The sequence below is a fragment of the Emys orbicularis genome, chromosome 9 (assembly GCF_028017835.1).
Source record: "Emys orbicularis isolate rEmyOrb1 chromosome 9, rEmyOrb1.hap1, whole genome shotgun sequence".
NCBI lineage: Eukaryota > Metazoa > Chordata > Testudines > Emydidae > Emys > Emys orbicularis.
The window spans coordinates 55,508,805-55,576,070 of record NC_088691.1 but is presented as its reverse complement, the minus strand read 5'-3'; the positions used below and the strand labels follow the sequence as shown (position 1 = coordinate 55,576,070).

Sequence of the window (67,266 nt, the reverse complement as noted above, 5' to 3'; positions counted from 1 at the left end):
ATGAAAGTGTCATTGAGTCTCTAGAGAGTATTCACAGGCCATTCCGGTGCATGTAAACAAACTGCTCCACATGGCCCCCTCTGCATAACTCCAAAGAGGAATGACAAGCAGATTAGCAACTCTACCTCTCTTGGTTGTACCACTACCTCTTCTAGCACAAGTGAAAGAGTAATTCAACAGATATGTTCTGCTACTTTGGGGGCTCTACCCTTGTAATTTCAAAGCAAACTGCACATTTACCAGAGGTTCCTTCACCTGCATCAGGCTCACCTGTTGGGACTGGCTGGAGTGCACTGGAGTCAAACACAGATCCTGGCTCACTGCACAGCTGGATCCCCCGGTCACCTGTCCCCCATACTCCTCCGCCTCTTCCTTGTCCACCCCCTCCTCTTCGCTGTTCATGATGAGGGCTTGTGGCTCCTCCAAAGTATCCATGGGGCTCTTGCGGGTGGTGGTGGGGTCTTCTCCGAGGTTTGCATGCAGCCCTGCAGTTCAGCACTAGATGGATTGTTGGTCTCCTTAGCCTTCTGGTACCCCCGCTGCAGCTCCTTGGCTTTCACACAGCACTGCTGCTGGTCCCTCTTGTAGCCCTTCTCCCGCATGCCCTGAGCCATTTGCTCACAGAGGTCAACATTTCTATGGCTGGATTGGAGCTGTGCCTGCACAGCCTCTTCTCCCCACCGCCCCAGGAGATCCAACACCTCCTGTGTACTCCAGGCAGGAACATGTCTGGAGCATGTAGCTGGCATGGTCAGCTGGGCAGTTACACACAACAGTGGAGAGCTGCTTGGCATGCTCACCAAGCCAGGCAACCAGGAAAACGAACTTAAAGAAATTGCAAGGCTTTAGAGGGGAGGGACAGCTTCCTGTCCACCTGGCCCCTGGGCAGCAGAGTACACACTGGTGACCAGAGCTGTCAGTGTGGGACATCACCTGGAGGCCAGCAACAGTCTCAACACTGACCCTCTGTCAACCTAACTACATCGACCTTGACTCTACGTCACTCAGGGAAGTGGTGTTATTAAAATCGGTGTAGTGGAGCAGTTTCACCAGCAAGAGTGAAATTTAAGCATAGACACTTCCACAGCTAGGTTGATGTAAGCTGCCTTGCATTGACCTAACCGTGTAGTGTAGACCAGACCCAAGTTAAACAGAAATTAAAAGGAACACAGTCACAAAGGTGAAATGCTGCAAGCTGTATGGTTACTTTTAAAAACTATGATAACTGAGGCTCAAACTAAAGGTATTCCCCAAATAAAAACAGTGAGGACCAAAAAAATGTCACCACTGCTAAACAGAGTATAAGAGATGGTCAGAGACAAAAAGTTGTCTTTTAAAAATTGGAAGTCAAATCCTACTGAGGAAAATAAAAAGGAGCATAAACTCTGGAAAATCAAGTGCAAACATAAATAAGGCAAGCTAAAAAAGAATTTGAAGAGCAACTAGCAAAAGACACAAAACTTTTTTTTTGCTGTTAGTTTAAGTACATCAGAAGCAGGAAGCCTGCTAAACAACCAATGGGGCCACTGGACAGTCAAGATGTTAAAGGAGCACTCATGGAAGATCAGGCCGTTGTGGAGAAGCTAAATGAATTCTTTGAATTGGTCTTCACTGCAGAGGATTGAGGGAGATTCCCACACCTAAGTCATTCTTTTCAGGTGACAAAGTTGAGAAACTGTCCCAGATTGAAGTGTCAGTAGAGGAGGTTTTGGAAGAAAGTGATAAACAGTAATAACTCACTAGGACTGGATGGAATTCACCCCAAGGGTCTGAGGGAACTTGTATGAAACTGCAGAACTACTAACTGTTGTGTGCAACCTATTGCTTAAATCAGCTTCTGTACCAGATGCCTGGCAGATAACTAATGTAACTCCTACGTTTTAAAAAAGGCTCCAGAGACAATCCTGGCACTTACAGGTCGGTAGGCCTAACTTCAATACTAGGCAAACTGGTTGAAACTATAGTAAAGAACAGAATTATCAGACACGTAGATGAATGCTATATGTTGCGGAAGAGTCAACACGACTTTTGTAAAAGGAAATCATGCCGCACCAATCTATTAGAATTCTTGGAGGGTATCAACATGCACCTGGACAAGGATGTTCCAGTAGACAGAGTACATGGACTTTCAGAAAGCCTTGAACAAGGTCCCTCACCAAAGGCTTTTAACCAAAGTAAGCAGTCATGGGATAAGAGGGAAAGTCCTCTCATGGATCAGTAACCGGTTAAAAGATAGGAAACAAAAAGATAGGAATAAATAGTCAGTTTTCACAGTGCAGAGAGGTAAATAGTGGGGTTCTGCAGGGATCTTTGAGACTAGTGCTGTTCAGTATTCATAAATGATCTGCGAAAAAGGGTAAACAGTGAGGTGGTAAAGTTTCCAGATGATACAAAATTATTCAATATAGTTATGTCCAAAGCAAACTTCAAAAAGTTACCATGAGATCTCAAACTGGATGACTGGGCATCAAAACAGATGAAATTCAATGTTGGTAAATGCAAAGAAATGCACATTGGAAAATACAATTCCAACTTTATACACCCAAAATGATGGGGTCTAAATTACCTGTTATCACTCAAGAAAGATCTTGGAGTCAGAGGATAGTTCTCTGAAAACATCTGCTCAATATGCAGCGGCAGCAGTAACAAAACAAAACAAAAAAAAGCTAACAAACAAGGTTAGTAACCATTAGTAAAGGGATAGAAAATAAGACAGTAAACATCATGCCACTACATAAATCCATGGTACATCAATACCTTGAATACTGCAGGCAATTCTGGTCGCCCTATCTCAAAAAAGATGTATTAGAATTAGAAAAGGTACAGAGAAGGGCAACAAAAATGACTAGGGGTATGGAATAGCTTCCATGCAAGGAGATATTAAAAAGACTGCGAATGTTCAGTTTAGAAAAGAGATGACTAAGGGGAGAAATAGGATAGAGGCCTATAAAAATCACAAATGGTGTGAAGAAAAAGTTATTTACCCCTTTGTATAACACAAGAACCTGAGGTCATCTAATGAAATTAATAGCAGGTTTAAAACAAACATAAGGAAGTACTTCTTCACACAATGCTGTGGAACCCATTGCCAGGGGATGTCATGAAGGCCAAAAGCATAACTAGGTTTAAAAAAAAAAAAAAGCATTAGATAAGGTCATGGAGGACAGGCCCATCAATGGCTATTAGCCAAGATTGTCAGGGATGCAACTCTATGCTCTGCGTGTCGCTAGCTTCTGACTGCAATATTGGGACTGGGTGACTGGGGATGGATCACTCGATAACTGCCCTATTCTGTTCATTTCCTCTGGGGCACCTGGCACTGGTCACTACCAGAAGACAGGATGCTGGGCTAGATGGACCGTTGGTCTGACCCAGTTTGGCCATTCTTATGAGATAAGTGGGGGAACACTTCGTTTAAGGATCCAGATGGGTGTGTGTTAGCCGGGGGAAGCTGAGTGGAGTTTTGAGGATCTAGATTTTGGACTTTGGCACCTAAAGTGGCAGTTAGGTGCCTAAATGCCTTGGTGGGTCTGGCCCTAGATGTTTGGGGCCTGCTGTTTATACTGTATGCCCTGGCTTTACAAAGAGTGCTGCAGTCACCACAGCGCCCAGACTTTGAGAGACCAGCCCCACAGCAGTGAACTCAGAATCCAACAGGCCCTAGCCTCAAGGGAATTTCAGCATGCTTAGTTCTTCCAGAAAACATTTTAAACTGGGAAAGACACTGCAAGGTAGGATGATAGCACATCCCGTACCAGGGGATACAGATACGCCGCCACTGCAGGGCATCTGAGTGCAGCAGGAATGCCAAGCAAAGGCCACAAACAAGTGAACTTTATGCTCTGGATGTTTCCCTGACCATACTGATCATCTCTCATCGCCAGTTGCCATTACCAGCAAGTTTCCAGCCAATGGCAAAGAAGAGTGGTTAGCAGCAACTTCCGGCTCACTGGGCAAAGCAAACTTGGTCTCAGGCCAGTGCCTTACAGACAGCCACTTTGCTAAACCTCTTGGCTGAGGCTTCCTGGAATGGGCTTGGACACTGACCTACCCTCCCCAGGTGAGAGAGGGTTCCCTTAGCTCTGAGGGGGAAGTATAGGGGCCGCTCACTGCCAGACACCTTTGCAAGCACAAAATTCGCTTCATTTAACAAACTTGCTCTGTAAAGTTTCACCACCATTTATTTGAGACGCAGTAATTTACATGTAAACAGACGCCTGGGTGGTAAGGCACTTCGTGTGAGACCAGGCAAGGACACAAATCACCACTCAGCTGGGCTCCAGCAGCCAGGCATTTCTGGGCTGTGTTTCCTTCAGTCTTCTTGCGTAAGGAGCAGCTGATTCACAATGCGCCCCAGGCAGTATCTGCCATAGGCACAGATGCAGCCTCACTACAGAGAAGTCCATTCCTCAGTATGAAACCTTGTCAGCAGGACACAGCTCCTGAAAAGCTAGACACGGACAGAAAGATTTGCTATTTCCCCAAACACATGGATGGCACAAGTGATGCTGAGACAGATTCTCTGGAGATACTGCTGCTGGGTTTCCTCTGTTCAAAAATAGGCAGGTAAAAGGCACAGGGCTTGGCTGTGCAGTGACCAGGTTTAGTGCTGGTTTCCTGCATTTAGAAACTATACTCCAATAAACCCAGGAGCACTGGCTCTGGGCCAGACAGGCTGGATAACCAAGTGAGGCTACTTCTGGAGCTGTGTATCCATTTTCTCAAGCAGGCAGTCTCTTTCCATGCACGGAATTGCACACATGGCCTGGGGCATTATGGAAGCAGCAGGAGGTTTTGTATCTTCTGCTGAAATACTGGGGATTTATTGGCCACTGCTGGAGGCAGGCGACAGGGGATGAGGATGTAATGGGCTGCCCTGGGATGGGAAGTACAGCTATTCCCATTCCTTAGGAAGCACTAAAAGAATGACATTGAAGAATACGGCATTGGGGGGAGGAGGGGCGGAGAATTCTAAGGTGGGAAACATGCAGCCACCGAAGTGAGCTGCAGAGCAACAAGCAATCACAGGAAAGGATCTGGGTAGGGTGGGACTGAGGTGTGCCTGGAAGTAATCTGTGCCAGAAGGAAAGGAGCAGGCCAGCTATGGCTGCAGCAAGGGTACTTGTGCTCTCCTGAATCCAGCACAACAGGAACCACAACCCTTGTGAATTGTGTGAACCAAGCAAGGGGAAGTCTGGCCTGGGCTCCAGCACAATAATGGATCCTCCCCAATAAACCCCTGGGCACAATCACCCTGGCAGGAGGCCTGTTAACCCTCGAGCCTGTAGCATTAGCTCAGCTCTAGTGAAAGCCCCACTGCACAGCACACGGAGACGGGGGAGGAAGGAGGCAGTGACATGCTGTAGCCTTGCAGGAGGCCTTGTCTGAACAGACCTGAATTCCATGTGCCAGGGCGAGTTGAGCTGCTTTCGCTGGGCAGGCGGGCACACAGGTGGCTCATTTATCACAGCCAGCCCAGTTCTCACCCTGCACTACTCTCTACCACCACCGCCGCCGCCATCTTAAACCAACTGCCATATGAATGGCAGTCACCTAGCAGTGCCTGCCAGCACTTCAGAGAGCCCAAGGGCACTGGACACACTTGGCAAACCTCTGTGGAGGCCAGGAGCTCCAGCATGGCACTAAATGTGGCACCACTTCACCAGGGTCAGAAAATGGACCCACAGATTTTTCCAAAGCCCATTGGCAGCTCCCCCGTGACCCAGACATTCACATTTATACAAGCACCATTTAAAATGAGACCATCACGTTTCCTCCTAGACTTAAAAAGATTTAAGAACTGCAGTTGTCCTCTGCCCTGGCTTGTGCAGAGAAGAGGCAGTGCAGGCATAAAGTTAAAACACCATCTGGTTGCTGACGATTGCACCGTCCCCATAATTAAACAATCAGACATTCTGAACAGCTGCTGCACCCAGTCCATCACGTGCTCTATCTGCCGTTGAGCAGGCGAACACTCTGGTCCTTGTCATCCAATTTCAGGTGTGTCCGGCTGAATTGCTTAATCAGGGTCCCCGGTATCAATGCCACCATGGCTATGGCCAGTAGCTTAAGCAACGTGCCCCAGGAGCAAATGGCATCCAGGGAGGTGATCTGCGAGAGGATGGCACCCGTCTGCACACAAATGAAGTTATAAGGGATCAGACCTGGAAGAGTCAGAGGGAGAAGCCTGTTACTAGACAACCATCCCTAGTGCCCTGGTGCGTCTTCAGGATGGCTCCGGCTAGATACCCACAGATCCGTACTGCTCAGAGATGGCATGCAGGGTACAGTGTAACACACTGGTCAAAGGTCACATCTTCTCTGCAGCCAAGTGTGCTGACAAGCTGAGAGCTGCACATGGTGGAATACAGCTCAGTGCCCCTGGAAGGGTCACTTTCGTTTGCTAGCGCTACAGGGGGCTAACCATTGTGAAGAAGGAGACAGGGACATAAGCAATGCCCCCTCTCTGCCCCTCCATCCTGGGGAAGCCTTTCTGGACAGGCTGCGCCCAGCCTCATCTAACACAGCTGGGGTCCTGTCACCGAGAATGCTCCACTCCCAGCTCCTGACACAGCTAAGTGGCCAACCTGGCTGCAGCAGTGCAGTGGGCAATCTGCATCATATCTGTTGTACAGCGCCTGGTGAGAGGACAGCACACATGGGGCTGGGGCCAGGGGTGAGTTTCTGAAGGGCCATTGTGTGGGTTTGTGCGAACAGGGGAGATTGTAGAAAACACTCGGGTTGGACAGTTGAGCCACAATGCCATCTCCCAGCACTCATTAAAAACCAATGGGCATCGCGACACCCGACGACAGCCGAGTTCTCTCCAGGAACAGCCATTTCACCCTGGGAAGAGGTAACAGTGTAAGGGCACAGACAGTAGCAAATCAGGAAACTAACACAGCCAAGTGACTGTTGCTGTGGGACCCTTAACGCTGGAATTCCTCAAGTGTAGCATGGTACGTTCTCAGGTTTGCTGGGTTCCAACAGCAGCAAAGAGTAGGTTGGGTTTGATCCCTTCCTGAACACAGAGCCTGCTCGCCCCCAGCCCCAGCTCCTTACCGATAAGGACGGAGAAGAAGAACTGAGAAACCGGGATGTTCACGATCGGAGACGCCAGGTTCAGAAACCAGTTTGGGGTCATGGGGAAAAGTCTCAGAAACAACAAGAAGAAAAATAAGCAGCTCCTGTTCTCCTCCACCTGCCATCGGACAAGAGAAACCAGGTCAGCACTGCCACTGCCCGTTACTGGCCAACTACTGCAGAGCAGACACCCTCAGTCTGACACTAGCAGAGGGTCAGGGCTTCATTTCAATAAGCCACAATGTAATATCAGCCCAGAATCAAAGCAAACCGGAGTAGCTTAGTACCACGGTACCCACATGCACCAGGATCAGCTTTGCCTGTGCAACAGCTGCACCCAGTGAAAGTACATGCTAACCTGGGGTGTGAAAAACCAGTGGGCCCATCACTGACGGACAGACATGATCTAAACAAACACTTACACAAAGGGCAGCTGCATTCCCTGCATCTTACCCTGCTTTCCAGCAGCGCCATTCCACTAGTGAAAACTGGTTCCCAAGGTCACTATAATGGGTAGTCCTTAAAATTAAAAAGGCAGTCGGGTCACAGTGTGGAAGGGAAGGGTGAACATGCAACCTTAGCCCTGTCCCTTGAGCATCTCCTTAACAGTGTAAGGGCACCTTTTGGTGTGTCCAGGCAGCAGCACTGGGAGAAAGCAGTAGGATGTGATCAGCCAGACATTCTCCACACCCTCGGGGCTTGCTCCTGCCAACACTTTCCTAGCAGGAGTGGAGTCAGTCAGGTAACACTCTGCCTGACAGCAGTGTTTTCAGGCTTGGGCCCTTAGTAACACAGCTGTCTGGAGTGTTCCCAGTGCTGTACATGGTCACTGATCAATTCTAACAGCACAATACAGCCTAAGGGAAGCTTTGCACTTAGTGGCCAGACTTTGGAGGGGTTAAAAAGGACAAAAAAGGCCACAGCAAGCCCCTCCTTCCTGTACCAGATACTTGCTGCCCCATGCCCCTTGGAGCCTATCAACCCCCTTAGCACAGTAGGCACTTGTCAGCTTGGCCAGCCACTACCCCATGCTCCGCTGACTGTTGGTGCTGCAGGCTAAGGAGGCACTGCCATTCCTGTGCAGACCCCTCAGGGCACAGTTCAAAGTAGCGGCGCCTCATGGTCTCAGACACCATCCGATGGTCCAGGGACATCTACATCGAGCACATCACCGGCCACCGACAGTACCAGGAGGCGTGAGCCAGAGTGACATCGTTCTCCCACTACGAGAAAGGGACCAAGTGACCTTCTCCGTTGGATCATATGAACTGGAACCATAAACTCCCTGAACATTAAATCTCAACAAATGAGGGTCAATCCATCCTCATCATCATATCCACTCATTATACCCCACACCCAAACATAGCTACTCTATGAACTTCATACCCTCATATCTCAATGCCTGTACTTTGACCCATCAACCTTTTACCCCCAATCGGGGATATTGCAGATTATGTATTCCTTATGCCACCTGATCTTAAACCAAACTTTGCACCCTCCATAATTTGTACGTTATTCCCTGATAACCAGAAACTTCTATGCTCAAACTCGGTTCACTTTTTTTTTTTAATCATCATCTTAATAAAAATTTTAAATCGGTCTCTCACCCTCCGGCCGGCATTCAGCCTCCAAGCTGCATTCTCCACAATATTATTCTGCAGTTAAAACCAGTCTAAAGCTCCTGTGCAGCAAACCTACAACCTTTGCTCTATTTAACAGACACAAGGCTAAGAGGGTTGGCTTAAAGCAGCTTCCAGCCCTTGTAATGCCTTAGATCATTTTAAGGATTTCTATCAATTTAAACTGCAAAACAAGAGCAGCCTCCCCATATGCTCACAGAGAGTCCTAGCGGGGGATGGCAGGTGGGCTGGACAGCAGGCATGGACAGGTGGGGCACCAAGTCAGGTGGTCCCTGGGCCAGAGCTTATTTTTAAATGTGAATACCGGAACTGAATCTATGCCAAGTTTCTGTTTGCAGAATTCAGAGACTATTGCTTGAGAGCTCAGAGTATCCCACCCTTCCTAAGTGTCCACTGCATTTTATTCTTGTCAGCTGTACTGGTCAAGCAGGGTTACGGCAGAACGAACTAGTATCTTCCTGGGCATCAAAGTTACTTACCAAGTTCCAGCTAGTTTCACCTGCCGTCAAAGAGGTTGCTAAGGCATCTCTGAAGGCCCAATTTGGCCTGCTGGGGACAATGCATGAGAAAGCAGAGCCCAGCTCAACTCTCAGAACCCAGGGTGCGTTTACATTTGAAAGGAGCAGAGAGAGAGACTGACACACAAACAGGGAACCCCCTGGGGCCACTCTTCCAATTCCTTTTCAAAGCAAACTGGGCTGAGGCTAGAGGGCACTACCATGCAGGAGTACCTACTCCATTATCCAAGGGATAACTGCTGTGGTTAGTTCTCACTCTGAAAAGCCCATGCTGCTTACTTTCTGGGTCCACTGGACTGATTCCAAAGCCAGAAGGACACTAACGGCCATGGTGGTAGGACACAGGGAACTAAAGAACCACAAATGCAGGCCCTGGGCTAAGAAGGGGCTGTAGAATCACAGCTCAGCTCTGCTCCAGTCAGCCCGGGGGTTTGTCCCAGCAGCAGGGATCTCTTTACCTTTCTCTGCAGCGTGGCCACTTTATCAGGAAACCAGTAGACTACAAACTGTTTCCCAAAGGCCCTGGAGAGCAGGTAACAGCAGGTGGCACCCACAGAAGTCAAAGCAGAGCACAGCAAGAGCCCCATCCATGGTCCAAACAGAGCCCCAGCGAGGATGTTCTGGTAGAACAAAAGCAGGGTGAGACCTTTTGAATAAGAGACTGGACAAACGCGTTCAGCAATGTGTACACAATCACAGCCAGCCCAACCCTCCTCTGGCCACATGGGTGGCTTGATGGGGACCCGGCCATCCCCTTTGCTCCCACAGGGACACAGCTTCGCTGCCTGTCCTGGACTTTCTATATTAAAGCTCCAGAGAGAGGATCTCCCATCCAGACAAGGCAGAGAGTTTGGGGACAGTGTCAGTCATTCCAAAGAGAGAAGCTCTGTCACCTTCAGGCAAGATGCCTGGCACATCTGGGGCAGGGAACCACCTAGCTCAGTTGTGGCCTCCAAGTGCCACCATAACACAAACGGTTAAAACCCATGGCTCATTCTAGAAGCTACACCAGTGCAGGAGAGCAGTGTCTGAACTGACCACTGCAGTCTCAGTCCTTGAGTCAGGGAGCTCAGTTGCCTTACGGAGGAGACTCACTCGGTTCCTCCCTTGGTCCCTGAATTCCAGGGCTTGAAAGGCACCTGGCTCAGGTGACCTAAAGCATTTGCACAGTGCAGCCAGCATCTTAGCAGAGGTTGTCTCATGGATGCCTCCCTTCCCATTTGTGATCAGACAATAGGCCAAGGCCAACTACCACCTCTGCTGACATGGAATGGTAATAGCATGGGAATATTAAGAACTTATCTAAAGCTATTCCAAGTGGCAGAAACCAGGGTGAACCAGAACCATGTACATCAGTAAAGTGCTTGAGCACCGCACAACAGTCTGATTGAAAACCAGCTCTACCCAAACTCAACCAGGCGCACAGTAAGTGGATTACTAACAGATCGCCAAGTGTAATCATTGGGTGGGATCCTACAGAAACTGGACCTCAGCCCAAGGCGGTTCAATATTAATATTTTTATCAACAATTTAGAGATGAATATAGAGTCTCTCTATATATATGAATATACAACTGTAGATATTGTATATGGAAAAACTGGTTGTTTAGTAAATAATGAGGAGGGTGGGGTGTCATACAGAGCCAACAGGATCACTTGGTAAATTGGGCACGATCAGAAACTATACGTTTGAATATGGCCAAATGTAAGGTCACATCTATAAACAAAGAATGTCAGTCACATGGCACGTGGGACCGTAGCCTGAAAGCAGTGACTCTGAATAGGACTTAAGAGGTCATTAAACTGAGCATGAGCTTCCAGTGCGAGGCTTTGCCCCTTGGAGGTATAACCGGGGGAATAGAAAGGAGCAGGGATGAGCTTCTCCCCATAGCGTTGGCATTAAACCTTGATGGTTCGCCCCCCCCTAGTGTTTTGTATCTACCTCTGGCTAGTAGGTCTAGTCCCCAGGCTAGGGGTGTACAATATATTTCTCAAACTCCCAGATAGGAGTCCTGTTCACCGGGAAGCAAGGTGATAGGCCAGGACAGGGGGTTAAATGGTGACCCCAATAAACGAGAGAGCCCAGTGAATGGGCTAAGACCCCATGGCAAATCCCAGCTTTGGAAAGCCTGGTGAAGGAAAATGAACAGAGTGCTAGAGAGCTGAGCGGGTGCATACCAGAAAGCTGGAGCCGGGGATGGCGAAGGACTGCTTGTAGAGGTAGGCAGCACAGAACAGCAGCAGCACATAGCTCTGGTGCTCTTGCTTATAGTACTGTAGAAACTCTGCAAGCTCTCGCAGCTCCTCCAAGTCTGATGGGAACTTGAGTGACCTGAGAAGGAAGAGGGAGACCCAACTAAAATGATAAATCCTTGACACGCCAAGCACCTCTCAGACATATTCTGCACACATTAACAAACTGTCAGCCAAGGTCAAATATCTTCACCAGATTTTACAAATGGGGAAACTGAGGCAGGTTAAGTTACTTCAGGTCAGAGGAACTCTGTGGCAAACTGTCTAGTGACCTAAGTTCCCTCTAAGCTGCGTGGCCACACAGCAGGCTATAAAGATCCATGCAGGCGGGCAGCCACAGGGGCCTGGAGAAGTGAGAGGTAGGGGGTGGGCGGGGAGGGGAGCAAGTTGGGACATGCAGGGCTGCTGGCAGGGAGAGGAGCCTCTGCCCCAGCCCCAGCCCCAGGGCTGCTGTGGTGAGATAGGGCTGGGGGGGAGGGGGGGAGAGAGAGTCCTCTCTCCCCACCGCAGCCCCGGGGCAGCCTGCACCCCAAACCCCTCATCCCTGACCCCACCCCAGAGCCACACCCCCAGCTGGAGCCCCTCATCCCCAGCCCCACCTCACCCCCAGCCAGAGCCCTCACCCCCGCACCCACCATCTGCCCCAGCCCTGATCCCCCTCCCGCACCCCAAATCCCTCATCGCCAGCCCCACCCCAGAGCCTGCACCCCAACCCTGATCCCCCTCCCACTCTCCGAACCCTTTGGCCCCACCCCCACCACAAACACCTCCATATTGGTGCACATAAAATTAATTCCACACATAAATATAAAAAATTAGAGGGAACATTGCTAGTGACTCAATGACATTCTCATTTGAACTCTAGAGTTCCTAGGAAATCGACCAGCAGGCTTTACACCAACATAGGCCTTTTCTAAATGTGAACAGCAATGCTATATTGCAGAGCAAGCTGCTGCTTTACCTATGCAGTGCACTCACTCGGCTTGACAAACATTCCCATGACCGACCTTTGGTATTGCTTAGCGGACCCAGCCAGCCTGCATAGAACAAGCTGAAACAGTCAGAACAAGAGAGCTTTCCCTACCTGGTCTTCAGCAAACTGAAGATTAACAGTACTGTTTGCATCCAACCTGGAGCATTCATCTCCTACCCTGAAGCAAGATTGAAAACTGAATCCAGGGCATCGCTAGATGGGATTGGAGCCAGTGCACAGATCACCATGCTGCGTGCAAGCAGCCGACATTCCTCACAGAGGAGGTGTTGGAGGCACCAGTGCCAGGATCTCTTGGTCACCATGGCACTGACTATCCCAGGTTGCTGCTGGCCCGACTCATACCGCTGGCTGCACTCTGGATCCGGTGTTTGGGCTGAGTATGGAGGTATGACAACTGGAGATTTTACCCATGGCAGGGACCGACTGTTGCCTCCCGCAATTTGAGGTTGGGGCTAGGCACTTTGATGGCCCTTCCTCAGAGATTAATTGGACCTGGTCATTTCTTGAGGAAGAATATCGTTCACACCATTCTGCTGGTTGAATAGTACTGTATGATGATCTTTTACCTTCCACTACTGGTTAAGTGCTGTGTGCATCTTCCTTATTGGTTTCCACCTTACAGATCATCATGGTTTACATCTCTCCTCTGGCAACTGATGGAGAAAGCTCAAGTGGCAGAAATCTCACACTGAATTGGACAAATTGCTTCATAACATATCTTGAAATCTCATGCTGTGGGTGTGCAAAAGTTTCTTTGCTTCCACCACTGTATCCACTAAGGGTATGTCTACACTACCCACCGGATCGGCGGGCAGCGATCGATCCAGCGGGGATCGATTTATCGCGTCTAGACTAGACGCGATAAATCAACTCCCGAGTGCTCTCCCGTCGACTCCTGTACTCCACCGCCGCAAGAGGCGCAGGCAGAGTCGACGGGGGAGCGGCAGCAGTCGACTCACCACGGTGAAGACACTGCAGTGAGTAGGTCTAAGTACATCGACTTCAGCTACGTTATTCACGTAGCTGAAGGTGTGTAACTTAGATCGATCCCCCCCAGTGTAGACCAGGCCTAAGTCTCAATCAGATGATTTATGCTGATGAATGAACGAATAGGAAACTGCTGTTATTCAGTAAGCAACAAAACTCCAACACACCAAGCAGATTCCGACGGAACCACCTTCTTCTGTGGCTGCAGAGTGATTTCTGGAGAGTTCAAACACTGAATTGTCTCAGTTGGACGTTATAGATTCAGACTGTAAGGTCAGAAGCAGGGCTTTGGAGCGGAGCCCGGAGCTGGAGCACGGACCAGTAGATTCTTGCCCGGAGCTGGAGCGGAGCAATTCAAAAATTTGATTGCTCCAAATCCCTGGTCAGACGGGACCATTATGATCTTCTAGTCTGACCTCCTGCACAACGCAGGCCACATAATCTCACCCACTCACTCCTGTAACAAACCCTGATCTATGTCTGAGCTACTGAAGTCCTCAACTTGTGGTTTAAAGACTTCAAGGTGCAGAGAATCCTCCAGCAAGTGACACGTGCCCCACGCTGCAGAGGAAGGCAAAAAACCCCGAGGGCCTCTGCCAATCAGCCCTGGAGGAAAATTCCTTCCCGACCCCAAATATGGCAATCAGCTAAACCCTGAGCATGTGGGCAAGCCTCACCAGCCAGACACCCAGGAAAGAATTCTCTGTAATAACTCAGATCCCACCCTATCTAGTGTCCCATCACAGGCCATTGGGCATATTTAATCGATAATAGTCAAAGATAACCTAATTTTGGCAATTAATTGATCCCATCATACCATCCCCTCCATAAACTTATCAAGCTTAGTCTTGAAGCTAGATAGGTCTTTTGCCTCTACTGCTCTCCTTGGAAGGCTGTTCCAGAACTTCACTCCTCTGATGGTTAGAAACCTTCGTCTAATTACAAGTCTAAACTTCCTGATGGCCAGTTTATATCCATTTGTTCTTGTGTCCACAATGGTACTGAGCTTAAATAACTCCTCTCCCTCCCTGGTATTTATCCCTCTGATATATTTATAGAGAGCAATCATATCTCCCCTCAGCCTTCTTTGGGTTAGGCTAAACAAGCCAAGCTCTTTGAGACTCCTTTCATAAAACCGCCCCAGTCAAACTCCCCACCTGACACTGTCCCCGGAGCGGGTCGCACCCGGCACGCGCCGGGCGCTTGGAGCCAGAAGCGAGAGCCCCTCGGGGCTCGCCCCCCCGCCTCACCGGGTAAGTGAAAAAACGATAAGAGTAGTGGTATTTCACCGGCGGCCCGGAGGCCTCCCACTTATTCTTAAAGGTGCCACAGGACCCTCTGTTGCTTTTCATAAGACAGGTTTTCCATTCCTTGGATCATCCTAGTAGCCCTTCTCTGTACCTGTTCCAGTTTGAATTCATCCTTCTTAAACATGGGAGACCAGAACTGCACACAGTATTCCAGATGAGGTCTCACCAGTGCCTTGTATAACGGTACTAACACCTCCTTATCTCTACTGGAAATACCTCGCCTGATGCATCCCAAGACCGCATTAGCTTTTTTGACAGCCATATCACATTGGTGGCTCATAGTCATCCTGTGATCAACCAATACTCCGAGGTCCTTCTCCTCCTCTGTTGCTTCCAAGTGACGTGTCCCCAGCTTATAACAAAAATTCTTGTTATTAATCCCTAAATGCATGACCTTGCACTTTTCATATTAAATTTCATCCTATTACTATTACACCAGTTTACAAGGTCATCCAGATCTTCCTGTAGGATATCCCGGTCCCTCTCCGTATTGGCAATACCTCCCAGTTTCATGTCATCCGCAAACTTTATTAGCACATTCCCACTTTTTGTGCCAAGGTCAGTAATAAAAAGATTAAATAAGATTGGTCCCAAAACCGATCCCTGAGGAACTCCACTAGTAACCTCCCTCCAGCCTGACAATTCACCTTTCAGTATGACCCGTTGTAGTCTCCCCTTTAACCAGTTCCTTATCCACCTTTCAGTTTTCATATTGATCCCCATCTTTTCCAATTTAGCTAATAATTCCTCATGTGGAACCGTATCAAATGCCTTACTGAAATCAAGGTAAATTAGATCCACTGCGTTTCCTTTGTCTAAAAAAATCTGTTACCTTCTCAAAGGAGGAGATCAGGTTGGTTTGGCACGATCTACCTTTTGTAAAACCATGTTGTATTTTGTCCCAATTAACATTGACTTCAATGTCCTTAACTACTTTCTCCTTCAAAATTTTTTCCAAGACCTTGCATACTACAGATGTCAAACTAACAGGCCTGTAGTTACCTGGATCACTTTTTTTCCCTTTCTTAAAAATAGGAACGATGTTAGCAATTCTCCAGTCATACAGTACAACCCGAGTTTACAGATTCATTAAAAATTCTTGCTAATGGGCTTGCAATTTCACGTGCCAGTTCCTTTAATATTCTTGGATGAAGATTATCTGGGCCCCCCGATTTAGTCCCATTAAGCTGTTCGAGTTTGGCTTCTACCTCAGATGTTGTAATATATACCTCCATAGCCTCATTCCCATTTGTCATCCTACCATTATCCCAAAGCTCCTCATTAGCCTCATTAAAACTGAGGCAAAGTATTTGTTTAGATATTGGGCCATGCCTAAATTATCCTTAACCTCCACTCCGTCCTCAGTGTTTAGTGGTCCCACTTCTTTCTTTGTTTTTATTTATTTATTTGGCTATAGAACCTTTTACTATTGGTTTTAATTCCCTTTGCAAGGTCCAACTCTACACGGCTTTTGGCCTGTCTCACTTTATCCCTACATGTTCTGACCTCAATAAGAGCCTACAAGGAGTGGAAGATGGGAGGGATCAGCAAGGAAAACTTTCTGCTTTTTCTTAATCACCTCTCTGAGATGCTTACTCATCCAGCTTGGTCTACAATGTTAAGACAGCCACACTCATTCCAGTCCAAGGGCTGTTGGTATCACTGTGTCCAACAATCTACTCTTTGAACTAGCATCCGACCTGACTGGGGAAGACCAGCAGGTGACACTTGTCCATTGTTGTCTGAAACACCCATAAACTTCAACGCAGTTAAAGAGATAGTGCATCTACTATCACGGTCATCAACAAAGTGCGTATAGGAAACAAATTATTGTCAACCATACAAAACCTACGTGGTTATCAGGATTTGTTCCATCTTGGGGAAACTCTGTTACAGAGAAAGATAAAATGAGCTTAACAGACAGACACCCATTCTTAGATATCATGGCCTGAATCCCGTCTCAGAGCCAATGTGTTAATTCACTCGGAGAGAGAAAAATCAAGGGGACACATTCAAGCCTCCCGCCTTTTGTCTTACCTCTAGGCATCTGTTTGCCCCTCTTCTCTCTGAAAAATTAAAAGAACGTCCAGCCCTCTGCTGGCCTACACAGTTCATTTAAAGAATACCACATCCTTTCTACAGAGCCAGATAGCAGTCTGGAAGATGTCAGTCTGTGCGAGGGGCCACACACTGGCATTCCAGTTCCAAAGGGGAGTCCACATCTCAACACATCTCTCATCATCAGGATGGATAAAAAAAAAAAAAAAAAAAAAAAATCTCAAAAGGTTTTTTCCCCTCAAAAAACATTTTCTCAAAAAAATCCGATCTAAAGATGTTTTAATTAAGATATCTTTGAGCTATAATGTATCTCATCATGGAACAGGGATTATAAATTCTAATTCTATAGTATGAGACAATATATTCATGTAATGTTTAAGAATAGTTTTGTAAATGAGTTCCAATAGTTCATGGATTAGGGACCCAATCTTATGGGGTTCCAGGAGCTTCTGTATAGATTATTTAGGTCAGGGGTCGGCAACCTACGGCACCGTGCCAAACACGGCACGCGAGCCGATTCTGAGTGGCACGCTGCTGCCCACTGAGAGGAGGAGGAGGGGCGGAGGGGCCGCAATGCACCACGCTGTGGGAAGAAACGGGGGAGGGGGAAGCTTGGCTGCCGCAGGATCAAGCTTCTGCCTCCTGCCCCCGCAGGGGAGAGCGGTGGGAAGGGGGTCCCGGCCCCCCGCCCCACTCAGCCCCCCCCCGCCCACCGCTCTCCCCTGCGGGGGCAGGAGGCAGAAGCTTGGTTCTGCAGCAGCCAAGCTTCCCTCCTCCCCCGCTTCTTCGCACAACGTGGTGCATTCCGGCCCCTCCTCCTCCTCCTCCCCCCAGAGGAGCAGAGCCAAGCGGCAGCGTGCTCGCTGCTCCGTAGAGCAGGCAGAGAGAGGTAGGGACAGGCCTGGGGGAAGGGGGTGGAACAGGTCATATCCCTCCCAGCCCCCTGCCCTGAGCCGCTCAGGGCAGGGGGCTGGGAGCACCCCCACGAGCCGAGCACCCCAGCCTTCTGCCCTGCACCTCCCCACCCCAACACACACCCATCCCTCTGCCCTGCACCCCCACAGCCCCATCCCTCTGCCCTGCACCCCCCACACACCCCAGCCCTCTGCCCTGACCTCGAGTTGCCCCCAACACCCAGCCTTCTGCCCTGCACCTCCACACACACCCCAGCCCTCTGCCCTGAACCCCCCCACACACCCAGTCTTCTGCCCTGCACCTCCACACCCCCCAGCCCTCTGCCCTGACCTCGAGTCCCCCCCAACACCCAGGCCTCTGCCCTGAACCCCCCCACACACCCAGCCTTGTGCCCTGCACCTCCACACACCCCCCAGCCCTCTGCCCTGACCTCGAGTCCCCCCCCCCCCAACACCCAGCCCTCTGCCCTGAACCCCTCCACCCAGTGGGCTGAGCAGGCTGGCGGCGTAAGATCAGCATTTTAATTTAATTTTAAATGAAGCTTCTTAAACATTTTGAAAACCTTGTTTACTTTACATACAATAGTTAGAGACAGACCCCTTCTAAAAAAAACGTTAAAATGTATTACCGGCACGCGAAACCTTAAATTAAAGTGAATAAATGAAGACTCGGCACACCACTTCCGAAAGGTTGCCTACCCCTGATTTAGGTTAATCTTTCTATCTATCCAATGGAACTCAGTGCTCAGTCTAGAAGATACCATCAGAGATGCTTAATTTTGCAGTTCCCAAACTGTGGATTTGTGTCTCCAGAGATAACATGCTTTTTAACAGCAAAAATGTTTTTAAATAAATCAAATAATATATAGAGGTGAGAAATAACAGACCTCAACCCTATTGTCCCCCTGCAAATTTGTGTACACAGAGTCAATCCCTTACCTCTCTCTGAAAGTACAAAGTTTCAAAAAGTTCAATGAACAGAAGATTGTTGGGGGCAGAATAGATCTGGACAAGGAGAAGAAGTCTGGAGATAAATGTGAGAAGGGAGGGACCGGCAGTAGAAACAAAAGTGAAACTGGTTGAACAGCGTATTCCAGAAGTCTTGAGGTCTTTCTGAGTGTAGCCTTCATTGAATTGAGATCTACCATTCCATTCTCTCACTAGAAGGGAAAACCTATAATGGCAGCAGGCCATAAAAGAGACCCAGTTTGGGACTAAGAACCATTCAAGAAATACATGTTTGCTGATGAGGTTTTAAAGAAAGTCACACCAGTGAACTGGTGGAAGTCACTTAAGCACTTGGATTCAGAGACTGATGAAGTGATAATCTCACTTTTAACAGCAGTAGCTTCTTCTGCTGGTGTAGAAAGAATATTTTCTTCCTTTGGACTAATTCATTCCAAATTGAGAAATTGTTTGGGACCTGAAAAAGCAGGAAAGCTTGTTTTTCTTTTCCAGATTATGAACAAACAGGAAAATGAAGATGAAGATGACTGAGTTAGCTACAGAAGCCAATATTTTACGTTTCTCATGTTGACCTGGCTGACATAAAACAAAAAACCAAAAATTAAATTGACTGTTTTTTTAAATATTTCATTTAACTATCTTAGTTAAAAACAATTTTAACAAAAATAAACCTGATTTTAAAAAACTTGAATGTTTAACTAAATTCAAAATTTCATATGCTGGTTTTGTTAAAATATTATGTGTTTGCTGTTGAAGAAAAAAATCCAGAATACATAACTTTGCTGTTCTAGTTAAATAAAACAATTTAAGTGTCTGTCTGGTGATGTTCTCCTCCTAATACAGCATGGCAAAAAAATCCTCTAAATATTAATGATTAACCTGTTGAATTGGAGACAGTTCACCTCCCAGTGACTTCATAAATATCTGCTTCAATTACCTTTGGTAAATGAAATAACCAAACAATCATCCATTTTCTGATATAGCTGTAAAACTAATCTGAAAAGTTTTCAAAATAAATCACTTTAAAAATGTACAGTGTGTACCTTCTAAAAATGAAACCTACATCTCTATCTGAGTTGCGAAGAATATGTATTAAGGTTATAACAACCAACAAGAATGCACTTTTATGTAGAAATCCATGATTAAATAGAGTCTTCCTGACTAGTGATTTAAATCAAATTCACCCTGCTCATCATTAAAGGAGTTTTCACTGCGTGCACGCACATGTTTTTCACTTGCGATGCTCCACAACAGCCTTCTACCCTTGACAGTCAGAGACCTCTTTGCACCTGATTAGCAAAATAACATTAAGCTAAAAAGAGTCACTGGTCAGTACAAGTCACCTGGTTTCATCCCTGGCAGCAAGGCATGAGCAGGTCTTCAACAGGGTCAGATCCTCAGCTGGTATGAATTGTCCTTGCTCCATTGACCTCAGTGGAGCTATGACAATTTGCACCAGCTGAGGTTCTGCCCCAAAGAGCACAGGGGCCTGGAGAACAAACTCAGGTAACACATAGCAAATGGTATGTTAGAATCCAGAGTTAAGTGATACAATGAGAGCTGGTACCTGTGGGTGGGGTGGGCTATTGCTTGCTTTTACTGGTTTTCTGGGTGGCAATTCCTGGTTTTGGGGCAACAATGGGCTCAAAGCTAGCCAAACCTTTGTTAGGCAGAGCTAAAAATCGAAAGGAATCCCAACTAGAGATGGATGGCACGTGTTTAGGCTTTTGTGCTTGCTGTAAAAAACAGGTAGTTTGACTGAGAGTTACGTGGCCTTGGACCTGCCTACTTGAGCAGTCACTCTCCCAGAACCATAATGCCACAGTGCAGAGAAGCAGAAGGCCCTTTGTTTCAGAGGAGCCACGAGTGGGGTATTCTCTATGAGGGTCCTCCGCTTCGGAATTTACTCGTCCTAGATGTCATATGGTCCAAATGTGTTGCCTTTCAGAGCACATTCCACAGCCCCTCCTTTTACAGGAGCTTTTGGGAAGGGGGACACTACCTGAGGGCTGCTACTTCAGAAGCAGGGTATTTTCTCTATAAAGTGCTGCTGTAAGGGCTAGGCCTGGTCTACACTTAAAAGGTCGACATAGCTAAGTAGGCAACTTGCGTGGAAAAAAAAGTATCAAACCCTTGAATGCCATAGTTATGCCAACCCAGCCCTCAGTGCAAACACATTTATATCAATGGAAGACTACTACCATCATCAGGGATGTAGCAGTCTTACACCGACGGAAAAACCTCTTCTGGAGGTGTAGGTTGCATCTGTGCTATGGGGTTATGCTGGCATAGTTACAGCAACCTAGCTATACAGGTAGAGTCTCTGTAGTACAGACATACCATCAGTCAGCTATTGCTGGTGCATAATGGAATTTGCTGGAGCACTTGCCTTTTTGCTATTTGTTGTTTTAAAGAAATATCAAGGACACCTACAGCTCTGGAGAGGGACTTTCTTGCTACAATATAAATCAAAGGAATAAAAAACAAAACATCTTCCAAATCCTAGCATTCAGGATAGGTGAAGGATCCTAGGAAGATATGTCAAGCCAAAGATGACCGGCACCAACATTGTTGGTTTCAAAACTTCTCAAAGATCTGATTTCACACTGACTTGCTATGGCTAAACATAGCTCAGAACATGCAACACCACATTTCTATGGATTTCACACCCTGCAAAGATCATCACATGGTGGGGATATATTTTTAGGCTGCCACCCTATATTTACAGGCCAACAAAAATCCAATATTGCACCCATTCATCCTGAACATCATGCTCAGTCAAAATCAGATAGAGAAAACCCTCCTGACTCTGGAATCATTTAAAATCTTTTCACACAGGGAAAGAGTGCATGCACCTGAGAGCTGCCATTCCCCATTGCAAAATGTGCACATACATTAGATCACAACAGTCATTCTCCTCTGGGCTTTTCTCCAGGACACCCCAAGGCATCACAGCATTCCTTCAGCAAAGCACATTTCCCACAGCGCCGCCATCCTGCAAAGTCTGGCTGCGGGGTGACAGACGGGCGAAGGGAGGGTCAAAGGCTTTTCTCGAAAGCGGCTCCAGGATGCTAGGACGGTGGGCTGCAGGTACAGTAAAGCCCTAGATGGCCCGGCCCGTTGGCCAACATGCTCCCGGACCCCAGAACTTCAGCACCCCGCCTGCAGGCCGGCCCTGTGCTCCACACCATGGGCACTGGCAGCACCACGGGCCTGGGGAGCCAGCCCCCCTCAGCAGCCCACGGACGCTCGTGCCCAGCCCTGGTGACCCGGGGTCCCGGGCTCACAGCGAGAGCTGCGCCGTCAGACGCGCCCCAGATCTGGCACGGGGGTGAAATGTGGGCGGCTCCCGCAGCAGGGAGGAGCCGCTTTCCCGGGCCAGAGAAGACAGGACCGGAACCGAGCTGGACCGGGCCAGGCGGGGAGGCTGGGCCCGGGCCGTCACCCACCTGCCGGCCCCGAGCGGGCCCCCTGGGTGCAGTTGCGCCGACAGCAGGTAGAGGCCGCAGGAAGCGGCCCCGAGCAGCACCAGGAAACCGCAGAGCGGCCGCATCCCGGCGCGGGAGCCGCGGAGCGCAGGTATCGGCGGTCCGGGGCGTGCGGGCCGGCGAGCGATCATGTGACCGACCGGCGGCTCAGCCTACGGAGCCACGTGAGTGTAACCACGTGACACAAGCCGGCTGCTGCTACTAACATGCGCACCCTGCTGAGGCCTCGCCCGCCCGCATGAGAGCGATTGGCTCCCGTGCGGCCTGAGGCCCCGCCCCGCCCCGGGTATCAGCGGGAGTTCCGGGCCAGCGGGGCGGGGTCTCGTAGGTTCCCCGCCTTGGCTCATCGTGAGTTTATGCCCCTGGCGCCCCCGAGCCTGTTCGGCAGCAGCCCCCGGGGGGCTGTGCGCGGGATTTTTCCTTCGGAGTATCCTGCTCTGCACTGGGCCTCATTGACTTCCGCCTTGCCGAGTTCAGACCCGTGTCTGGTTGGCGCGGTCACTGAATTCCGGGCCTGCTTCCCAGCTCGCTGTCCGCCTCATAAGCGTATTTCCACCTCCCTTAGCCAGGTTATTAACGACAGTGTTGAATAGCGGCTGACCCCTGTGGGACCGCGCGAGATGTGGCCTCCCAGTTTGACAATGAACTCCTGGTAATTACTCTGGGCACAGCCTTTCAACCCAGCATGACGTGCACCCACCTTTTAAGTAAATTCATCTCTACCCTTTTCCCCTGTTTGTTTAAGAGAATGTCATTTGGGGCTGTGTCAAAAGCGTTATTAAAATCAAGATATCTCACATCTGCTTCCCTGCAATCCGTTAGTCCAGTAACCCTGTCAAAGAAGGAAATTAGGTTGGTTTGGCGTGGTTTGTTCTTGACGAATCCATGCTGGCTATTCCTTATAACCCTCCAGGTGCTGACAAATTGTTCAATAATTAGTTCCACTATCTTTCCAGGTATCAAAGTTAGGCTAATTAACCTATAATTCCCTGGGTCCTCTTTGTTCCCCATTTTAAAGATAGGTACATTTACCCTTCTCCAGTCTTCTGGGCCCTCACCCATCCTCCAGGAGTTCTCAAAGGTAATTGCTAATGGTTCTAAGATTAATTCAGCTAGTGTTTTAAGTACTATAGGAGAAATTTAATCAGGCCCTGCCAACTTGAATACATCTAATTTATCCAATAGTCTTTAACTTGTTCTTTCCCTATTTTGGCTTTCATTCCTTCCCCCTTTTTAATATTAATTGGGTTGCGTGCAGGGACTGTCTCCTACTCTGTGTCTGTGCCAGGGCATGATCTCAGTTGGGTATTTCTAGGGGCCACCATAACACAAATACACCTCTACCCCGATATAACGCAACCCAATATTACACGAATTCGGATATAACGCAGTAAAGCAGTGCTCCGGGGGGGCCGGGCTGCGCATTCCGGTGGATCAAAGCAAGTTCGATATAACGCGGTTTCACCTATAACGCGGTAAGATTTTTTGGCTCCCGAGGACAGTGTTCTATCAAGGTATAGTGTAATAGTATAAAAAAGTACTGAGTACCCACAACTCGAATTTAAGTCAGTGGCAAAGATGAGTTCTTAGTCCTTTTTGTATTATTATTTGTATTATGGTAGACCCTAGAGAGCTCCAACTGAGATGAGGCCTCAGCACAGACAGAGTAGGAGACAGTCACTGCACCAGAAAGTGTTGAACCTAAATAGGCCACACAGACGAAGGGTGAGAGAAAGGAAAGATTCTTATTCTCATTTTATTTTGGCCATAATAATTTGTTGTAGGCATGTGCCTGTGCTGCCATTGTACCCCCCAACACTGCTACCCCACCAAGCTGCCAGAGAAACGTTTCCTTTTCCCCCCTGACATATGTGGAATTTTTGTCCCGGGATGAACAATAGTCAGTCCTGTACTTACTATAGGTTTAAGGCTGAACATCTTTTGGGGGCTAGTAGAGAGAGCTTTAGTCCCAGTTTCCCAGTGGTGCACACATTTGCATCTCTCCCTAAAAGATCCTGGAATACTGGCCATTAAAATTACATTTCTATATATGGAAAAGCTATTTTATGTCTTTTTAGATGTCTACAACTATATCAATTATGATTTTTCTCTCCTGTGGAAGCCTTTAGAGTTGGATTCACACTGCTAAGGAAGCCTGGCTTTACAGGCAGCAATATATAAAAAATAATTCCCAGAAAGTATTTAAAATAGTTTTACTGTACAATAGGTGTCCTGAACAAAGTGCATGATGATGATGTGCTGTATGAAGGTTTTATTGGCATGAGTCATGCAGCGTTCCTGCCAATAAAACCATTATATAAAGGATAGATAGATGTGTGTGTGGCACTATATTATAGGAGACATTGGTAGTGACCTCTATATCAAGGTTGTCTAGCACTTTCCATTGTAACCCCCTATTATCAATTGTTTATAATTATTAAACAGTGGCTGAAATTTTCCGTGATGGAGTGTTCACCCCAGGGTTAATATAGGCAAGAGAGGCCAATTAGTCATAGGCTGCACCTGGAGGGAAAAAAGGATCCAATGAGTATGTCTGCACAGGAAAGAAAAACTTGTGGCTGGCCTGTGCCAGCTGGCTTGGGCTGCAGGTTCTGTTTCATTGCTGCGTAGACTTCAGGGCTCCCACTGCACAGAATCCTAGAGCCCGAGCCTAGAGATCTACACAGCAATGAAACAGCTCCGCAGTCTGAGCCCCGCAAGCTTGAGTCGGCTGGCGCAGCTGTGGGTTTTCTTTCCTATGTAGACATACCCAGTGAGGCTGAGGAAGGAGCAGTAAGGGTTGGGAGAGTAAAGACCTGAGCTGCTGGATTGAGGGTCCCTTGACTGGAAACCAGTGTAGAGGGTGGGCCTGAGTTCCCCCACAAGTCACTGCAGGAAGGGCATGCTAGGGGCAACCTATCTGGAGACTGCCAGGGACAGTTTGGAAGGGGACTTTGATAATACCGTGGAAGAGGGGGAATTTCAATGCGACTTAGCCAGAGAGTTAAGCCTTTAAGAGGAAAGTGCTGCAACTCTGGGAGCAAGGGGGAGGCTATAGAGTAAGTGAATAGGATGACGGGCTGAGCAGTTGCAGGAAGGGGTGTCAGATCATGTGGCAAGCTAATCTCCAGATGGGCCAGTAGGAGGCACCAGAGCTCTAAGAGCATACCTCACTACAGCTGTGTTTTGGCCTCAGGCTGAATTTTTATGCAAAGCTTTAGTAAAAATTCAATGTATTAAAAATTTCTGAGAACAATAGCTCAGTGGTTTGAGCATTGGCCTGCTAAACCCAGGGTTGTGAGTTCAATCCTTGAGGGGGCCACTTAGGGATCTGGGGCAAAAATCTGTCTGGGGATTGGTCCTGCTTTGAGCAGGGGGTTGAACTAGATGACCTCCTGAGGTCCCTTCTAACCTTGATATTCTATGAACATGAAAAACAGGTAGATTTGCTAATATAAAATGTCCCATCTGTTTTTTTTGAAGAGTCTCTCAGGTTTTGAGCTAGGGTTTGAAATTTGACACAGTCTTTGTGGTCAGAGATTTGATGAAGTTATGAGCCACAGAATTTGGTTCTGGCCTCTTTCTAAACATTATTCACCATACGTGTTTATGGTAAAGTTGTCCTTCTGCATGAGGGTGTTTCAACTTGTGATTCTAAGGTTCCTTGCCTGATATCACTGTTTTAAAGAAACTTTTTCTTTATAAAGTCCTAACTACCAAAATCACAAACTTGAAAACTTGCTTTATGTAAAAAGGAATGTTTCACTTCTAAGTTGTTACTATCAGAATGAAAGTGACTATTACTACATATAATGCCAGTTATTTAGCTTTAACTTTTATTAGGTATGCGTATGCACATGTAGCAAATCATTTCTTTCAGTGGAAAGAAAAGTCCTATTCTGATTGCTACTCAGAATGGTAGTTTCATCATGAAATAACCATACCTATTGTAAGAAGTTAATAAGCCAAAAATACTGTCTGAAAATGACACCTCCATCTTTTTAAAAAATTAATAATTTTAAATCATTGTATTATAACCAATCGTTTCCTAGTCAAAATGAAGATGGTTAGTTTATCCTTGCTGTTCCTCAATAGCTTATGTTTGGGAAGCACTCTGAGTTCCTTGGATGGAAGACACTCTGAGTCTAAAACATTTTTTTTTTTAATACTACACCACCATAAATGCATTTGAGAGTCTCTACATGGGCAGCAGGATACCTGGGGAGCATAAGGAATTGCACTGTAGTTTGACATCCATAGAAGACAAGATGTGAAGACACTTGAAAATGAGTCCTTTTTCCCCCCCTGCCATTTCCCCCATAATATGTGTGCTGTTGTCAGTATAACTTGGCGTACAGCTGAGTCTTCCTTGGCTCAAGTTTGCATGTTTTGACATGGAATAGGTTTGAAGATTATTTCAGTGTTTTCCAGCAGTACAAGGTCATATCTACACAGCTGTGGTCTGCATAAAGAGAATAAATAAACAAAAGAAGCCATTGATATAAAAACAAGCTACCCTCTTTTCTTCATTCACATGTCCTCTTATAGCACTTTAGGGATTTGTATAGAATGAGTTGTCTGTAGTATGCTTAGGAGGAAAAGAGAGGCTGGTAGGTGAGGTGGGGTAGCTTCCTCCTATGCTGTAGATCACAGGAATATTTAAACCAGATTTTTTGAGACATTCTGCACTGGAAAAGTCTCTTGCCTCCCTTAATGATAAAAGAAAGTGATACAGCAGACTGACCCCCATCTGCATTGACTTCATCCTCTGGGAAAGTCTTCTCTAAAGAGAAAGTGGCTATCTCCTAGGTGACAGCTGGGGTGAGAGGCTCATGAAAATCAGATATATCAAAGGACTGGATATGGACCTGGGACTTGAAAAGCAGAGAGTGAGGAGATCTGAGAAACAGAAATGAAGAGGTGTTGCAGGCTGTCTCTGGCAAGAGAGGGTTGGAGAGAAGAGACCTGGCTTACTAGAAACAGAATAAATCTTCCTTTTTTTTATTCTGTAGCTAAGCCCAAAGTGCCTGATCTAGCAGAATTTCTGAGAAATCTAAATATGCAGTTCATTCCTTTTATTTTACTACCATTTTCTCTCTATTGTTAATAAACCTTGTTTTTAACACAAGTAGATGATCCATGGCCTGTTGCTTAAGAAATTTCACACAGACTGTCCCAAAGACAAGAAAACTGCTCAGCCTCTATATGCTGAACGTTTGTATTTACTTGCATCAAATTTATTTTCAGTATAGTATTGAGCCTTAGGCAACATCCTTGTAACTGCATAAAGGGCCTGTACTGCTTTCCAAGGCCCTTATTTAAATCTTTTAATCAATGTGAATTTTGCCTGAGTAAAAATTGCACATTGAGATCCCAAATTACACATTTTAGAGGCAATAAACCAAATTCTGTCTTCAAGCATAGATTCAAAGTTCTCAGTGACTACAATGGGAATTGTATGCATGGATTTGAGGGCAGAATTTGATCCCAAAATATATGTACGGTAATGAGACTATGTGGTCTAAATGTAATTCTTCTGGCCTCAATCAGGCCAGTAATCCACATGAAACATTTAAAACCATCTAATTTGCAAGTATGGAGATTGTTAGTAATCATCCACTTACCTTTCTGGATTTGTAATTGACCTTAACCTCATTTGAAGAATCCTGAGTTTGTGCTTTGGGCCTATTACAGACCCTGTGGAAAATGCCAAGGAAATTCTTGCAATTTTTTCAAAATCCTGGTCAAATCCAGCTATCAAACTAGCTTGGTTGTATTGTTGAAAAGTTGCAACTTCACTAAACAGAAAGCAGACAATTTAGAATATACTCACTAAAAAGCAAATCACATTTTGACTAGATTCCGTGTAATATTCACAATGGTGGTTATGGAGAAGTGCCAGGCTCTTGAATTCCTGCTGATTTTTCTGAGAGTGGGCTATGAATTCAGATTCCCAGATCCAAACCTGTTCTTATGATTTTGGTACCCGGTCCCCACCAAACCCCCAAGGCACCTACTTTCCTGGTCTCATTCAGAGGTGGGCAAAAATCTCATGAGAAGGATGTGATTTTTATCATTCAAGAGGATGGATATCGGGAAATCACTTGATTTCTGACACCATAGACTGAAATCTAGTTAGAACAGCTCACAAGATTTTGATGTTTTTGAATCTGACCCCAAAATAGAATCTGAGCTCTGACTCTGCCTTCCACCTGAACTCAAAGTCATAGATTAAATCAATCATGGTTCAAACACTGCCTTCCATATGGACTTATATGTTCATTTAGGCAGCCATGTATACTGTATAACATGCTAAATACAAAATTCTATGTTAAAAGTATGTTATATTTCTGACTTAGATCTGCAAATCAGAACATTCTAAGCTCGGCATGTTAAAGTACCTTAATTTGGTTTCTTGTAGCTGTTTCTAGGCAATTGCAACACATACCTCCATAGTATAGTGCAGAGTTGACACAAGCCAATGGAGAGTAATACAGCGTATCATGGCATAGCATTAAAGTCAACAGAGCTTCATAAGGGATGGATGTGACCCAATGACTTTGGGCAACATGATCCATTTTATACTGAGACATCACAGGAATCTGCTTAGACCTTTCAGTGCCACAGTAATAAACATGGACGTGACTGTTCTTCATGAAGGTCTCTGTATATATGGATGGATATTTAAAGATACGGCTCCTGAGTAAGTAATGTACAATGCAGTATTTTAACTAACTTTGCCCTAATCAAAAGTTTTTTTAAAATGTAGATGCTGCTTTGTTATTCCACCACTAGTGGATTATGGTGGCTAATTCCATTACAAATGTAAACATGGAGATGTAATTGGAAATGTGCAATATTTCCAGAGTCTAGCATTCAATTTGATGTGCTTTATTAGCATATTTAGGAGCTATGAGAAGGTCAGCAAGATGAAACCCTGTGTTTATGTGAAAGGTATTTACAATTTCACCTGAATATCTGTCTTTGTTCCTTCATGCATGCTGAGTGGCGGGTTATTAAATGCTTAGAAATGCATGGAGTACATACCATGAAACACTAGAGAGTTTTAGATATGCAAGTAAATCCAGCATAAGCAGCATATGACTCAGAGCTGAAGGACTATGCAGCTAGAACTGCCATGACAAGTCATTGAAGAGTCACTGAAAAACTAGTCATGCAGGAAATGTCTGGCTGTAGTAAGATTAGATTAGTCTCACAAATTTGCATAATCACATAAGTCACCATTTCACCCTTGAGAATAATGCAGTTTTTCTGGAGATTATACTCTCAAGGCCAGATGCTCAACTGGTGTAAACTGGTGCAGTTCCACTGGAGTCACATAGTTAGATTAATTTAAACCTGCTTACACAGGATTTATCCCTTGAGGTGCAAGCAATCCCCAACTCCTGTGTGCTTGCCTCTTGCCAGCACCAGGGCTTGATTGGCCTAACTTATTAGCCGAGAGTTTTGAATCTTGAACCCAGTAGGACTTACTGATTGATTTTGGATTCTGCTGTGTTCCCAGCTTGATCTGTTAGTTTAATTATGAGGGAGCCTCTTCTAATATTTTTGTTCCAGGTAATAATATCCACCAAGTAATAATAAACTGCAAGGCAGAGAGAGAGCACAGTTAGATTCAACTTCTTCCTTTCCTGACAAAGTGCTTTGGGCTGGAAGCTGAGCTGCAGATGGAGCACATTTTCCTCTCATTTATCTGACCTTTGTGTCTTGCTTGTGTTGCTTCTTTTCACTCTCAATTTTCAGTCTCCCTCCTGCTTGTCATCTCCTAGCCCCTTCTCATTTGCTTCCTTTCTTTGCCCCTTGACATGCTCACTCTTCTCCATTTCTCACTGGGCATTTCCTTGCAGTGTACCTTTTCCTTTCCGTTGCCACTCTACTCCCTTTACTCTCTCCTAGGAGGCTCTCACTTGACCCTTCCACATGGTTCTTTTCATATGGGATTCTTTCCACTCTGCATGATGTAGATTTCCTCAGTTCTTCGGCACTTCCTTTACTGCTCTTGAACTGCCCACCTTATCTACTTGGACTCTCTCAGCTAGCTACTTCCTTCCTTTTAGCCCACCTCCTCTGCTGTTGCACTGCCCAGCCAAGCATGCTGTCTCTAACTGCTCTACACTTTGCTCTAGGAACATTCTGAGGCAGTTCTATCTATGGCTTGTGCTATACAGGAGGTCAGACTAAATGATCACAATGGTCCCTTCCAGGATTGGAATTTATGAAATCTTCCACCGTTCTGTTGTCTGCTCTCATATCTTTTTCTCTCCCTTTTCTTTTTGATTCACTTCAGGATCTTTCACCACCTTCTGGGGTGGGTACATTCATAGCGCACGAGTATGTATACTGAATTCAATCACCTGTGACAACCTGGTCAATTGTCCTTGAAGCCAAAATGGCCAAGAGTTTCTCTGCTGTGGAGACAAAAATGACCAATGACCTTGCAAAAGGGCCATCTTGGCATTCTGTGTGTTGATGGCAAATGTAAAACTGGAGCATGGAACATCTGAACATTGTTTGAAACAGCTAACATCCTCCTCCTCGTCCCGCAGTTAAAAAGCCTGAATTGAGATCTGTGCTTTATGTGAAGTGCCCGGGCCAGGAAGCTGTGAAAAGAAAGCTGAGAACTTGATGGGTTGCGCCAGCAAAGTGTGGCTGTTGTACTTTTACCTAATGCCTGACAGGCATTGCAGGATTGGTGGGAGATTAATTGAGCGATTTCTCAGCATGTGATTCCATACCCACTGTGGGCATCTTCCCATCAACATAGTGTATGGTTCCACCAACACCAATGATGTGGCTGCAGATATTTTTTACAAGCAACTGCAGATAGTCCTAAATGAAACCCCAAGAAGAGATGATTCTGGGCACCTTTAATGTCCTGGTAGAAGAGGATAATGACTCCTGGGCAAATTCACTTGGGAAGTTGGGTATTCAGTATTTGTACAGCACCAAGCACAATTATGTCCTTGTCCATGATTGGGGATCCTAAGTGCTATAGTAATCCAAATAATAAATAATAACAGGAATGAGCAGCAATGGCTGGAATTTGCAGCTGTCAGTGACATGATTGCTGACTCACTTTTCCATCACCAGAAGATTTACAAGCAGACATGGTACAGCCCAAATGGTTTCTCTAGGACTCTTATTGATTGTGACTTCGTTAACAACCATTGGCAGTCATGGATGTAGGAGTTTGCAGAGGCATCGAACTTGACACTGGGTCATCAGCTTTAGCTGGCAAAAGTGCACCTCCGACTTTGACATCAGCCAGTTAATGGGCCAAAATTAGTCAATTCAATCAAAACCTCTTATTACAACCAATCTATCAAAAAAGAACTAGATAAATTCATGGAGGATGGGTCCATTAGTGGCTATTAACCAGGATAGGCTGGGATGGTGTCCCTAGCCTCTGTTTGCCAGAAGCTGGGAATGGGGGACAGGGGATGGATCACTTGATGATTACCTGTTCTGTTCATTCCCTCTGACACATTTGGCATTGGCCACTGTCGGAAGACAGGATCCTGGGCTAGATGGACCTTTGATCTGATCCAGTATGGCTGTTCTTATGTTCTATCATCCATTCTGAACTGCATAAGGCCATTGAAGCATTAGAGATTTAAGTCTCACTTCCTGTCACCTGATCAGGAATGGTATTGTTTCAAGTCGTCAGTGCAGACTGCTGCCAGCTCAGTGCTGGGGCTCATCCCTTCAGATGTCATCCAAGGATCAGTGAGGACATGCTAACTTCCAGGGTCGGTGCAAGGATGTTTCGCACCCTAGGCAAAACTTCCACCTTGCGCCTTCCCCCCTCCCCGAGCCCTGCGGCAGCTCCCCGCCCCGCCCTGAGGCGCCCCCCCGTGGCAGCTTCCCCCCCGCCCTGAGCCCCCCCCGCGGCAGCTCCCCACACCCCCCCTGCCCTGAGGTGCCCCCCCCTTGCAGCAGCTCCCCACCCCCACCCGCCCTGAGGTGCCTCCCCCATGGCAGCTCCCCCCCCCCCCGCCCGGGGAGCCATGCAGCAGCTCCCCACCCCAGCTCACCTCTGCTCCGCCTCCTCCCCAAGCACACCATCGCTGCTCCACTTCTCCCGCCTCCCAGGCTTGCAGCGCCAATCAGCTGTTTGGCACCGCAAGCCTGGGAGGGAGAGAAGGAGAGCGGGGCGCGTGCTCAGGGGAGGAGGCGGAGCAGAGGTGAGCTGGGGCGGGGAGTTCCCCTGCGTGCCGCCCCCCCACCCTTACTTGCTGCAGGCGGCCCTCCCCACGCCCCCGTGCCCCAGCTCCCTCCGCCTAAATGCCAACGACGACTGGGGCGGCCGAAGATCTGGCCGCTGTGGTCGCCGCCGAAGAAAATGCCGCCCCCCAAATGCTAGCGCCAGTGGTGTAGCCAGGGTTGCAGCCGAGGAGGAGCGGCAGAGAAAAGAGGCACCAGTCCTTCGGTGGCATTTCGGTGGCCCTGCGCATGCGCCGAAATGCCGCCGAAAGATGGAGCGGCGCAGGGCCGCCCCGCTTCCCCATCCGGAGCGCTGTCCGGGGCACTGAGACCCCCGGCCATGCTCTCAGGGCCGGAGTCCCGGCCGGAGCGCTGGGAGTCCGCGGCCCCGTTCCGCCGGCCGCCCGGAGCGCCAGGAGGCGGGAGCCAGCAGGCCAGCCCGCGGCCCCGTTCCGCCGGCCGACCGGAGCGCCAGGAGCCAGCCCACGGCCCCGTTCCACCAGCCGGCCGGAGCGCCGGGAGCCAGCCCACGGCCCAAGCACACCATCGCTGCTCCACTTCTCCCGCCTCCCAGGCTTGCAGCGCCAATCAGCTGTTTGGCACCGCAAGCCTGGGAGGGAGAGAAGGAGAGCGGGGCGCGTGCTCAGGGGAGGAGGCGGAGCAGAGGTGAGCTGGGGCGGGGAGTTCCCCTGCGTGCCGCCCCCCCACCCTTACTTGCTGCAGGCGGCCCTCCCCACGCCCCCGTGCCCCAGCTCCCTCCGCCTAAATGCCAACGACGACTGGGGCGGCCGAAGATCTGGCCGCTGTGGTCGCCGCCGAAGAAAATGCCGCCCCCCAAATGCTAGCGCCAGTGGTGTAGCCAGGGTTGCAGCCGAGGAGGAGCGGCAGAGAAAAGAGGCACCAGTCCTTCGGTGGCATTTCGGTGGCCCTGCGCATGCGCCGAAATGCCGCCGAAAGATGGAGCGGCGCAGGGCCGCCCCGCTTCCCCATCCGGAGCGCTGTCCGGGGCACTGAGACCCCCGGCCATGCTCTCAGGGCCGGAGTCCCGGCCGGAGCGCTGGGAGTCCGCGGCCCCGTTCCGCCGGCCGCCCGGAGCGCCAGGAGGCGGGAGCCAGCAGGCCAGCCCGCGGCCCCGTTCCGCCGGCCGACCGGAGTGCCAGGAGCCAGCCCACGGCCCCGTTCCACCAGCCGGCCGGAGCGCCGGGAGCCAGCCCACGGCCCTGTTCTGCCAGCCGGCCGGAGCACGGGGAGGCGGGAGCCAGCAGGCCAGCCCGCGGCCCCATTCCGCCGGCCGGCCGGAGCGCCGGGAGCCAGCCCGTGGCCCCGTTCCGCCGGCCGGCCGCAGCGCCAGGAGCCAGCCCGCGGCCCCGTTCCGCCGGAGCGCCGGGAGCCAGCCCGCGGCCCCGTTCCGCAGGCGCCACTTTTGAGGAATGTGGTCAGGGCAAGCGGCCGCTTCCCCTGAACCCCACTAGCTATGCTACTGGCTAGTGCCCTAGGCGACCGCCTAGGTCGCCTAATAGGTTGCACCGGCCCTGCTCACTTCAGTCGCAGCTAAGAAAAAAGCGAGACTACAATTTGAGTCTTTAAAGATGTTTGTCAAGAGCAAAAGCAAAAGCTGAATGGGTTCAGCTTTGGAACATCATCAAGTCACTGTGTAAGAACAATAAGGAATCCTGGTGATCAACTCAGCCAGCCAATGTAGAACAGGCTGCCATCAGGCACAATCTCCACACCCTCTATTCACCTTTGCAGTGTTTGTGGGGGAAGATGGCACCGGCTTGTCCAGTAAAGAATCAAGATGGCAGCATTAGCCACTATGCAAGATCTGTTGCATCGATGGGGAGATAATTTTAATATGTTCCTCAGTTGTCTGCTGCCTGCAGTCCCTCTTCCATTTGAAGAGGGGCAGGAAGATCCAGTTAAGCACCTTTCTTCAATCAAGATGAGATCTGGATCACAGTCATAAGAACGGCCATACTGGGTCAGACCAATGGTCTATCTAGCCCAGTATCATGTCTTCCGAGAGTGGCCAATGCCAAATGTGTCAGAGGGAATGACCAGAACAGGCAATCATCAAGTGATCCATCCCCTGTCATCCACTCCCATCTTATGGCAATTAGAGGCTTAGGGACACCAGAGCATGGGATTGCATCCCTGACCATCTTGGCTAACAGGAATTGATGGACCTGTCCTCAATGAACTTATCTCATTCTTTTTTGAATCCCGTTACAGTTTTGGCCTTCATAGCAAACCCTGGCAACAAGTCCCACAGGTTGACATTCTACTGTCCAAAAGCTGTAGTCTGGGAAGGCACCAGAGGTTTGTAACATCACCCCATAGTTGTTGAAGACAGGTCAGAGTATTGTTGTACCATACTGCATAGACTCCTCCAGATCCTCTGGCACGCTAATATCATCCCTGATGATTTGAAGAAGGTGGTTATTCTGCCTCTGCTCAAAAAGGGCAATAAGGCAGAATGTAGCAACTACAGAGGTATTATGCTGTCCTCCAGGGGGAGTCTTCAATTCCATGTTAATGTCTTGAATCAATAATGCATTTCGTGGCAAAGGCCAGGATACTCAGTGTTGCTCTAGACCTGGTCATTCCACTGTCAACCAGCTCTTTACCTTGAGGCAGCTTTTGGAGAAAATGGCTGAATTTAATAAGCTGTGTGCAGCAGTTTTTATAGACTTCTGTCAGGCCCTTGATTCAGTGCATCAGGTAAGCTTCTGGGACCTGATGACATGACTCAGCGTCCCTGGGAAGATAGTGTCATTGAAAGAAGAGTTCTATAATGGAATGGAAAGCTGCGTTCAAGTCCATGGCAGATACATAGTATGGTTTCCTTTCTCCATGGGAGTTCAACAAAGCTGCATCCTGTCACCATTGTTGTTCAGTATTGGTACTGATTGATGGATAAACTTGAGGATGTGCCTTTTGGTGTTGTGCTGAACACCATTCTGCTTCAAGATCTCGAATATGCCAATGACATTGCTGGCTCAGTGTGGTGAATCGCTGAAGCTGATGGCTGATCTGGTTGGGCAAGAAGCAACAAGCATTGGTCTGGCTATTAATCTGGATTAAACCAACTCCCTGACCACTACCATCAAGCAGCGTTCAGCTCCAGATTACAGCCAGCTCAATATTAACCTGTTTGGACGGGACTTCAAGCAGGTGGTCACTGTCAGATACTTGGGAAGCATCACAAACTGTGCCAGAGAGCCATGTTTTGGGCCATTCAACAGCCTCAGTGAAGACATTGGGACATCAATCTTGCTAGGAAGCTGCAGATCTATAGAACCATCATTATACCAACTCTATTGTACGGCAGTGAAACATAGGCACTGAGGAAGGCTGACAAATGGTGGTAACATTTTCATTTATTGTCATCTTCATCAGCTGCCCCATATTAAATGGCAGGAATAGATCAGCAGTGAGGATAGTCATAGCTGAACCCAGCAAATGCCTCTATCAGCGCTGTTTTGGTTTATGGCTTTCTTGGTATGGACATATTATTAGGATGGAAGACCAATGAATTATGAAGCATGTTTACCAATGAATGCTGTTACATGGCTGGGATCATGTGGTCACCAAAATTTTCAGTGGCGCAATAAGATCGGCTGGATGTTCAGTCTTTGTCTATTGTTGTCAGAATGCCTTAAGGACCTAGTGAGAGTGATCCAGTTGATGCTCAGTCTGCAAGGAGGCTACATCCTTTTGGGATTTGCCATGAGGATGATGACAGATCTTTCACCTTCCTGCTTAGATTATTCCCTTCCTTTTCTTTCCAACCATTTCCAGGTTTTTCACCCTTCTGCTCAGTCCTTTTCTCTCTGCTCCTTGATTTCTTCTCAGCCACTCACTCTTACTCTGTTTCCCAGAACACCCTTTCCTCAGTCCTATCAATCCTACCCAGTGAAGCCTCTCTCCTTTGTGACAGCTTCTTCTCAACTAATTTATCCTTGCTCCTGCCTGCTCCAGTCTCTCTCCTCCCGCTATCCCTTCTGTCCATCCCTGTGCGTGTGCTTCGTCCTGCCCAGGTCAGTCCACTTTGTATCTCTACATGGTGTTTTTTTCCCAATTCCTTCCTGTGTACCCCACACTTTCTCTCTCTTGTTTTTGAGGTTGCCAGGTGTTTTTTTCCTTGTTCTTTATGGAAACAAACTTGATTTTTTTTATCTGTTTAAAGTGTGATTCTACTCTGAAATGTGTCTCCATAAAAAGGCACCTTTTCACTCTGCAGACTTGCCCTTGTGCATGTTTACTGTCCGACTGGCTTACTTTAGGGGCTAAAATAGATTTTTGCGACTTTTTACTCCCATTAAAACTAAGAGCCCCCCTAGCTCTAGGACAGTGAGCATGATTCTCTTCCAGCTCACAGATCACATCTGTTATCTAAGCAGAGGCTGCAGAACCACCTCCTGCCCCCAGTCACACCAGAGCAACTCTGAAGACAATGAGAATGGTGCAGATTTAGCTGAGCTCAGAGTCTGGCTGGCAGAGCCTTTCCCGGTGATGAGGCAGGAGAATGAAAGACTCTCCAATCCCTGGCAGGACTGGCAGCTGCACAAAACATCTTGGTAATCTTACACTGTGCATATTTGCTCCAGAAGTCACTGAGGGTTATATTGACCCTTTAAGAGCTGCACTGCCCCAGGGGAATGCACCCTGCCTCTGTGAGCGCCTTGGCAGAGTGAGGGAGAGTGCCTATCCTTATGGGATGGAGCCTGCTCATCTGCAGCCCACTCCCTTCCCATGGTTTGGGGCAGGAGTAGGGGAGGGAACACCAATTGCACTTGGCCTTTGTTTGGGTTGTGCCAGCTCTGGGTGGAAGCTCCTTCTGTCCTCTCCCCACATGCTTCACACTTACATAATTTGACTTGCCAATAAACATGGGGCACCACCATGTCATTGTACTGTCAGAGCAGAACTGCGTTTTACAGAGAGCCTCAATGGTGACCTGCAAAGGAGTTTTGGAAAGTTGGGCTTGTGCTCATTTGTATTTGTGTATGATGGATTAAGAAGACCTGAAAGGGATTTACCTTAGAAATACCAGGCATGTCCAGTCTGGTCTCCCTGGCTTTGCTGGAGATCTCCCCGATGTTTATTGTGAACTCTAGCACTCTGAAAAGCTGGGAGTGCTGAATCTCCTGTTAGCCACAGTGGCAATCAACAACTGAGTTACACAAGTGTTAAAGCAAACAGAGTTTGAAACGGTTTGATTAAAAACCCCGTCTTTTCTCCAGTTTGCTCCACTTCTACTTCCTTGATTCTTGTGATGTCACCATTTCCCTACTCTCCAGTCACCATGAAGCCTTCCAGCCTACACAGAACCTGAATTTCTCATGGGGAAAAAAACCTAAGCAGATAAAGTTAAAAAAACAGAAAACCCAAACACCTGTCATTGCTTCATCATCCATCATAAAGCTGATAAATACCTATTGTTTTTTCTTTGCAGGTCACCTTTAAGGGTCAACAGTTCAATCTCACACCCAGTTAAACTCACTGGGAGGTAGGCCATTGACTTCAATGGTAGCAACATTGGACCCCAAGACAGTTACTGTTTTTTTCCTAGGCTTTATTCACATATCACCAAATTTACTAGTTCTAAAAGGGAAACTGGTCTGTTCCTGTGTGTCTCTACTTAGCTGATAGGGAAAGATTGTTTTGTCACTGTGCCAAGTGTATCTGCCATTTTGGAGCAGAGAGGTATTATTGCAAATGGAAATGTGTTTTATCCATCAGCTACAAGGCGTGCTTCTAATATGCAGTGAGACACAATGACAGCTAACTGACCGTTCTGAATTGGATGTCAGTGCTGTTGCTGACAGAGAGAGTCCTCAATGCAAAGTTGAAGGAATGTTAATCACTCACGGCAGAATGGTTCTTCGTCCGATGTATCAAAAAACACTTTAGTCACTGGAGGATTCTTTAGCGTTAAATAGCTTTTCCACTTATCAGCATAATAACCTGTAGACCACAGTGTGAAAATTCAGCATTAGGTGACTGTACAAGACCAAATGATTGAAAAGAAATCAAGTTAGTGCTTGATTTATACCAAATTGCTTTTCAGCCACAAGGTGAATATTGCAATTAGTTACTGATAAAACACAGCATAGACAATATCCCTAATACTCTGTATACTCATGTGAGTAAGCTAAGCCCATGTGTTAGTGCTCACAGGAATTAGGCCTAAATATGGCTGTTTTCTGTCCATCCCATATTTTAAGAGACATCCTTTTTTGTTTCTTTGTCAACACAGGTGTTGCTCAGTAGAACAATAATCTCCCTTACTTTGGAAGTTTATTTCTGGGAGCTCAGTAGATTTTCTAGAGCCAAGGTTTCCAAATGTGGGAGCCTAAAGTTACACTCCTAAATCTATATTTGGACAAGTAAAACAAGCGATCTGATTTTCAAAAGTGCAGAGCATTCAGCAGCTCCTGTTGAAGTCAGTAAGGGTTTAAGATGCTGAATACCTCTTGGAAGTACTTAGCAGGAGCATGTGCTTATCCCCCATAAAGCTCCCCAAAGGCATGTGAATTCTGCTCTGTCCCCCAGAAAAATCTACAAGTTCTTGATTTGGCTGTTCAGTCGCCTGTGAGTGCTGATCTGTGCAATAACTGTGATGTGAATGTACAAAGACTAAATGAAGCCACCAAATCCATTTTCACTTGTAACGTAAGCTAAGATTTATACCTACCTTTCCAGGTGTGAAATGGTGTCATCTCACCCACCCACCCCCAGAAGGAAGCAAAGGCTGTACGTGTTAAGGGATTTTGCAAACAGCTCTGTCCCATGAGTCCTTTGGCAACATGTACCAGAATGTTTGTTATAGGTTACATGGAGTAACATAGGGTACAGTGTGACAGGCAGCAGTATGAGTCCCTTGGATTGTTAAAAACCATCTCCAAAACATAACTCTTTTATCCACATTGGACACCGCATCATCCTTACCCAGGACAGGGCATGGCATGGGCTGGAAAGCCTCACAGCTGGCACATTTGCTGTTCCTGTAATCTCTGTATGTATCACAGGGGTATGCAGTGATGTTGCACCTCTCTTTCAAGGATGACAGGAACAGGAAAACAGACCTCTGATGGTCACATTTAAAATACTGTGATCCTTGTTGATACAAAGAGAAGGGATATTTCATTAGAAATCCATGTACGGCATGCAAAATGTTAGTGCAACAGCAAAACAGAATGCACCCTGTTGCTGTGACAGTATCGTAACACAAGAGATGTTCACAGGGTCACGTTAAATCCTGTCCAGCAACTTGATGTCCTGTAAAGCAAGAAACTCTGAGCCAGCGCAGCTTGTGCAACTCGCACTATAAACCAGATGGAAGGATACACTGAGTGCTCCATACTGCTTCTGGGCTGGACACACATTATCCCCCACTGCTTCTGGGCTGGATTCACTGATTGTCCCCCACTGCTTCTGGGCCAGAGACACTGATTGTCCCCCACTGGTTCTAGGCCAGAGACACTGATTGTCCCCCACTGGTTCTGGGCTGTCAGCCGGGACATACCTGTTCCTACCAATGAACAAGGGCTTAGAATCTAAGCAGTTCAAGTACTCTAACCGCAGTGGACTTTCATGAGACCAGGCCCAGAGTATGGGTATGTTTAAAAAAACTGTAAAATGGCACCTTCATACTCACCATACACTGTCTGCTCCATGTGTACCTTCAAGTCATACCTGTCTACAGCCTACAAGAAGACTAGCCTACGGTTAGCACTGCAGAGCCACTGCTGGTATGCACAACTATGGATTCTACTCCACCTCATGAATTAGCCACCTGGTTCTTAGCTGGGGTTGTCACTTAGGTGGTGCATTCCTTTTGCATAAGCTCTTGCCATTCTTGGTAAAAGCTCTTATAGTAGGGTTACCATATTTAAAAAATAAAAAAAGAGGACACTCCATGGGCCCTGGCCCCGCCCCTTTCCCACCCCCGGCCCCGCCCCAACTCCATCCTTTCCCCGCCCCTTCCCCAAAGTCCCCGCCCTAACTCCCCCTCCTCCCTCCCAGCCACGCGAAAAGGGCTGCCCGAGCGCTACCGGCTTTACGGTTTGCCGGGCAGCCTCCAGACCCTGCGCCCCCGGCCGGCGCTTCCCCAGCGCAGCTGGAGCCCGGGAGGGGAAGTGCCCAGCCGGGGGCGCAGGGTCTGGAGGCTGCCCGGCAAACCATGAAGCCGGTAGCGCTCGGGCTTCGGGCAGCCCCTATGCCCCCGGACCCTGTGCCCCCGGCCGGGCACTTCTCCTCCCCGGACTCAGACTTCGGCTCTGTTTAAGAGCCGAGCTGCCCGAGCACTACCGGCTTCGGGCAGCCCCCTTGCCTCCGGACCCCAGCCGCCGGCCGGGCACTTCTCCCCAGCTCCAGCTGCTCTGCTCCGGCGGCGCAGGGTCCGGAGGCAAGGGGGCTGCCCGAAGCCGGTAGCGCTGGCTCGGGCAGCTTGGCTCTTAAACAGAGCCGAAGTCTGAGTCCGGGGAGGAGCAGAGCAGCTGGAGCCGGGGAGGAGAAGTGCCCAGCCGGCGGCTGGGGTCCGGAGGCAAGGGGGCTGCCCGAAGCCGGTAGCGCTGGCTCGGGCAGCTTGGCTCTTAAACAGAGCCGAAGTCTGAGTCAGAGGAGGAGCAGAGCAGCCGCGGGAGAGCAAGTGCCCGGCCGGTATTTTTCCCGGACATGTTCGGCTTTTTGGCAATTCCCCCCGGACGGGGGTTTGATTGCCGAAAAGCCGGACATGTCCGGGAAAAACCGGACGTATGGTAACCCTATCTTATAGAAGCAACTGGTTCCATGGACTGTGCTGAAATACACAGCAATGTACTAAAACCTGCCGCAAAATGCCCACCTCTCCAATTCGGCATGCTAGTGACCTCAGAGGAACTGTAAGGAAGTTCTGTAAAAGACCTACAAACAGCAGCAGAGGGACTGAGGATGTGTGAGAAGAGCCAGGGCAAAGCTAAATTCCTGTGTGTGCTACCCTTGAAAAATGCCATAGAGCATTACAGAAAAGGGCAGTGATGGCTACACTAAGCAGCATAAGAGATCTGCACCTCTGAAGCAAAACAAACTTCATCCCACCATGAAAAGTCCTTTGAAAAACTCACTGCATGTTTCCATGGACCATGGCTCCTTAGTAAGGTTGTTGCCCAATGTATAATAGTTCAGGGCTTGGCATCTTCCCCCAGCACACATGCTGCATTTTTTCCTCTCAATGGGTGATTCTAGATGTCCTCACTCCAGGTGCTAAAGCGTCAAATTGCTGTGTCTCAGTTTAAACATGTGGTTATGTGGACGTGATCTCAATGCCTAACCCGGGCAAGTGGAAATTTACACTGCAAAAACATTGCTATTGATCTCAAATGTAGGGGTTTGCTGCAAATTTCAGTGTTTTCTGTAGAATTTAAATTTTTGTTTAAAATACACAGGTTTATATTTTTTTAGTGCCTGACCAAATACACAGCAAGAGCCAGTACCTCTCTGAAGAGCTTATACAATAGAAGAGACTAGACAAAGGGCGGGAAGGGAACCAGAGGCACACAAAGGGGAAGTGACTTGCTCACGGTTACATACTAGCTCAGTGGAAGGAACAGAACACAGGTCTCCTGAGTGCCATGCTGTCTCTCATTGCCAAGACATGCATCATTGCCTCAGTGTTGTCTTCTCCATTACACAGTTACACTGTTCTCTGCACTGGTTCTGGGGACTCATTGCTGCTAACACTTGTGCTTTCACACTGGATTTGAGTGAATTTGCTTTTTTTTTTTAAATAAAAAAATCTCACATCTTCTAAATGTTTCTATACATTCTGGTGGTAAACTTGCTCACTGAATTTATGCATGCAAATTTGTGGAACTAGGTGAATTTGCTCCACAGCAAAATTTGATCCCATTTGCTCACTTGGAAGACAGCAGAAAATCCAGGATGAAACAGCAAAAGGTTAGGGGTCAGATCCGCTTCTGGTGCAAATCAGCGTGGCTCCCTGGACTTCAGTGTAGCAACCCCCAATATACAGCAGCTGGGGATCTGACTTTTTGGGTTGTTTTTCAAAAAGTTGGGTTGGTTTTTTTTTTTTTTTTTTTTTTTTTTTTTACTGTCAGTGAGTGTTTCCCCCACAATTCTTTAGGTGATTTGTTGAAAATATTTTGTCCTAGTTTTCCCAATGCAAAGTGTATTTCATTACCAGAAAATATTGTTTGTGGACAGCCAGGCTGGTCGGTTCCTCCATTGGCATAGAAGTCTATGTGTCCTAAAGCTTCTCTGTAGCCTAGTCCTAATCAAAGAAAATATCATTTTTAGAAAGAATCTTAAAGTGCTGGGAAAAGGAATTTCAGATGAAGAATTAGGAACAAATAACAACATGGATTCCTTTAGCATTGGCAGTCTCAGCTGTGCAAGAGATTTAGTTTCCTTAATCTATTTATGCATCATTGAACTAAAAGACAATGAACCCGTTGCCATATTCTAGATAATGACATTAAATGCCCACAATCAGACAATGTGTGTGACATGTGCATGATGCGTATCTGGGCCCATCACCTTCTGCAGAGAAACTGTGGGAGGGAAAAAGGGAAGTTAAATCTCTGTGGTTTTGTGGCCTTTTTAGGGAAGGAGTCTGCCAGGCCTTCAAGAAGGCAAATTGATGGTCCAGACAGTGGTAAGCCTGGTCTGTCTCCATGCCTTATCCAAGGGTAGATCTTGGACTCACAGAGCACCTTCTAGAAACTGCTGACATCCCTCCTCCATGCAGGAGGAGAAGATCCATGAGTGGATGGTCCCCTCCATGCACAGATATGGGCCAGGGCTTGATCTCATGCAAGGAGGTGGATTCTGAACAGGATCCTGAAATGAGTACGAGTTAGTGGAGCTGTGCGAGAACAGGGTGATGCTGCTTTGTAAAGGTGAGACACAGCCATTAGCGTATGCTGCTGGAATCTGGCAGGTGGGTCTTGAGTGCCGTGGAGGAGAGTGATGCAGTAGTTTAGGTCAGTGCGTCTCAAAGCCGGTCCACTGCTTGTTCAGGGAAAGCCCCTGGCGGCCCAGGCCGGTTTGTTTACCTGCCATGTCCACAGGTTTGGCCGATCGCTGATCCCACTTGCTGCGGTTCGCCGCTCCAGGCCAATGGGGGCTGCGGGAAGGGTGGCCAGCACATCCCTCGGCCCGTGCCACTTCCCGCAGCCCCCATTGGCCTGGGACGGCGAACCGCGGCCAGTGGGAGCCGCAATCGGCCGAACCTGTGGACGCGGCAGGTAAACAAACCGGCCCGGACCGCCAGGGGCTTTCCCTGAACAAGCGGCGGACCGGCTTTGAGAAGCACTGGTCTAGGTCACAGAAGTCAAATGTATGGGTGAGGAGGAACTGAGGGGGGAAATTACCAAATGGTGATGGGTTGATTGGAGACAGTGTGGGAAGAAAGGTTCAGAGTCCAGGATGATGCCAAGGATACAGATTCACCTGGTGAAAGTATTCCTGGCCCAAGGAGAATAATAAAGGCAGGCAGCATAATGCAAAGCTGTGTAATGCCTCCCAGCTGAGGACCACAGGGCAGGTTACAAGCAGCCATGGAGTTTTATGTTATTAACACTATGTCCAAGGGAATGAAAAGGTTAGGCTTTTCAAGTTGGTGTGATTGTCTTTTGCTATTTTAATTCCTGGCTCCATTTCCTTAGTGACCTGTGACCAACCTGGAAGAGCTGACTCCGAGGTGCTACTGCACACGAGGGTGCTCTCCCTTTGCTAGCTTACAGCTGAAATCCTTGCACTTAGTGAAACACACGGACTGCTCTGCCCTCCCTCTCCAGGGGCCATAATGCCTCTCCCCTGGCCAGCAAAGCAAGCTGTATCCCATGGAGGTCTATAGAAGCACACATGTCCCTTGTGCAGACCTGGCAACTTCCAGTGTACCCTCGGGGGCTGTGCAAATAGGCGCCACCCTTTGCTATGGGCTGTGCCTATGTGGCACCAGTCACAGTCCTCTGGGTTTGGCTGTTGAGATACGTCCTGTTAAACCAGTAACGCAGCAGAAATAGCTCTGGGGTGAATAGTGACCCATTTTCTGAGCTATGCAGAATGGGACACCCCCCCCAGCCTGGGCGTAACCCTGTGATCTGAGTTAGATCACTGCCCCGTACAGGCACAGAGCTCCAGCCAATGAGAGAGGAGCCTAGGCATTGCCTCACAGTAGCCTTCTCACTCCTGCAATCCAAGTTAGTTCCTGGGTTTTCATCTAATGAAACACAGAGAAGGAAGAAATGAAATATTACCATCAATATCAGAATGAATGACATCAACAAACTGGGCATCTGTAGGATCTAACCTTTCCTCAGGGGGTTTCCCATTAAATAAGGGGCCTGCTGGGTCAAGACCTGAAATGCAAAATGATTATTATGGCATGATTGTAATGTGGTGCTATTTAAATGATTCTCTATATCCCTGTGAATGGGTGGTCTCCACCCCACCCTGGATACAGCACACTTACACACTGGGTTAGCATCTGAGAACATGCACACTGTTACAGAGTTTTCCTTCCCTCCTAGTGAAGTACAAAATATTAGCCTCAGTCTGAGCCTCTTCCTTAGCATAGGTTCCTAGGGCTCCTCCTAAAGACCTCGCTGTCCCTACTCGGAGTTCCTTCTTCCTCAGAGAGGCCCCAAGGCAGCTTATGTTCCTGGCATGTGGCTGACAGGGCCAGGGCCGGCTCCAGGTTTTCTGCCGTCCCAAGTGGCGGGGGGGAAGGCCAATCGGCAGCACTTTGGCGGCAGCTCTATCACGCCGCTCCATTCTTTGGCGGCAGTTCAGCAGCGGGCCCTTCACTCCCTCTCTTCCTCTTCGGTGACACTTCGGCGGCAACTCAAAGAGGAAGAGAGGGACTGAGGGACCCGCCGCCGAATTACCGCCAAAGACCCGGACATGCCGCCCCAATAGTGGACGGAGTGCCGCCCCTTTGTATTGGCTGCCCCAAGCACCTGCTTCCTTAGCTGGTGCCTGGAGCCGGCCCTGGACAGGGCTCACCATGAGGGCTAGTTAGCAGAAATTACTCTGCGTCTCCGTGTAGGGTTCTTGCACCTGACATTGTTGCATAAGGCCTAACAGTGATGTAGTGCTCCATGCATTCAGAACACAGGACTGGCACTCACTAACTAACTGACCTACACAGCACTCCTGGGAGCTCACTACAGAAAGTATTATTCAGTGTTTGGGTAAACTGAGGCAGAGAGCTGAAGTGATATGCCCAAAACAGGAGCAGGGATTGAGAAAGGGGCTTACCTGTTATTCTCCCAAGTTTGCCATTATACATCTGTCCCACAAACCCAGAGATATGCGCTCCAAGACTAATTCCTATCATATAAACAGAGTCAAGCGATGCTCCATCGGCCTGCAATTTAAAAATGTCCATGATGATAGGTTACAGAAATGTTAAGCACATAAGAAAGATCAAGAGGAGGAAAAGGCCATCCAGCTGGTTCCAGGATAACGTAAATAGCCCATCGTAATTTTACCTGCCAGTACTTCTCTTGTCCCAACACAAATGGAGGTGTCTTTTGAGACATAATACCCAATGCAAATTCCACTGAAACGAGCCCCCTTTCATGCTCAACACCCTTTGGTGATGTGAATCTGATAGCTAAACATTTCCGGGCCATGACTGTGTTTCCCTGGGACAGCGATTATGCACGGAATAGTGTCTAGTGCGTGTGGCTGCTATGGCAATACCAATAATTAATAATAAACCCCAATTGCCAGCATGTGGTTTCAGAAATGTATTTGCTAATTCAAAGATCCTAATGCAAGTTGCTGCAGCCCATGGCCTCCTGCAGCTGTTAACTAATCTGTGCAATATGTCACAGGTGCTCACGTTAGTCTGGTCCTCCATAAAAATGTCCTGCCCTGTACACTTTTGACACATGTTCTTCAATCACACCAGTGTTCCCAGTCACCAGTTAGCCAAGTGAAATCAATAAGACTGAAACAATCGTATAATATTTGGTCAAAATAAGAATGTAAAATAACATTTAACACCTTAAACAAAGTAAAATTATATTTTCATTCACTTTTTTTCACTTTATCTGTTGGGACCCTGATGTTTCATCAGAAAAAGATTGCTCCGAGTTCAGAAGGTGATAATCATTATGTGGGTAATGAGAGGACAGGGAGCCTGTTGGGTGTGCATAAGTTTGAATGAGTCACCGGTGTCATAGTTACCAAGATGAGGCTATCTTCTATTTGCAGGGGGAGTGTAGCTTAGTGGAACACCTTCTCATCCCGATCTGCACAGAACATTCAGCACTCCTCTTTACATGGAGAGACCACATGTAATTCGCATGTAAAGCACATGTAATTCAGTGTTATACGGTCCTTACAATCATCTCATTCATATTTCCTCGCCATTCAAGTTGGTAGCTTCACATTTAGAACAATTAATCCCTGGATGTGAATTGAACTCAAGTATAGTCTCAGGGACACATTTTTGAAGTGGCTGCCACCAAATCTTTACTTTTAATTGTCCAACTTTAGGCACCTAACTTTTGGGAATTCGAGTTTAGGGAACAGTGTGGAGGTGCCTCCAAACTCCAACTGGTACATGCCAGCTTCCTGTTAGACATCCAGCTGCCTAGTTTGTGTGTTCAAATGTGCACCTGCAAATCTGATTTCTGGGGCACTTGAAATGTATGTGCCTCAGATTAGAGGCTTTTAAAAAAAATTGGTACTCCAAGTTTAAACTGAATGAAGCTGTAAAATGTTAACATGCAAAGCCAAAGTAAAGATTTTGGCACTACATATATTTGAGTTTATAGTAATTAATGCATCTCTTTAAAGAACAATTTGCTTTCCCTAAGATTCTGCTGTAAATACTTCTTTTACTCCATTAACACCGTCACAATTATTATAAACATGTAACTTACCAACATTTGGTCTATAAGTGTCTTCAAGAGTTCAGCAACTTTCTTAGTGTTGCTAGAAGCCCTGTGATAGAGCAGAGTCGTAGCCCCGCGGTTCCAATCTACAATGATTATGTTGATGTCTTCCACAGAGAGCAAGAGATGTACTGCTTTTTGTATCCAGATGGGGGGAGAACCTGTGGGTCTGTACCCATGCACAATGAGGATAGTTTTCTTGGTCACATTCAGATACCTGGAACCAGCTGATCTGAGTGTTTCAGCACAGTTCTGGTTTTGTCTTGTGTACAGCATTAGTTTCACTTTCAAGTCTGTGCCAGTCAAAGCACTGCTTATACTGAGACCTGTAAATGCAGGACATCCTTCTTCTGTACCTGAAAACAGGAGATGGGAGGTCATTATTAGTCAGATTAGAGATAATAAACTTCTCTGCCTTTTTCCCCATCAGCCCAAGCAAGACCCCATTGCCAGTTCCATCCCTTCGGGTCACTGATTTCCCTCTTCCCCCCCCCATCATCTGTACTACTGGGGCCATCATGGGAACTCAGCTTTAGCTGCAGCATTAGGATGAGAGCCTTGGCATGGAGCCAGCATCACGGCTCTCTCAGGCTTCTGGCCATCATCTTTCCACTTTCTTTAGCTCTATGTATATACCTGTTCTGTTCATACAGAAGCTCCCAGAAGGCCCTGGCATTGGCCACTGTCAGAAGACAGGATACTGGGCCAGATGGACCATTGGTCTGACCCTTTATGGTCGTTCTTATATTCTTATATGTTCTGAATGGCCCATAGGACTGACCAAAGGGAGGCATGGGACACAGACACTAAGCCTCTAACTGCAGCTCACAAGAGGCCACGGTTAGGCCCAGGAAGGCCGGGCCACCTGCTCATCATGGAGAGGCCCAAGAGCACAATGAGGTGTGGTTAGGGTGGGGCCTCACCTGAATGTGCGTCCTATACCCCAGTTGGCTGAAACAGGTTCCTAAGGTGGAGGGTCTTGCACCCCCCCAGAACCAAATCCACCTCTGACAAAGAAAGATGCCTCCGAAGCCAGCCCAGTGACCTGCTACTCCTGTGGACAGCAGGGACATCTAAGGGAAGAATGCCCCCTGTGAAGTGTGAATGCGTCCAGGGCTGGACCGTGGAGATGCATACCCATAAGAAAGCTCCCCACAGATTGACAATGCCGGTCTGGGTACAAGGGAAGAGAGTGTAAGGACTCCTAGGCTTTGGGTGCAGCCAGTCAGTAGTTCCTGCCTCCCTGGCTGGGGAAGATGGCATCCCAAGAGAGACAATCTGCACACAGTGGCATGCATGGTGACGGAAAAGCCTACCCCAGCCAGTGGTTACAACTGACTGTGGGCACACACACAGAAACCATACCTGTGGCCAGGGCCGGCTCTAACTTTTTTGCTGCCCCAAGCAGCAAAAAAAAGCGCCGCCCCCCGCCGAGCGTCGTGTCGCCGGAGCCCGCCCCCCCCGCCAAGCGCTGCCGGAACCCCCCCCAGCGCCGTGCCCTGCGCCGCCCCCCCGCTGAGCGCCGCGCCGCCGGAGCCCGCCCCCCCCGCCGCCGAGCGCCGCCGGAACCCCCCCCCGAGCGCCGAGCCCCGCGCCACCCCCCCACCGAGCGCTGCGCCGCCGGAGCCCGCCCCCGCTGAGCGCCGCCGGAACCCCCCCCCAGCGCCGCGCCCGCGCCGCCCCCCCCCCCCGCGGAATGCCGCGCCGCGCTCCCCCCGCCGCCCCTTACCAGGTGCCTCCCTGGCTGGGGAAGATGGCATCCCAAGAGAGACAATCTGCACACAGTGGCATGCATGGTGACGGAAAAGCCTACCCCAGCCAGTGGTTACAACTGACTGTGGGCACACACACAGAAACCATACCTGTGGCCAGGGCCGGCTCTAACTTTTTTGCTGCCCCAAGCAGCAAAAAAAAGCGCCGCCCCCCGCCGAGCGCCCCGCCGAGCGTCGTGTCGCCGGAGCCCGCCCCCCCCGCCAAGCGCTGCCGGAACCCCCCCCAGCGCCGTGCCCTGCGCCGCCCCCCCGCTGAGCGCCGCGCCGCCGGAGCCCGCCCCCCCCGCCGCCGAGCGCCGCCGGAACCCCCCCCCGAGCGCCGAGCCCCGCGCCACCCCCCCACCGAGCGCTGCGCCGCCGGAGCCCGCCCCCGCTGAGCGCCGCCGGAACCCCCCCCCAGCGCCGCGCCCGCGCCGCCCCCCCCCCCCGCGGAATGCCGCGCCGCGCTCCCCCCGCCGCCCCTTACCAGGTGCCGCCCCAAGCATGTGCTTGGTTGCCTGGTGCCTGGAGCCGGCCCTGCCTGTGGCTCTGGCTGGAGAACAGGCCTACTCAATAATAGTGGGACGAGATTGGCCTTTTTTTCTGCAAGTCATGAATGAGCTGACCAGCCAGAGGATTATGGACTGGGACCGATCCCTTCGCACAGAAGACGTGGGCCTAGCAGGACTTGAGGGCCCAGCAGATCTGGGAGAGGAGACCTCGAGAGCAACCCAACCAAGGTCAGAATTGGAGAAGGGGAAGATATCCACCCTGGACCTAGGGCTCCTACTGCAGGCAGGAAACTTTGTTGAGGCACAGAGGGATGACCCCACATAGAGCTGCTCCCACAAGCAACTGACCTCTGTAATTGGAGAAGTGACGGAACCTTGGTGCCTGGAGCATTACCCCCATTTTGTGCTCAAGAAGGAGCACCTGTATGTCATTGAGAAAGACCAACAGTCTGGGGAGACGAGGACACAACTACCAGTGCCACACAAATACCGCCAACCAGTGATGCAACTCGCACATGACATCCCTTGTGCTGGGCATTGGGGGTGGGAGAAGACACTGTCATGGGTAATGGCCAACTTCTATCTTGGCCCCCATAAGGAAGTGAGGAAATACTGCTCCTCCTGCCAGCCTGCCAACTGTCCATCGGCAGCAGTACCCCAAAGGCTCCCCTAGTTCCTTTGCCACTGATGGAGACACCCTTTGAGAAAATAGGAATGGACATAGTCAGGTCCCTAGAGAAGAGTGCCTCCAGGTACCAGTACATCTTGATAGTCGTTGACCGTGTGACCTGGTATCTGGAGGCTCTTCCCCTTCACACAGCAAAGGCAACCGCGATTGCACCAGAACTTATGAAACTTTTTTCATGTGTGGAGTGCCCTCATGAGATATTAACCAACCCAGGGAGCAGCTGCACCTCGCAGACTATGCAAGAGCTGTGCTCTCTTTTGAAGAGCAAATCCTTGAGAACTTCTATGTACCATTCACAGACAGATGGTCTCGTAGAGAGATTTAACAAAACTCTAAAAGAAATGCTAAAGTGCTTCATCAAATCTGACTCAAGCACTGGGACCAGTTGCTTCCACTACTCTTATTCCCCATAAGGGAGGTCCCACAGGCCTCTATGGGATTCTCCTCCTCTGAACTATTGTATGACCATGCGCCTCAAGGGATCTTAGATTTGCTACATGAAGGCTGGGAGGAACAGGACGCAAATACCGTCAATGTGACTCAGTATATTATTCACCTAAGGGAACATCTTAAGCAGCTGGGTTTATTTGCTAGTGAAAATCTACAGAAGGCACTACAGAGAGAAGAACAAGGTTATAACCGAGGGGCATGGCTGAGTACTTTCCAGCTGGGACACTGAGTCCTATTATTGTTACTGTCAGCTAAGTCTAAATTAATGGCCTGTTGGCAGGATCCTTTTGAGGTAGCTAGACAAGTAAGACTGGTCAGTTATGAAATCTGGTTACCAGGCAGAAGAAAAGAGATCAGAATCTACCATGTGAGTCTTCTCAAGCCCTGGAAAACTTGGGAAGCTTTGCTGATGACTCCTTTCCCTGTGAGACCCAAATTAAGCCCTCAAGTTCATATCTGCCAGGGGTCGATACCTGTGGTAGTAGGTGTGGGACTCTCTCCTGGTCAGAGAGCACAACTCTCCCAAGGAACTGAGAACTTCACTCATGTGTTCTCCTCAATATCTGGAAAAACCCAGCTAGTGAAACACTACCTGGAAACAACACCTGGACAACAAGCTAGGGAGAACCCTCACCTACTGCAGAAAATGTGGGACATTGCCTGTACTTCTTCCCAGACTATCTTAAAAATGGGGAGCGTGATGCTGGCATCTGACTCTTGCCCAAGCTGCAGGCATTAGCTAAGAACTGACAACCTTGTGGTTGGAGACCAGACCAGGTCACCTGTATATTAGTTTTGCTTAAAATAAGTATTAGTCTTATAAGAATGTAGTTAGTGTTTAGACTCTATGAAATGCTTGTAAGTTGCTGCACACATTAATCTCACTTATAATACCTATATCCCATGTTATAAGATATATTTAAATGTTTGCTGTTACTGTAAACTGCCTGTCAGGAGAGAAGCATTCCCAAGTATGAAATACTAGTTTGCCACAGGTGTTATCTCCTGCTTAGCAAAAGAAGAGCCATAGACACCAGACAAACCATTGTGGCAATCAGAGAGCAAAAGACTTTGTTGATTCCCACCCCCCCGACCCCGCATTAAACTCTGGGGGAAGGGAATAAAAATTCCTGACAAGAAGAAACTGTGTCTTTTGGGCTATTTAAACTCTGAAGGGCCAGAGATGCTAAACTGAAGCCAGAGATCCCCAGGGTCTGCCTCCTGGGTCTGCCCTGAAAGACACTTTGAATTGACGGGTCACTACAGCTCTGTCACTCCTAGGATTTAGATGGTAACTCATTGGTGTGTGTGTGTGTGTGTTTGTTTGATTTAACCTGTAAATAACTGACTTACTTCTTTTTCCTAGTTAATAAACCTTTAGATAGTTTATTACCGGATTAGCTACAGGCGTTCTCTTCGGTGTAGGATTGTACCAACTGATTTGGAGTAAGTGACTGGTCTCATGAATGGTCTCAACCTGAATGTGGTGATTTTTGGTGTAAGTGACCATTTATCACTAAGTCCAGTTTGTCTGGGTCACAAGATAGCCTGAAGAGGCTAAGGGGACTGTCTGTGACTCCATGGAGAGATTGTTACAGTGATCCAGTCTGTCCACACTGACAGCTGCCCAGCGCACTGTCGTGGCCACATTTGCAGCAATTGCAGCGCTATTGGGAGCGGTGCATTATGGGCAGCTATCCCACAGAGCACCTCTTCCCATTCTGGCGCCGTGGGTTATGGGAAGGGGGCGTAGGTGCGGGGCATTCTGGGTCCTGTCCCAACGCCCCGTGATGCATCGCTTCGCATCCCAGAAATCCCTTTGTTTCCGTCCACCTTTGGCGCCATCTTTCAAGGGTTTCTGTGCAGCGCGATCTGTCTGCGGGAAATGGAGCCCGAACTGCTGAGGCGTATGCTGACTTATCTCGCCAGCACCTCACGTTTGGCTGTCGAACTATTCCTTAAGATCCAAAGTGACAGTGAGAGTGAGGAGTCCGACGATGCTATTGAGCTGCGTAACGCGTATGACACGAAATTGCTTGTGGCATTCACGGACATGCTCAGCACCGTGGAACGCCGCTTTTGGGCTCGGGAAACAAGCACCGAGTGGTGGGATCACATCGTCATGGAAGTCTGGGATGACGAGCAGTGGCTGCAGAACTTTCGGATGAGAAAAACCACTTTCATGGGACTGTGTGAGGAGCTCGCCCCCACCCTGCAGCGCAAGGACATGAGATTGAGAGCTGCCCTGCCAGTGGAGAAGCGGGTGGCTATTGCAATCTGGAAGCTGGCAACTCCAGACAGCTACCTGTCGGTCGCAAACCAGTTTGGAGTGGGAAAGTCGACCGTTGGAATCGTGTTGATGCAAGTTTGCAAGGCCATTAATCGCATCCTACTCAGAAGAACCGTGACTCTGGGTAACGTGCAGGAAATAGTGGATGGCTTTGCACAAATGGGGTTCCCTAACTGTGGAGGGGCGATAGATGGGACGCACATTCCTATTCTGACACCACCCCACCTAGGATCCGAGTACATTAATCGGAAGGGGTATTTCTCTATGGTTCTCCAGGCACTTGTGGATAACCGTGGGTGTTTCATTGACATTAACACAGGCTGGCCCGGAAAGGTGCATGACGCACGCATCTTTTGGAACACTTGGCCATTCAGGAAGATGCAGGCCGGGACTTTTTTCCCAGAGCGGAAGATCACGGTAGGGGAAGTTGAAATGCCCATTGTGATCCTTGGAGATCCCGCTTACCCGTTAATGCCGTGGCTCATGAAACCCTACACAGGGAGCCTTGACAGCAGCAAGGAACGGTTCAACTACAGGCTGAGCCAGTGCCGAATGACTGTGGAGTGTGCCTTTGACCGTTTAAAGGCCTGCTGGCGATCTCTGTATGGGAAGCTGGACTTGGCCGAAAACAGCATCCCCGCGGTTATATCCGCGTGCTGTGCCCTCCATAATATTTGTGAAGGGAAGGGTGAAAGCTTCACTCAGGCATGGACCTCCGAGGTTCAACACCTGGAGGCTGAATTTGCACAGCCAGAGAGCAGGGCTATTACAGGGGCCCAGCGCGGGGCTGCAAGGATTAGGGATGCCTTGAGGGAGCAATTTGAGGCTGAAAACCAGCAGTGATATCTGGTGCCCTGCACGGGAGTGAAGTGCAGTAGTTCCAATCTTTAGGAATCAGTGTTTGCTAAGCAGACAAGCAGACTTGCAGTGCCTGTTTATTTCCTGGGCTAAGGAGTCTTTTACTTTATGTAATAATAAAGAATGTTTTCAAAGCCAAAAAATCCATTTATCGAAAAGAAAAAAAAATATTTATTGAAAAGAAACAAGGGGGTGGAGTGGGGAACGGTACAATCACAGATTCGCATATGTCCTGTCTGGTGTGCTGTGCAGTGAGTGCTGCACTTCAGGATAGCTATACTGCATGGTGATGGGGGTTGACTGCAGAGGGTAAGGGTCGTGGTTTTCAGGGCTGGGTGGTGAAGATACTGGTGTTGGAGGCAGCGGGTGGCGTGAAGAACATGGAATTTGGGGAAAATGGGTTGGAGGTGACAGTGGGGCACAACGGAAAGAGTTTTGGGACAAGGGCTGTAGGGGGGTGTGGCGTTTGCGTTTGCGGTACTGCTCCTCTTTCTGCATGGCTACGAGCTCCTGGATAGCATCTGCTTGGCGCTCCAGGATGCTTATGAGCTGATCAGTGCTTTGCTGCCAGTGCGCGGTGCTTTGCCGCCGGTGTGCTGCATTTTCCTGGCGGATCCTGCTTTCTCTCTCCCTCCAGTTCTGTGCTTTCTCATTCTCTTTAATAGATTGCCACATCACTTCTTGCAGCATGTCTTCTTTGCTTTTTCGCGGTCTCTTCCTGAGTCTTTGCAGTCTCTGAGCAGGCGATAAGAGGGACGGCTGAGGTCTCAAGGTTGATGCAGCTGTATAGGCAAAATGCAACATTTAACAGAGGCAGCATTGTTTATACCAGACAGAGTAATGATTCCCCCCGCACTTAAGGAGTAGAAAACACACAGGATCTACACAATAGCATAATTTTCCCATCCGAAACAGAGCACACATATCCCACGGGAGCCTCAAAATGGTGAGTAAGGGGGACTGATTGTTTCAGGGCTGCACTGTCCTCTGGGTTTCTGTGCCTTGGGGAGAGCCAACAGCTTCAGGGGGCACCTACACTGAACACTGTCCCAACATTTTCCACAGGAGTTCGTCCTGGACGATATCTCGCTGCTGAGGGTGACCTGGGAAGCAAGGGAGGGTTTTCTACTGCAATGCGGCTTCCGCCCTGGCCCATATGCAACTTGCCTGTGTGCAGCAATGGTCCCCCCGCCCCTCGTGGCACAGTGGCACGGACACGTTAGCCTGGCTGGGACAAGGACCATGGTGGCTCTCCCGATAAACCTGCGCAAGCGCATTGCACACGTTCTGGATGAGACATTCGAGGAGATTACCAAGGCCGATTACCGTGATGTGATAAACCACATCAATACACTATTCTGCATCTAGGCATGCATGCCTAACCCTCCTCTCCCAAAGAGCCCGCACCGAAAAAATTCCTTCCCGAAAAAAAAAACCGCTTACCAGGAACCTGCTCTTCTGTTTGTCCTCCACCAAGTACTGGCCGCTGTGACTGGCTACCTTCCTCCTGGCTCGAGAAGAGCTCCTGGCTGCATGGCTCCAGGGATTTCGGGGTGTCTCCATCCGGCCCACCACCATCAATCCCCTTGTCCTCCTCCTCCTCCTTTTCCTCCTCCCCCTCCCCACACCAGCTCTGAAGTGTCCATGGTTGTGCTCGGAGTGGAGGTGGGGTTAACCCCAAGTATCGCATCCAGCTCTTTGTAGAATCGGCAGGTCACGGGGGGAGCACCCGAGCGGCCGTTTGCGTCGCGGGCTTTGCGGTAGGCACTCCGCAGGTCCTTCACTTTAATCCTGCACTGCAGGGCGTCCCGGTCATGGCCCCTTTCCATCATGTCCTTTGATACCTTCCCGAAGGTATCGTAATTCCTACGGCTGGAGCGCAGCTGGGCTGTACAGCTTCCTCCCCCCAACACTGATGAGGTCCAGCAACTCGCCATTGCTCCATGCTGGGGCTCGCTTGGTGCGTGGAGGCATGGTCACCTGGAAAGATTCGCTGATAGCACTCCACGCCACGCCGGGCTGAGCAAACAGGAAGGGGATTTTTAAAATTCCCGGGTAATGTAAAGGGTGGGTCACATGGTTGGTTACCTGAGGCCAGGGCAGTAGAGTTTGAACTGATGACCAGAGTGGCTAGAACAGGCATTGTGGGATACTGCTGAATAATTCTGGAGGCCATTCACAGCGCATTGGGCGGCCACACTGGTGCCGCAGCGCTGCAGTGGCAGCGCAATACTCACTATTCCTCTCGGAGAGGTGGAGTACATGCAGCGCTGCAACCACGGAGATACAGCGCTGCAAATGCCTTGCCAGTGTGGACGGGGAGTGAGTTACAGCGCTGGGGGCGGCTTTACAGCGCTGTAACTCGCAAGTGTAGCCAAGGCCTCAATCTATCACAGGCCCTGGTCTAACACCTATTGAAGTCATTGCCCTCAGTGGGCTTTGGATCTGGCTTCTAAGGAGAATGCTGCTATACAGCTACCAAGGTATGTCTGCCTATAGTTGGAGTATGGCCTAGAGGGGAATGCATAGCTAAGTGCCTCATTACCAGGATGAGTATTGGCCTTAACCCATCTTCTCTCAGACACGCCCACTTTCTGCTCCATCTTGTCTTTTTTACCCCGTTTAATTAAATAATAATTAATTAATAGCTTTTCTATGGTGCCTTTCTTCTATAAATCTCCGAATCGTTTACCAAGGAAGATACGCGTTACTTACTCAGATGCTGAGTGTACAAAGACTTGCGCCTGTGTTAAAGGAAGTATGTGTGTGCAACTTTGCAGGTCTGGTGCCTTAGGGTACGTCTGCCCAGCCGCGGCATCGAGCCTCCCAGCCCAGGTAGGCAGACTTGGGTTGCAGGGCTCATGCTGGCCTTCTAAAAATGCTGTGTAGAGAGTGGTTTGAAGGTGTAGCTCAGGTGGCGGGTCAGGCTCTGAAGGCCACCCCTTCCCTAGGCCTCAGAGCCCGAGCTCCAGCCCAAGGTGTAACTTCAGAGTGCTGTCTACACCGCCATTGTTGGAACACTAGCATGAACCCTGCTAGCCCAAGGCTGTTGACACGGGCTGTCGTGGGCTATTCAGACATACCCTTAGACTGTACGTTCTTTGGGGGGAAAGGCACACTTTTCAGTGTAGCGCCTAACACAAGGGGGCGCCAGTCATGCCTGGGGTATCTAGCTGCTACCCCAATACAAATAAATACATTAAATTGTATTTCTTCTTATAAACATCATCATCACAGTTGTAAGGGAGCAGGCAGGAACTGGGCCTGAGAGTTCCTACGACTCAGTGCAGAGCACTACACCTATTGCTTAACTTTATTCGCGCCTACCTGACCCGTAGCCAGTGCTCAGACTTGCTCAGGCAAGCACTTTGCTGTGCACAACAGTCACCAGATCTAGGTCTAAGACTCATCAGCCTCAGTGGCAGAGGATGTCTGTTAAAGATCCGATCCATGTTTGCTAATAAGTAGCGCAGGAAATATTTAAAAAGCCTTGTAATAGTCACACTGAGACTACTAGAATGGTGCAAACATGATTAATACAGTCAGACTAACGCTACAGGCTGGTGAGACTTTCAGGACCTTCTGAGGAATGTCGACATGTGAGAACTAGTCAGTGTGTCAATTATTTTGCTCTAAATGCTGACAAGCACAATGAACCCTTAACCTACTTGCTTTGGACATGGCTCTGAAACTTCAACACCATTTCTCCAATGTAGTTCATAGTTCATCAGGATTTAACTTTATATACAATGAGAAAAACCAAAGATAAGCAGTGCTCTCACCTGCATACTGAACATGTCCACACCCACATTCTTGAAGAAGGGTAATTACATTTTTTAAACCTCCCCAGGTGTCTCTTTTCATGCGTACAGCCAAGAGGTGCAATAGTTTTGTTTTAATACTGCTGGTGCACAAAGAAATGTCTGCATTTTTAAAGGGAATTTAAAATATCTTTCCTTAAGGGCTTGTGTTCACAAACATTTAGTTCATGACAAGCTGGCGTGTGTATCTACCCCACACTAGCCTGCCACGGATTTACTGTCCCCAGGGACGGTCCCTTCCAACACACATTAACAGTTTGTTATTGTACGTTGATCTAGCTTTCTTTGAAACGGAACTAGATCAAAGCACATTAACAAATGGTTAATGCCTGTCAGCAGGGTCCATGTGGACAGTTAGTCTTCAGCAGGCTAATGGTGGGCAGATTCACACCCCAGATTGCCGTAAACAAATTAATTGTGTAGACAAACCTTAAGGCCATAATACCGTGTTAGTGTTGGTATTTTTATATTATACAGTAGTGGGCTAGTGAGAGGCAGTATAGCCTAGTGGGTTGGGCACCAGACTAGCAGTCAGGAGACCTAGGTTCAATTACCAGCTCTTCTGCTGATCTTGAATAGGTCATTGCTCTCCCTGGGCCTCAGTTTCCCCTTCTGTAAAAAGAGGGATAAAGTAAAGTTCTTTGAGAGAGCTAGTGATGAAAGGTGCTGTATAAGATTATTACTGCTAGTATGTATTTATCAAACCCAACATGTGAAAGATGTCAAGATCTCTGAGACTCCTGGGAAACCTTGAGATAGCTGAAATATCCATTGATATTAATAAGAATATTTAGATTTTTTTGAAAACACACAACGCAGGTGTTTTTCCTCCCAGAGCTTAGAGGTGCAATATTACAGACTATTAGCAACCCTCTGCTGTTTGTTTACAAGAGGCCCTGGGAGTAGTTGGCTTATAGTTATAAAGGCTTGTTCTTGAGCTGGATGAGAGGACTGTCAAATGAAATTGACTGGTTTGTAATAGTAAACGCCAAATCATACACTTACAACATTAATAGACTTTTAAAACCTTCTTATTTATCATATGAATTATTGCTGCAAAAAGATAATCACAATTAACAATTGTAATTTCTAATGTATAGTACTTACACAAGAAGTTTATACAAAGTGGCACTAAGATACAATTACTCATTCTGTTTTTACATGTTGAACTCTATACTCACTTGAAAATAATCTTGTGCATCTAACCAGTATATTTTACTCCAAAACCAAAACAATTAAATATCAGCATTTCTAATCTAAAGGCTAAATATGTTCATGCTACTATGACGTCTGAAAAGTATGTTTTATTTGCTGAGAAAATCAAAACAACTGTTAAATTTCTTACCTGCCCTCACCCTGCACATCAAATAGATGAAGAAGAAATACAGCTTCAGCATGTGGAATAGGTAAGTCAATCACCATGTAACATCCTCATTCAAACAGAGAGAAGAGTACTGCAATTCAGGGCTTCCATAATTTCTTTACCATGTGTTTGCTCGCTTTCATATAACCACTAAACTGCCTACTCAGGTGGTGTCAGTAGGTGTGGTGACAAGCAGGAAGTTAATATACAAGGAATAGCCCTTAAACTCTCAAATCCAGGCCTGTACTTCTTTAAAGGGTGAGGCAGTTTCTAATCTTACAGGGTTATTTCTTTTCATTTATTCTGATCTGGGGAATGACTAAGCCAAGCCATGGCAGTTGTGTAATGCATATTGAATAGCAGTTTGGTTTGCTGTGTTGAAATTAGGGAGATTATTGCAGGTCTCTTTTTCGCCTTTTGCAAGGAATGCCAAAAAGGCACCAAAGAGTGCAGTTGTTTCTGCAAGTCTGATACACACCTGGCAGGACCAGCCTTGGCTTCACACGATCCTCCGGCCCCTTATGAAGACATCCCCATGACTCCATTTCCCTATAGCACGCCTATTTCCACCTATCTCTTAGCGGCCTGAGACCAGCCTCCCCTGCTGTGAGGCTGTGTCCCTTCTAGTGGCTGACCCTCCCGCGTACACACTTTGGAGCCAGGAGAGAGTCCCAAAGCACAGAATTCTGAGCAAGGGAGGACACTTGCAGAATTCAGTCTGTGCTGCAGCCTGCAGCAGGGATGTGACACTCATGGATCTGGCAGCCCTGTCTGCAGGGGTCAGTCCTGGGTCCGGTACTAGTCAATATTTTCATTAATGACTTTGATAACGGAGTGGACAATATGCTTATAAAATTGGCAGATGACACCAACCTGGGAGGGGCTGCCAGCACTTTGGAGGACAGAATTTGAATTCAAATCAATGACAAATTGGCGAGTGGATCTGAATTCAGCATAGATGGTACCTTCCAGCCCTACATTCTTATGATTCCTGCAGCCCAGCTCTGATAAATGAAAGGGAAGGTAGCTCCCTTTTATGGACACCTAGCCAGCCAGTTAGCTATAAAATCCCTATTAGTAGCTGTTCTCTACTTGTTTTACCTGTAAAGGGTTAAAAAAGCCCATAGGTAAAAGGAAGGGAGTGGGCACCTGACCAAAAGAGCCAATAGGAGGGCTAGAGCATTTTAAAATTGGGAATAAATGTTCCCTTTGTCTGTCTGTTGTTGTTCTCCAGAGAGAGGAGACAGAGCAGAGACAGAGCTGGGACTATGCTGTAAAAAGCTTTAAGCCAGGTATGAAAAACCATCAAATCATACCTAGAACTACTCATTTGAACCCCAGATATGTAAGCAGATCAGGAAATGTCTAGGAAGACGCGATTAGGTTTATCTCTTTTATTTCTTTATGGATTGTGGACTCCTCTCTGCTAACCCCAGGTGCTTTTGTTTTGCTGAGAGCACAACTCAGTGGATCCTAGATGGGAAGCCCAAAACTGTAATCGAGGCGTGGGAGATTGGAGCCAAATGCGTGGAGATGGCGGCAGAGAAGAAGAAAGCTAGTAGCAGTTGGTGGGGATACCAGAAGGGACAACCCGAGATGACACCCCACCATCGGAGTCAGCCCAAGGCCCCACCTTGCAAGGAGGAGCCCTCCACACAGCCAGGGAAACCCCAGATGCCCTCTCCTCCCACCACCCCACAGTCCAACCACCCACCTCGCCCCAGCCCACAATCAGTCTGGGCAATGCTTCAAATGTAATAAGCTGGGGCATGTGAAGGCCAACTGCCCAAAGAGCACCAGCCAACTGCAACTCATTACCCCGAGGTCCCACCGAGAACCTTCAGGCCCAGATGCCTCGCAAATACCCCCAAAGCAAAGGGAAACTGTGAGTGTGGGTGGGAGGAAGATTACTGCGTGGAGAAACACTGAAGCACAGGTGTCAGCTATCCACCAATCCCTGGTGGACCCCAAATTCATCAACCCAGAGGCCCAACTGACGGTGCAACCCTTTAAGGCTAACTCTTTTAATTTGCCTACAGCCGAGTTGCCTGTCCAGTACAAGGGCTGGTCAGGAATATGGATTTTTGCAGTCTATGACGCTTATCCCATTCCCATGCTGCTGGGAGAAGACTTAGCCAACCATGTATGGCTAACAAAAAGGGTGGGGATGGTCACCCGCAGCTAGGGTGACCAGATGTCCCAATTTTATAGGGACTGTCCCGATTTTTGGGTCTTTTTCTTATATAGGCTCCTATTACCCCCCAACCCCTGTCCCGATTTTTCACACTTGCTGTCTGGTCACCCTACCCGCGGCCAGGCTAAATAGGCCTCCACACCTAACTCCATTCCTGAGCTCCTACAGGGACCCAGCCAGAGGTGGTGAAACCAAACCCCAGACCAAAGTCTATGGCAGCAGTTGTAGATCCAGTTCCTGGGACCCAGCCAGAACCAGCCCAAGAATCGGAACTGTCGGAGCAGTCAACACCAGAGCCCGTGCTTGCAACCCCACCAGAGTCAGGGGAGCCAGCACCAAAGGGCGCCACAGAGCCTACACCTGCAGCAGCAGCTAAACCGGCACAAGAAGCTCAACCGGAGCTTGAAATACAATCTAGTGCACCAGCGGAAAGCGGTTCATAATCAACAGAGACAACCCCATCACCTGCATCACTTCCAGTGGGACCAAGCCCAAGTCCACAATCCAGTGAGGAACTAATGTCTCCAGCATCAAGGGAGCAGTTCCAGGCAGAGCAGGAAGCGGATGAAAGGCTCAAGGGAGCTTGGACGGTGGCACGGAGCAACCCACCGCCTCTCAGCTCTTCCAATAGGTCCAGGTTTGTTGTAGAAGGAGGACTCTTATATAAGGAAAACCTTTCTGGTGGGCCCAAGGAGGACTGGCATCCTCAGACACAGTTGGTAGTTCCAACTAAGTATAGAAAAAAGCTCTTGAGCTTAGCCCACCTAGTGGCCATGCTGGGGTGAACAGGACCAAAGATCGTTTGGGGAAGTCATTTCACTGGGAGGGAATGGGCAAGGACGTTTCTTCCTATGTCCAGTCTTGGGAGGTGTGCCAGAGGGTGGGAAAGCCCCAAGACCAGGTCAAGGCCCCTCTCCAGTCACTCCCCATAATTGAGGTTCCATTTCAGCATGTAGCTGTGGATATTCTGAGTCCTTTCCTTAAGAAGACACCCAGAGAAAAGCTGTACATACTGACTTTCATGGATTTTGCCACCCGATGGCAACAGCAGGGCTAAAAGTGTGAGCCAGGCATTAGCAGATTTTGCTACCCGATGGCCGGAAGCCATAGTTCTAAGCAACACCAGGGTTAAAAGTGTGTGCCAGGCACTAACAGACATTTTTGCCTGGGTAGGTTGGCCCTCTGACATCCTTATGGATTCAGGAACTAACTTCATGGCAGAGACCATAAAACATCTTTGGGAAGCTCATGGGGTAAACCACTTGGTTGCCACCCCTTACCACTATCAAACGAATGGCCTAGTGGAGAAGATTAATGGGACTTGGGGGCCATGATACGTAAATTCATAAAATGAGCACTCCGATGATTGGGACCTAGTGTTGCAGCAGTTGCTCTTTGCCTACAGGGCTGTACCACATCCCAGTTTGGGGTTTTTACCCTTTGAACTTGTTTCTGGCCACGAAGTTAAGGGGCCATTACAGTTGGTGAAGCAGCAATGGGAGGGGGTTACATCTTCTCCAGGAACTAACATTTTGGACTTTGTAACCAACCTGCAAAACACCCTCAAAGACTCTCTAGCCCTTGCTCGAGAAAACCTACAGGATGCTCAACAGGAGCAAAAGACCTGGTATGATAAACATGCCAGAGAGCGTTCATTCAAAGTAGGTGACCAAGTCATGGTCCTGAAAGCGCTCCAGGCCAATAAGATGGAAGTGTTGTGGGAGGGGCCATTTATGGTCCAAGAGCTCCTGAGAGCTGTTAATTACCTCATAGTGTTCCCAGACCCTACCCTAAAACCTAAAGTATACCATGTTAATTCTTTAAAGCCCTTTTATTCCCAAGAAATCAAGGTTCTCCAGTTTACAGCCCAGGAGAGAGACGACGCTGAGTGGCCTGAAGAAATCTACTATGAAGGAAAAAGCAACGGTGATGTAGAGGTGAGCCTTTCCATGATCCTTGGGCGTAAGCAGCGACAGCAAATCCAGGAGCAGTTTACCCGCTTCGCGCCAATGTTTTCAGCCACCCCAGAACGGACAGAACGGGCGTACCACTCCATTGACACAGGTGATGCTCACCCAATTATAGCCCAACCCTACTGGATGGCTCCTCAAGACAAAACTGCAATAGAAAGGAAGATCAAGAACACGTTACAGATGGGTGTAATCTGCCCCTCTGAGAGTGCATGGGCCTCTCCAGTGGTTCTGGTTCCCAAACATGATGGGGAAATCTGCTTTTGCGTGAACTGTCATAAGCTAAATGCTGTAACTTGCCCAGAGAACTATCCAATGCCATGCACAGATGAGCTATTGGAGAAACTGGGATGTGCCCAATTCATCTCCACCTTAGACTTAACTAAGGGGTACTGGCAAGTGCTGCTAGATGACCCAGCCAAGAAAAGGTCAGCCTTCATTACCCATGTAGGGCTGTATGAATTTAATGTGCTCCCTTTTGAACTGCGAAATGCACCCGCCACCTTCCAGAGACTGGTAGATAACCTTCTGGCTGGATCTTGGAAATTTGCAGTAGCCTGCCTTGACGATGTGGCTATATTCTCAGATTCATGGGCAGAACACCTGGAACACCTCCAAGCTGTCTTCCGGCGCATAAGGGAGGCAGGATTAACCGTTAAGGCCAAAAAATGTCAAATAGGCCTAAACAGGGTAACGTACCTTAGACACCAGGTGGGTCAAGGTACTATCAACCCCCTACAGGCTAAAGTAAATGCTATCCAAAATTGGCCTGTCCTTAAGTAAAAAAAACAGGTCCAAGCCTTCTTGGGCTTGGCCGGGTATTACCGACTATTTGTACCACACTACAGCCAAATTGCCACCCCACTGACAGACCTAACCAAGAAAAAACAGCCAAATGTTGTGAACTCCTCTGTGCTAACCCCAGGTGCTTTTGTTTTGCTTGTAACCTTTAAACTTGACCTCAAGAAAACCATTCTTGATACTTAATTATTATATTTGCTCTTTTTAAATCTAGCAATAGCCTAAATTCCAGATGTATTTTCTTTCTTTTTGTTTTTAATAAAATTTACCTTTTTTAAGAACAGGATTGGATTTTTGTGTCCCTAAGAGGTTTGTGCACATGTTGTTTAATTAGCTGGTGGCAACAGCTAATTTCCTTTGTTTTCTTTCTCAGCTCTGCCCAAGGTGTGTGTGTGTGTGTGTGTGTGTGTGTGTGTGTGTGTGTGTGTGTGTGTGTGTGTGTGTGTGTGTGTGTGTGTGTGTGTGTGTGTGTGTGTGTGTGTGTGTGAAAGGGCTTGAGGGTACCCCACAGGAAGGAATTCCCAAGTTCTCCTTCCTGGGTTCTTAAAAGGGGTGTTTGGTTTTTTTTGCACTCGGGTGGTGGCAGCATCTACCCATCCATGGTCAGAGAAAACCTGTAACCTTGGGAGTTTAATACCAGCCTGGAGTGGCCAGTATTAATTTTTAGAATCCTCGCAGGCCCCCACCTTCTGCACTCAAAGTGTCACAGTGGGGAATCAGCCTTAACACCAGCTCATAGACTGTAAGGCCAGCAGGCACCATCATGATCATCTTCTAGTCTGACCTCATGCACATCGCAGGCCACAGAACCTCACCCACCCACTCTTGTAATTGACCCCTAACCTCTGGCTGAGTTACTGAAGTCCTCAGATCATGGTTTAAAGACTCCAAGTTACAGAGAATCTGTCATTTACACTGGTTTAAACCTGCAAGTGACCTGTGCCCCATGCTGCAGAGGCAGGGCCGGCTCCGGGGTTTTTGCTGCCCCAAGCGGCGGGGGGAAAAAAAAAAAAAAGCCGCGATCGCGAACAGCGGCAGCTCAGCCGCGCCGCTTTCTTCTTCGGCAGCAATTCGGTGGCTGGTCCTTCCCTCCAAGAGGGACCGAGGAACCCGCCGCCGAAGAGCCGGACGTGCCGCCCCTTCCCCTTGGCCGCCCCAAGCACCTGCTTGCTAAGCTGGTGCCTGGAGCCGGCCCTGTGCAGAGGAAGGCGGAGTCCTGTTCCCCCCCACCCCCCGGGTCTGTGCCAGTCTGACCTGGGGGGAAATTCCTTCCTGACCTCAAATACAGTGATCAGTTAGGGTACATTTACATTGCAATTACATCTGTAGCTGGCCCATGTCAGCTGACTTGGGCTCATGGGGCTCAAGCTGTGGGGCTGTAAAATTGTGATGTAGTCGTTTGGGCTCGGTCTGGAGCCCAGGCTCTGGGACTCTGCAAGAGGGGAGGGTCCCAGAGCCTCAGCTCCAGCCCAAATGCCTGCACTGCAATTTTACAGCCCAACAGCCTGAGCCCTGTGAGCTGTGGGATTTTAATTGCAGCGTAGACATAGCCTTAGAATCTGAGCATGTGAATGAGACTCACCAGCCAGACACCTGGGAAAGAATTCTCTGTAGTAATTTAGAGCCCTTCCAATCTAGCATCCCATGTCCAGCCATTGGCAATATTTCATAGAATCATAGAAATGTAGGGCTGGAGAGGTCCTCGAGAGGTCATCAAGTCCAGTCCCTGCACTGAGGCAGGACCAAGTAAACCTAGATCATCCTCACAGGTGTCTGTCCAACCTGTTCTTAAACACCTCCAAGGATGGGGACTCCACAACCTCCCTTGGAAGCCCATTCCAGAGTTTAACTATCCTTATAGGTAGAAAGTTTTTACTAATATCTGACCTAAATCTCCCTTGCTGCAGATTAAGCCCATTGCTTCTTGTCCTACCTTCAGTGGCCATGGAGAACATTTGATCGCTGTTCACTTTATAACAGCCCTTAACATATTTGAAGACTGTTATCAGGTCCCCCCTCAGTCTTCGTTTCTCAAGACTAAACATCCCAGTTTTTTAACCTTTCTCATAGGTCAGGTTTTCTAAATCTTGTGTCCTTTTTGCTGCTCTCCTCTGGACTCTTTCTAATTTGTCCAAATCTTTCCTGAACTGCGGTGCTCAGATTTGAACACAGTTCTCCAGCTGAGGCCTCTCCAGTGCTGAGTAGCATGGGACAATTATCTCCCATGTCTTCTATAGGACACTCCTGTTAACACACCTCAGACTGATTTTAGCCTTTTTTGCAACTGCATCACATTGTTGACTCATATTCAGTCTGTGATCCACTGTAACCACCAGATCCTTTGCAGCAGCACTACCATCTAGCCAGTTACCTCCCATTTTGTAGTTGTGCATTTGACTTTTCCTTCCTAAATTAAATACCTTGGACTTGCCTTTATTGAATTTCATCTTGTCGATTTCAGACCAGTTCTCTAATCTGTCAAAGTCACTTTGAATTCTAATCCTGTCATCCAAAGTGCTTGCCACTCTTCCCAGCTTGGTGTCATCACATATTTTATAGGCATACTCTCCACTCCATTATCCAACTCATTAATTAAAATATCGAATAGTACCAGACCCAGAAAGGACTGACTACTTCAACTAGTGAAAGGCATCTCTACAAATCTAAAATCACAAGGCAATAGCTGATGTAGAACAGTCATCTGGTAACCATTTTCCATATGTGCAACATGCAGATAATGCCTGAAAGAGGTAAGAAAACCAGTAACAAGAGATTTTCCCGTTTCCCCATTAAATTCTATTTATTTCATTCACCTGGGCTGCACAGATTAGAGCAAATGATCAGCTAGCACGCATTTATCAGAATTTGAAACATTTCTGGTCATGGGACACCGAATGGAAGTTGAATTAAAGGGTATTATGCAGAAGTGTGAAACAAATATCTAAATCTGTATGATATCTATGAATCTTATAGAATTTGTCAGTGTCAATAATAATCTACTTTTCAGACTTGGTTACTTAACAAGTAATGAGGAAGCCATGTTCGTTGACAGACAAGCACATGTACGCAAAATGTGACAAGTATCAGAATTTCAGTTAGGAAATATTGAAGAAGCAATATCATTGTTTGCATGCAAAGCACAGCCTACATGAAGGAAATGATGACGTAAGTCACTCATAATTCAATCATAGCTCATGTTTTTATAATCCCTTCCTG

At 48.2% G+C, this 67,266-nt stretch overlaps 2 protein-coding genes across 2 annotated transcripts; both read right to left on the bottom strand.

Annotated features, from left to right (window-relative positions):
- Positions 1-4,166: 4,166 nt before the first annotated feature.
- Positions 4,167-22,291, bottom strand: TMEM41A (transmembrane protein 41A). Its single transcript, XM_065410813.1, has 5 exons — positions 22,172-22,291; positions 11,419-11,572; positions 9,700-9,861; positions 7,063-7,201; positions 4,167-6,164 (listed from the first exon to the last, which is right to left on the bottom strand). The coding sequence occupies exons 1-5, from the start codon at positions 22,273-22,275 to the stop codon at positions 5,950-5,952; spliced, it is 774 nt and encodes a 257-aa protein (XP_065266885.1). The 5' UTR covers positions 22,276-22,291; the 3' UTR covers positions 4,167-5,949.
- A 4,293-nt stretch (positions 22,292-26,584) lies between these two features.
- On the bottom strand, positions 26,585-47,733 carry LIPH (lipase H). The gene is made up of 9 exons (XM_065411398.1): positions 47,341-47,733; positions 45,704-45,812; positions 44,701-44,802; positions 42,621-42,710; positions 39,389-39,556; positions 38,309-38,404; positions 29,705-29,816; positions 27,835-28,008; positions 26,585-26,672 (listed from the first exon to the last, which is right to left on the bottom strand). The coding sequence occupies exons 1-9, from the start codon at positions 47,731-47,733 to the stop codon at positions 26,585-26,587; spliced, it is 1,332 nt and encodes a 443-aa protein (XP_065267470.1).
- Positions 47,734-67,266: the final 19,533 nt, after the last annotated feature.

Coding starts and splice junctions, on each gene's coding strand:
- TMEM41A (XM_065410813.1), bottom strand. CDS start 22,275: ATGCGGCCGCTCTGCGGTTTCCTGGTGCTGCTCGGGGCCGCTTCCTGC. Junction 11,573..22,171: donor GGCCCGCTCGGGGCCGGCAG/GTGGGTGACGGC, acceptor CTTCCTTCTCAG/GTCACTCAAGTTCCCATCAG. Junction 9,862..11,418: donor TCCCCGGCTCCAGCTTTCTG/GTATGCACCCGC, acceptor TTGTTCTACCAG/AACATCCTCGCTGGGGCTCT.
- LIPH (XM_065411398.1), bottom strand. CDS start 47,733: ATGACCTCCCATCTCCTGTTTTCAGGTACAGAAGAAGGATGTCCTGCA. Junction 44,803..45,703: donor CAAACTTGGGAGAATAACAG/GTAAGCCCCTTT, acceptor TTTGCATTTCAG/GTCTTGACCCAGCAGGCCCC. Junction 39,557..42,620: donor TCCACAAACAATATTTTCTG/GTAATGAAATAC, acceptor TGTATCAACAAG/GATCACAGTATTTTAAATGT.